The following is a 72,089-nucleotide window of genomic DNA, read 5'->3' as shown; positions in this document are numbered from 1 at the left end:
GTGTGAGGATTACGGTGAGAGTGACGTATAGGGTTAGCGTTAGGGTTAGGTTGAGGGATAGGGTGAGCGTTAGGGTTAGGGTTAGGTTTAGGTTTAGGGTTAGGCTGAGGGTTAGGGTGAGGGTAAGAGTTAGAATGAGGGTAAGGGTGAGGGTGAGGGTTAGGGATAGCATTAGGGTTACGGTTAGGGTTAGGGTGAGGGTTAGGGTAAGGTTAAGGGTGAGGGTTAGAGTTAGGTTGAAGGTTAGATATAAGGTTGGGGTTAGAGTGAGGGTCAGGGTTAGGGTTAGGGTGAGAGTTAGGGTGAGGGTGAGTGTGAGGGTTCAGGTTAGGATTTGTGTTAGAGTTAGGGTTAGGCTGAGGGTGAGGGTGTGGGTGAGGGTGAGGTTTAGGGTTATTGTGAGAATTAGGTTTACGGTTAGGGTTAGGATGAGGGTTACGGTTTGGGTTAAGAAGAGGGTTTGGCTGAGGTTAGGGTTAGGGTTAGGGTGAGGGATAGGGTTAGTGTGAGGGTTAGGCTTAGGGTTATGGTTAGGATTAGGGTGAGGGAAAGTTTTAGGTTGAGGGTTAGGGTGATGGTGAGTGTTAGGGTGAGGGTGAGCATTAGGGTGAGGTTTAGGGTTAGGTTTAGGGTTAAGGTGAGTGTTAGGTTGAGGTTTAGTTTTAGGGTTAGGGTTAGTGTTAGGGTGAGGATAAGGGTTAGAGTGAGATTTATGGTGAGGGTGAGGGTTAAGGATAGCATTAGGATTAGGGTTAGGGTTAGGGTGAGGTTTATGGTTACTGTTAGGGTTAGGGTGAGGTTGCGGGTTATGTTGAGGTGTAGGGTTAGGTTTAGGTTTAGGCTTAGGGTGAGGGTTAGGGTTAGGGTGAGGATGAGGGTGAGGCTAATGGTTAGGGTTAGGGTGAGGGTTAGGGTTAGGGTGAGGGTTAGAGTGAAGGTGAGAGTAAAGGTTAGGTTGAGGGCTAGGTTTAGGGTTAGTGTTAGGGTGAGGTTTAGATTTAGGTTGAGAGTGAGGGTGAGCGTAAGGTTTTGGACTAGGCTTAGGTTTAGGGTTAGGCTTATGGTGAGGGTGAGGGTGAGGATGAGGGTCAGAGTTAGGTTTAGGTTGAGGGTTAGGGTTATGGTTAGGGTTAGGGTGAGGGTGAGTGTGAGGGTTAGTGTGAGGGTGATGGTGAGGGTGAGGGTGAGGGTGAGAGTTAGGTTTAGGTTTAGGGTTATGGTTAGTTTTAGGTTTAGGTGTAGGGTGAGGGGTAGGGTGAGGTTGAGGTCTAGGGTTAAGTTTAGGATTAGGGTGAGGGTTAGGTTTAGTGTGAGGGTTAGGGTTAAGGTTAGGGTTAGGGTGAGGGTAAGAGTTAGGGTGAGGTTTAGGGTGAGAATGAGGGTTAGGGTTAGCCTGAGTGTTAGGGTGAGGGTTACGGTGAGGGTTAGGTTTAGGGTTAGGGTTAGTGTTAAGGTTAGGATGAGGGTGAGAATTATGGTTAATGTTAAGGTGAGGGTTAGGGTTAAGGTGATGTTTAGGTTGAGGGTGACAGTTAGGTTGAGTGTTCGGTTTAGGGTTAGGGTGAGTCTTAGGGTGTGGGTGATGGTTAGGGTTAGAGTGAGAGTTAGGGTGACAGTGAGGGTTAGGGTGAGTTTGAGGTTTAGGGTTAGTGTTAAGGTTAGGGTGACGATTAGGGTTAGGTTTAGGTTAAAGTTAGGGTCAGGGTGACGTTTACGGTTATGTTTAGGGTGAGGGTTAGCGTTAGTGTGAGGATTATGTTTAGGGTTAAGGTAAATGTTAGGGTGAGGGTTAGGGTTAGGGTTAGGGTTAAGATGAGGGTGAGGCTGAGGGTTAGGTTTAGGGTGAGGGGGAGGGTAAGGGTAAGGGTGAGGGTAATGTGAGGGTTAAGGTTAGCCTTAGGTTTAGGGTGAGGATTAGGGTGAGGGTTAATGTTAGGGTTAGGGTTCGGGTTAGGTTAAAGTTAGCATTATGCTGACATGTACTGTTAGGTTTAGGGTGAATGTTAGGGTTAGTGTGAGGATTAGGGTTAAGGTTAGGGTTAAGCTTAGGGTGAAGTTGAGGGATAGGGTTAAAGTTAGGGTAAGGGTTAGTGCGAGGTTTAGTGTGAGGTTGAGGGTTAAATGTTAGCATTAGTGTTACGGTGATGGGGAGGGTTAGGGTAAGGGTTAGGGTTAGGTTTAGCTATAGGGTGAGGATTAGGGTTTGGGTTAGGTTTAGGGTGAAGGTTAGGCTGAAGGGTAGTGTTAGGGTTAGGGTTAGGGTAAATGTTAGGGAGATGTTGGGGGTGAGTGTAAGTGTTAGTGTGAGTGTTAGGGTGAGGTTTAGGTTCAGGGTTATCATTAGGTTTAGGGTGAGGGTTAGGGTTAGGATTAGGGTTAGGGTGGGGGTGTGGGCTAGTGTTAGCATTTGGGTTAGGGTTAGGGTTAGGTTTAGTGTGAGGGTGAGGGTGAGGTGAGGTTTCGGTTAGGTTTAGGATTAGTTTTAGGGTTAGGGTTAGGCTGAAGGTGGGGGTGAGGTTGAGGGTGAGGGTGAGGGTTTCGGTTAGGAAAGGCTTTGGGTTAGGATTAGGGTGAGGATTAGGATGAAGGTGAGGTTTAAGGTGAGGGTTAGGGTTATGTGAGGATTAAGGTTAGGTTTAGAGTGAGGGTTAGGGTTAGGGTGATGTTTAGGGTGAGGGTGAGTGTTAGGGTGAGGGTGAGGGTGAGGGTTAGGGTTTAGGTGAGGGTTAGGGTTGGGTTGAGCATTAGGGTTATGGTGAGGGTTATGGTGAAGGTGAGGGTTAGGGTTAAGTTTATGGTTAGGGTGAGGGTTAGGATTATGGTGAGGGTATGGGTTAGGATGAGGTTTAGGGTGAGGGTTAGGTTTCGGGATAGTGTGAGAGTTAGGGTGAGGGTTAGAGTTCAGGTTAGGCTTAGGGTGAGGGTGAGGGCTAGAGTTAGTGTTAGGGTTAGTGTTAGGGTGTGGGTAAGTTTTAGGGTGAGGTTAGGTTTAGGGTGAAGTTTAAGGTTAAGTTGAGGGTTAGGGTGAGCCTTAGGGTGAGGGTTAGGTTTAGGTTTAGGGTTAGGGTGAAGGTTAGGGTGAGGTTTAGTGTTAGTGTTAGTGTTAGGGTGAGGGTGAGGGTTAGGGATAGCATTAGGGTTAGGGTTAGAGTTAGGGTGAGGGTTAGGGTTAGATTAAGGATGAGGTTTAGTGTTAGGTTGAGGGTTAGGGATAGGGTTGGATTTAGGGTGAGGGTCAGGATTAGGTTTAGGGTTAGAGTTAGGGTGAGGGTGAGTGTGAGGGTTAGGGTTAGGACTAGGGTTAGGGTTAGGGTTAGGCTGAGGGTGAGGGTGAGGGTGAGGGTGAGGTTTAGGGTTAGCGTGAGGGTTAGGTTTAGGTTTAGGTTTAGGGTTAGGTTGAGGTTTAGGGTTAGGATTAGGTTGAGGTTTGTGGTTAGGGTTAAGAAAAGGGTTTGACTGAGGGTTACTGTTAGCGTTCGGGTGAGGGTTAGGGTTAGAATGAAGATTAGGATTAGGGTTAGGGTTAAGATTAGGTGAGGGAAAGGTTTAGGGTCAGTGTTAGGGTCACTGTGAGTGTTAGGGTTAGGGTGAGCATTAGGGTCATTGTTAGGGTTAGGTTTAGGGTTAGGGTGAGGGTTAGGATGAGGTTTAGATTTAGGGTTAGGGTTAGGGTGAGGGTAAGGGTTAGAGTGAGGGTTAGGGTGAGGGTGAGGTTTAGGGATATCATTAGGTTTTACGTTAGAGTTAGGGGGAGGGTTAAGTTTACGGTTAAGTTTAGAGTGGGGGTGAGGGTGAGGGTTATGTTGAGGGTTAGGGTTAGGGTTAGGATTAGGGGTTTGGTGAGGGTTAGGTTTAATGTGAGGGTTAAGGTTAGGGTTAGGGTTATGTTGAGGGTAAGTGTTATGATGAGGGTTAGGGTGAGTGTGAGGGTTAGGTTTAGCGTTAAGTTTAGTGTGAGGTTTAGGGTGAGGATTAAGTTGAGGGTTAGTGTTAGTATGAGGGTGAGCATTAGAGTTAGGTTTAGTGTGAGGGTTAGGGTTAGGCTGGGGTTTAGGGTAAGTTTAGGGTGAGGGTGAGGGTTCAGGTGAGCATGAGTTTTAGGGTGTGAGTGACAGTTAGGGTAAGGGTGAGGGTTAATGTGACAGTGAGGGTTAGGGTGAGGGTGAGGCTTAGGCTTGTGGTGAGCATTAGGCTTAGGGTTAGTGTTAGGGTTGTGGTGAGGGTAAGGGTAAGGATGAGGTTTAGGGTGAGGGTGAGGTTTTGGGATAGCGTTAGATTTAGGGTGAGGGTGAGGGTAAGGGTTATGATTCAGGTTAGGCTAAGGGTGAGGGTGAGGGTTAGATTTAGATTTAGGGTTAGGAAGAGCTTTGGCTAAGGGTTAGGGTTAGGTTTAGGGTGAGGGATAGGGTTAGTGTGAGGGTTAGGCTTAGGGTTAGGGTTAGGATTACGGAATGGTTTAGGGTGAGTGTTAGTGTGACAGTGAGTGTTAGGATTAGGGTGAGGGTTAGGGTGAGCGTTAGGTTGAGGGTTAGTGTTAGATTTAGGGTTAGGGTTAGAGTTATGGTGAGGTTTAGTTTTAGGGTTAACGTTAGGGTTAGGGTGAGGGCAAGGGTTAGAGTGAGATTTAGGGTGAGGTTCAGGATTAATAATAGCACTAGGTTTAGGGTTAGGGTTATGGTGAGGCTTAGGCTTATGGTTAGGGTGAGGGTGAGGTTGAGGGTGAGGGTTATGTTGAGAGTTACAGTTAGGGTGAGTGTTAGGGTTAGGGTTAGGGTTATGGTGAGGATGACGCTGAGGGTTAGGGTTAGGGTTAGGGTGAGGTTTAGGTTTAGGGTGAGCGTGAGGGTGAGCATTAGGTTTGGGATTAGGCTTAGGTTTAGGGTTAGGCTGAGGATGAGGGTGAGGGTGAGGGTCAGAGTTAGGTTTAGGGTGAGGGTTAGGATTATGGTAAGGGTTAGGGTGAGGGTGAGGGTGAGGATTAGGGTGAGGGTGATGGTGAGGATGAGGGTGAGGGTAAGAGTTAGGTTTAGGGTTAGGGTTATTGTTAGTTTTAGGTTTAGGGTTTGGGTTAGTGCTAGGGTGAGGCTGAGGTCGAGGGTTATGGTTAGGATTAGGGTGAGGATTAAGGTTAGGTTGAGTGTTAGGGTGAAGGGTAGGGTTAGCGTTATTGTTAGGGTGAGGGTCATGTTTAGTGTGAGGGTTAGGGTTAGGGTTAGGTTTAGGGTTAAGGGTAAGTGTTAGGGTTAGGTATAGGGTGAGGATTAGGGTCAGGGTTAGTTTTAGGGAGAGGGTTAGGCTGAGGATTAGGGTTAGGTTTAGGGTTAGTGTGAGGGTTAGGCTTAGGGTGAGGGTAAGGGTTTGGGTTAGGGTGAAGGTAAGTTTTAGAATGAGGGTTATAATGAGGGTGAGGGTTAGAAATAGCATTAGGGTTAGGGTTTGGGTTAGGGAAGGCTTACGGTTGCGGTTAGGGTTAGCGTGAGGGTAAGGGTGAGGGTTATGTTGAGGGTTAGGTTTAGGGTTAGGAACAGGGTTAGGGTGAGGTTTAGGGTTAGGGTTAGGGTTAGGGTGAGGGTGAGGATTAGGGTTAGGGTGAGGGTTAGGGTGACAGTGAGGGTAAGTGTTAGGGTGAGGGCTAGGGTTAGGGTTAGTGTGAGGGTGAGGGTGAAGGTTATGGTTAGGTTGAGGATTAGGTTATGTTGAGGATTAGGGTTAGGGTGACAGTGATGGTAAGGGTTAGGTGAGTGCTAGGGTTAGGATTAGGGTTAGGCTGAGTTTTAGGTTTGGGTTAAGGTGAGGGTGAGGGTTTGGTTTAGGATTAGGATTAGGTCTAGGGTTAGGCTTAGGGTGAGGGTGAGTGTGAGGGTCAGAGTTAGGTTTAGGGTGAGGTTTATAGTTATGTTTATGGTTAGGTTGAGGGTGAGGGTGAGGGTTATAGTGAGTGTCATGTTGAGGGTGAGGGTGATGGTTAGGTTTAGGGTGAGGTTTAGGGTTATGGTTAGGGATAGGGTGAGGGTGAGTGTGAGGTGGAGTGTGAGGTTTAGGATGAGTGTGATGGTGAGATTGAGGGTGAGGGTGAGGTTTAGAGTTTGGTTGAGGGTTAGGGTTAGGGTTAGGGTTAAGGTTAGGGTGAGGGTTAGGGTTAGGGTTAGGGTTAGTATGAGGGTTAGGCTGAGGGTTAGGGTTAGGGTTAGGGTGAGGGTAAGGGTTAGGGTGAGAGTGAGGTTTAGGTTTAGGATTAGGTTTAGGGTTAGGGTGAGCTTTAGGCATAGAGTTAGGGTTAGCGTGAGTGTTTTGATTAGGGTTAGGTTTAGAGTTAGGGTGAAGGTGACGGTTAGGGTTTGAATTCTTGTTAGGTTAGGGTTAGGCTGAGGTTGAGCTTGAGGCTGAGGTTGAGGTTTGGGTTAGGGTGAGGGTTAGTGGTAGGGTTAGGGTTAAGGTTAGGCTGATGGTTATGGTTAGGATTCGGGGGAGGGTAAGGTTTAGGGTGAGGGTTAGGCTGAGGTGTAGGGTTAGGGTTAGGTTTAGGATGAGTGTTAGGGGAGGGTTAGGGTTAGGGTTAGTGTTAAGGTTAGGTTAAGGTTCAGGTTGAGGGTAAGGGTTAGGGTGAGGTTTAGGGTGAGTTTGAGGTTTAGGGTTAGCATTAGGGTTAGGGTTAGGGTGAGGGTTAGGGTTAGGGTTAGGGGTAGGTTGAGGGTGGGGGTGAGGTTGACGGTGAGGTTAGGTTTAGGGTTAGTTTTTGGGTGAGGGCTAGGTTGAGGGTGAGGGTTACGGTGAGGGTTAGGGTGAGGATGAGGGTTTTGGTTAGGAAAGGCTTAGGGTTAGGGTTAGGGTGAGGATCAGGGTGAGGGTGAGATTTATGGTGAGGGTTAGGGTTAGGGTGAGGATTAGGGTTATGGTTAGGGTGAGTGCTAGGGTAAGGGGTAGGGTTAGGGTTAGGGTGAGGGGTAGGGTTAATGTTTGGGTTATGGTTAGGGTTAGGGTTAGTGTGACGATAAGGGTTAGGGTGAGGGTTAGGGTGAGATTGATTGTTAGGGTTAGCATTAGGGTTAGGGTGAGGGTTAAGTTGAGGGTTAGGTTTAGTATGAGGGTGAGTGTTAGATTTAGGTTTAGGATAAGGGTTAGGATTAGGGTGAGGTTTAGGGTAAGGTTATGGTGATGGTGAGGGTTCGGTTGAGGGTGAGTTTTAGGGTGTGGGTTTCAATTAGGTTTAGGGATAGGGTTAAGGTGACGGTGAGGGTGAGGGTGAGGGTGAGGGTAAGGGTTGTGATAGGATTATGGTTAGGGTTAAGGTTAGGGTTATGGTGAGGGTCAGGGTTAGGATGAGGTCTAGGGTGAGGGTGAGGTTTAGGGACAGCATTAGTATTAGGGTGCGGGTTGGGGTTCACGTTAGGGTTATGTTGAGGTTGAGGGTTAGAATTAGGTTTAGGGTTAGGGTTAGGGTGAGGTTTAGGATTAGAGTTAGGGTGAGGGTTAAGGTTAGGGATAGGGTTCGTGTTAGGGTGAAAATCAGCGTTAGGATTAGGGTTAGAGATAGGGTGAGGGGGAGTGTGAGGTTTAGGGTTAGGATTAGGTTCCGGTTAGGGTTAGGCTGAGGGTGAGGGTGTGGGTGAGGGTGAGGTTTAGGGTTAGGGTGAGGGTCAGGTTTAGGGTTTGGGTTAGGGTTAGGCTGAGGGTGAGGGTGAGGGTGTAGGTGAGGGTTAGAGTGAAGGTGAGGGTTAGGGTTAGGATAGGGTGAGGGTTAGGTTTAGGGATAGGGTGAGGGGTAGGGTGAAGGTTAGGATTACTGTTAGGGTGAGGGTTAGCGTTAATGTGCGGGTTAGGGTTAGGATTGCTGTGAGGAAAAGGTATAGTGTGAGGATTAGGGTGAAAGTGAGGGTTAACGTTATCGTTAGGTTTAGGTTGAGGGATAGGGTGACCGTTAGGGTGAGGGTTAGGTTTGGTGTAGGGTTAGGGTGAGAGTAAGAATTAGAGTGAGGGTTAGGCTGAGGGTGAGGTTTAGGGATAGCATCAGGGTTAGGGTTAGGGTTAGGGTGAGTGTGACAGTTAGGGTTATGATTAGGGTTAGGGTTAGGGTTAGGCTGAGGGTGAGGGTGAAGGTGAGGGTGAGGTTTAGGGTTAGGGTGAGAATTAGGTTTAGTTTTAGGGTTAGGGTTAGGTTGAGGATTAGGGTTAAGGTTAGGAAAAGGGTTTGGCTGAGGGTTAGGGTTAGGGTTAGTGTGAGGGATAGTGTTATTGTGAGGGTTAGGCTTAGGGTTAGGGTTAGGATTAGATGAGAGAAAGTTTTCGGTTGAGGGTTAGGGTGACGTTGAGTGTTAGTGTTAGGTTGAGGGTTAGGGTGAGCGTTAGGGTGAGGGTTAGGGTTAGGTTTTGGGTTAATGTGAGGGTTAGGTTGAGGTTAATTTTGGGGTTTGGGTTAGGGTTAGGGTGAGGGTAAGGATTAGAGTGAGATTTAGGGTGAGGGTGAGGGGTAAGGATAGCATTAGTGTTAAGGTAATGATTAGGGTGAGGGTTAGGGTTAAGGTGAGGGTTAGGGTGAGTGTGAGGTTGAGGGTTATGTTGAGGGTTAGGGTTACGGTTAGGGTTAGTGTTAGGGTGAGGGTTAGGGTTACGGTTAGGTTTGCGATTAGGGTTATGGTTAGGGTGAGGGTTAGAGTGAAGGTGCGGGTAAGGGTTAGGGTGAGGGATAGGGTTAGGGTTAGGGTGAGGTTTAGATTTAGGGTTAGGGTTAGGGTTAGGGTGAGGGTAAGGGTTAGGGTTAGGTTTAGGGTTAGTTTTAGTGTGAGGATTAGGGTGTGGCTGAGGTTTACGGTTAGAGTGAGGGTTAGGGTGACAGTGAGGGTTAGGGTGAATTTGAGGGTTAGGGTAAGGGTTAGGGTGAGGGTTAGGGTTAGGGTTAGGTTAAAGTTAGGGTTAGAGTGTTGTGTACAGTTAGGTTTAGGGTGAGGGTTAGAGTTAGTGTGAGGTTTAGGGTTAGGGTTAGGGTTAAGGTTAGGGTGAGGGTTAGGGTTAGGGTTAGGGTTAGGATGAGGGTTAGGCTGAGGGTTAGGGTTAGGGTTCAGGGGAGGGTAAAGGTAAGGGTGAGTGTAATGTGAGGGTTAAGGGTAGGCTTAGGTTTAGGGTGAGGATTAGGTTGAGGCTTAGTGTTAGGGTTAGGATGTGGGTTAGGGTTAGGTTAAAATTAGCGTTAGGGTGACATGTACAGTTAGGTTTAGGGTTAGTGTGAGGATTAGGGTTAGGGTTAGGGTTAAGCTTAGGGTGAAGGTGAGGGAAAGGGTTAAGATGAGGGTAAGGGTTAGGGTGAGGTTTAGGTTGAGTTTGAGGGTTATTTATTAGCATTAGGGATACGGTGAGGGGGAGGTTTTGGGTGAGGGTGAGGGTTAGGTTTACCTATACTGTGAGGATTAGGGTTACGGTTAGGTTTAGGGTGAGGTTTAAGCTGAGGCGTATTGTTAGAGTTAGGGTTAGGGTGAGGGTTAGTGTTAGGGTTAGGATTAGTGTTAGTTTGAGGTTGAGGGTGAGGGTAAGGGTTAGGGTGAGCGTTAGGGTGAGGTTTAGGTTTACGGTTAGCATTAGGTTTAGGGTGAGGGTTAGGGTTAGGATTAGGGTTACGGATGGCGTGAGGGCTAGTGTTAGCTTTAGTGTTAGTATTGGGATTAGGGTTAGGGTGAAGGTGAGTGTGAGGGTTAGGGTTAGGTTTAGGATTAGGTTTAGGGTTAGGGTTAGGCTGAAGTTGGGGTTGAGGTTGAGGGTGAGGGTTAGGGTTAGGGTTAGTTTTAGGGTGAGGGCTTGGGTGAGGGTGAGGGTTAGGGTGAGGGTCAGGGTGAGGGTGAGGGTTTTATATTAATAAAGGCTTCGGGTTAGGTTTAGGGTGAGGATTAGGTTGAGGGTGAGGTTTAATGTGAGGGTTAGGGTTATGTGAGGATTAAGGTTAGGGTTAGGGTGAGGGTTAGGGTTAGGGTGATGTTTAGGGTGAGGGTGAGTGTTAGGGTGAGCTTTAGGGTTAGGGTGAGGGTTAAGTTGAGGGCAAGAGTTAGTATGAGGGTGAGGGTTAGAGTTAGGTTTAGGGTGAGGGTTAGGGTTAGGGTGAGGATTAGGGTAGGGTTAGGGTGAGGGTGAGGGTTCGGCTTAGGGTGAGTTTTAGGGTGTGGGTGGTGGTTAGGGTTAGAGAGAGGTTTAAGGTCATGGTGAGGGTTAGGGTGAGGGTGAGGGTTAGGGTTTTGGTTAGGATTAGGTTTAGGGTTAGCTTTAGGTTTACGGTGACAGTAAGGGTTACCATGAGGTTTAGGGTGAGGGTGAGGTTTACGGATATGGTTAGAGTTAGGGTGAGGGTTAGGGTTCAGGTTAGGCTTAGGGTTAGCATGAGGGTAAGGGATAGGTTGAGGGTGAGGATTAGGGTTATGGTTAGGGTTAGGTTGGGGGTGAGGGTGAGTTTTAGGATGAGGGTGAGGGTGAGGTTGAGGGTGAGGGTGAGGGTTAGGGTTTGGGTGAGGATTAGGGTTAGGGTTAAATTTAGGGTGAGAGTTAGGGTTAGGGTTAGGGTTAAGATGAGGGTTAGACTTAGGGTTAGGGTGAGGGTAAGGGTTAGGGTGATTGTGAGGGTTGGGTTTAGGATTAGGGTTAGGGTTAGGGTGAGGATTAGGCACAGGGTTAGGTTTAGGGTTAGGGTGAGAGTTTTGGTTAGGGTTAGGATTAGAATTAGGGTGAGGATGCGGGTTAAGGTTTGAATAAGTGTTAGGTTTAGGGTTAGGCTGAGGTTTAGGTTGAGGGTGAGGGTGAGGGTTAGGGTGAGGGTGAGGGATAGGTATATGGTTATGGTTAAGGTTAGGGTGAGGATTAGGGTTAGGGTTAGGTTTAGGATGAGGTTTAGGGTGAGGGCTAGGTTTAGGGTTCGTGGGAAGGTAAGGGTTAGGGTTAAGGTTAGGGTGATGGTGAGGAATAGGGGTAGCCTTAAGGTTAGGTTTAGGGTAGGGTGATGGTTAAGGTTAGGCTTAAAGTGAGGATGAGGGTGAAGGTTAGCGTTAGGGTTAGGGTGAGTTTATGGGTTAGGGTGAGGGTTAGGGTTAAGGTGAGGTGTGGGTAAGGGTTAGGGTGAGGGCTAGGGTTAGTATTAGGTTTAGGGAGAGGTTTAAGTTTAGGGTTGGGGTGAATGTGATGTTTAGGTTTAGGATTAGGCTTAGGTGTAGGGTTAGGCTTAGGGTGAGGGTGAGGGTCAAAGTTAGGTTTAGGGAGAGGGTTACGCTTATGTTTTTTGGTTAGTGTGAGGGTGAGGTTGAAGATTAGGGTGATGGTAATGGTGAGGGTGAGGGTGAGGGTTAAGTTTAGGGTAAGGTTTAGGGTTATGGTTAGGCTTAGGGTGAGTTTAAGGTTGAGGGTTATGGTGAGGGTGATGGTGAGGTTGAAGGTGAGTGTGAGGGTTAGGTTTAGGGTTAAGGTTAAGGTGAAGTTTAGGGGTAGGGTTAGGATGAGGGTTAGGCTAAGGGTTACGGTTAGGGTTAGGATGAGGGTTAGGGTTAGGGTGAGGGTTATGGTAAGGTGAGAGTAAGGGTTAGGGTGAGGGTGAGGATTAGGATTAGGATTAGGGTTAGGGTTAGGGTGAGGGTTAGGGGTAGGGTAAGGGTTAGGGTGAGGGTTTTGGTTAGAGTTAGGTTTAGAGTTAGGGTGAGGGTGAGGGTGAGTTTGAGGGTTTGGATTAGGTTTAGGGTTAGGGTTCGTCTGAGGCTGAGGTTGAGTGTGTGGGTGAGGGTTAGGGTAAAGGTTAGGGTTAGGGTGAGGTTGAGGGCTAGAGTTAGCATTAGGGTTAGGGTTGTGGTTAGGGTTAGGGTTAGGGTGAGGGTGAAGGTGAGGGTTAGGGTTAGGGCTAGGATTAGGTTTAGGTTTAGGGTTCGGCTGAGTGTGGGGGTGAGGTTGAGTGTGAGGGTGAGGGTTAGGGTTAGTTTTAGGTTGAGGGCTAGGGTGAGGGTGAGGGTTAGCATGAGAGTTAGGGTGAGGGTGAGGGTTTCGGTTAGGAAAGGCTTAGGGTTAGGTGTAGGGTGAGGATTAGCGTGAGGGTGAGTTTAAGGTAAGGGTTGAGTTAGGGTGAGGATTAGGCTTAGGGTTAGGATGAGGTTTAGGGTGATGTTTAGTTTGAGGGTGAGGGTGAGGGTTAGGGTGAGGGTTAGCGTTTAGGTGAGGGTTAGGATTAGCGTGAGGGATAAGGTGACGGTGAGGGTTAAGTGAAGGTGAGAGTTAGGGTTACTTTCAGGGTGAGTGTTAGGGTGAGGCTTAGTGTGAGTATTAGGGTTAGGTTTAGGGTTATGGAGAGGGTAAGTTTTAGGGTGAGGTTGAGGGTTAGGGTTAGCTTTAGAGTAAGGGTGAGGTTTAAGGTGAGTGCTAGGGTTAGGGTGAGGGTGAGGATTAGGGTTAGGCTGAGGGTTGGGGTTAGGGTGAGGGTCAGGGTTAGTGTTAGTGTTAGAGTTAGGTTGATGGTGAGCGTTAGGGTTCAGATTAGGGTTAAGGTTAGGGTTAGTTTGAGTGTTAGGGTTAGGGTTAGGAAGAGGGTTTGGCTGAGGGTTGGGTTAAGGGTTAGGGTTATGGTGAGGGTAAGGTTTAGGGTGAGGGTTAGTGTCAAGGTGAGGTTTAGGGTTAGGGTTAGGGTGAGGGGTACGCTGAGGGGTAAGGTTAGGGTTATCGTGAGTGTTAGGTTTAATGTAAGATTTTTGGTTAGGATTCGGGTTAGTGTGAGGATACGGGTGAAGGTGAGGTTTAGGTTGAGAGTGAGGGTTAGGGTTAGCGTTAGGTTTAGGGTGAGGGTTCGGGTGAGGGTTAAGGTGAGGGTTAGGGTTAGTATGAGGATGAGGGTTAGAGTTTGGTTTAGTGTGAGGGTTAGGTTTAGGGTGAGGTTTAGGGTAAGCTCATGGTGAGGGTGAGCTTGAAGGTGAGGGGGAATTTTAGGGTGTGTGTGACCGTTAGGGTTAGGTTAAGGTTTATGGTGACAGTGAGGGTTAGGGTGAGGTTGAGGGTTAGGGTTGTGGTGAGGATTAGGGTTAGGGTTAGGGGTAATGTTATGGTGAGGGCAAGGGTTAGTATAAGGTTGAGGGTGAGGGTGAGGTTTAGGGATAGCGTTAGAGTTAGGGTGAGGGTTAGGGTGAGGGTTTCACTTACGGTGAGGTTGAGAGTTAGAGTTAGGATTAGGATTAGCGTTAGGGTGAGGGTAAGTTTTAGGGTGACGGTTAGGTTGAGGGTGAGGTTTAGGGTTAGGTTTAGTGTTAGTGTTAGGGTTAGGGTTATGGTGAGGGTTAGGGTGAGGGTAAGGGTTAGAGTGAGGGTTAGGGTGAGGGTGAGGGTTAGGGATAGCATTAGGGTTAGGGTTATGTTTAGGGTGAGGGTTAGCATTAGGCTAAGGGTGAGGGTTAGGGTGAGGTTTAGGGTTAGGGATAGGGTTGGGGTTAGTGTGAAAATCTGCTTTAGGGTTAGGGATAGAGTTAGGGTGAGTGTGAGTGAGAGGTTTAGGGTGAGGATTAAGGTTAGGCTGAGGGTGAGGGTGAGGGTGAGGGTGAGGTATAGAGTTAGGGTGAGAGTTAGGTTTAGGGTTAGGTTTAGTGTTATGCTGAGGATGAGGGTGAGGGTGTAGGTGAGGATTAGGGTGAAGGTGAGGGTTAGGGTTAGGTTTAGAGTGAGGGTTAGGGTTAGGGTTAGGGTGAGGTTTAGGTTGAGTTGTAGGGTTAGGGTTAGGGATAGGGTGAGTTTTAGCTTTAATGTGCAGTTTAGGGTTAGGGTTAGGTTTAGTTTGAGGATAAGGGTTATGGTGAGGCTTAGGGTGAGATTGAGGCTTAGGGTTAGCATTAGGGTTAGGGTGATGGTTAGGGTGAGGGTTTAGGTGAGCGTTAGGTTTAGTTTGGGGGTGAGGGTTAGAGTTAGGTTTAGGGTGAGGGTTAGGGTTAGGTTGAGGTTTAGGGTATGGTTAGGGTGAGTGTGAGGGTTTAAGTGAGGGTGAGTTTTAGGGTGTGGGTGAAGGTTAGGGTTAGGGTGAGCGTTAAGGTTACGGTGAGTGTTAGGGTGAGGGTGAGGGTTAGGGTTGCGTTGAGGATTAGGATTAGGGTTAGGGTTATGGTCATGGTGAGGGTAGGTGTTAGGATGAGGTTTAGGGTGAGGCTGAGGTTTAGAGATAGCATTAGAGTTAGGTGAGGGTTAGAGTTCAGGTTAGGCTTAGGGTAAGGGTGAGGGTTAGAGTTAGTGTTAGGGTTAGTGTTAAGGTGAGGGTAAGGTTTAGGTTAAGTGTTAGGTTTAGGGTAAGAGTTAGGGTTAAGTTGAGGGTTAGGGTGAGCGTTAGGGTGAGGGTTAGGTTTAGGGTTAGGGTTAGGGTGAGGGTTAGGGTGAGGTTTAGTGTTAGTGTTAGGGTTAGGGTGAGGGTGAGGGTTAGGGATAGCATTAGGGTTAGGGTTAGGGTTAGGGTGAGGGTTAGGGTTAGGGTAAGGGTGAGGGTTAGTGGTAGGTTGAGGGTTAGGGATAGGGTTGGAATTAGGGTGAGGGTCAGGGTTAGGTTTAGGGTTAGGTTCAGGGTTAGGGTGAGGGTTAGGGTTAGGGTGATGTTTAGGTTGAGGGTTAGGGTGAAGATGAGGGTTCAGTTGATGGTGAGGGTTCGGAAGAGGGTGAGGGTTAGTGTGTGCGTGAGGATTAGGGTTAGGGTGAGGATTAGTTTTAGGTTTAGGCTTAGTGTGAGTGTGAGGGTTAGGGGAAGGGTTAGGGTTAGGTTGAGGACTAGGCTTAGGGTTAGGTTTAGGGTGAGGTTTAGGGTGAGTGTGTGGGTTAGAGTCAGTGTTAGGGTTAGGGTGAGGGTTAGGGTGAGGGTTAGGTTCACCCTCACCCTCACCCTAACCCTCACACTCACCCTAAAACTGACCCTAACCCTAACCCTTCCCCTCTCCCTGACCCTAACCCTAACCCTAACTCTCAACCTAACCGTAAACCTAGCACTAACCCTCACCCTCATACTAAACCTAAACCTAACGCTAACCCTCACCCTAACCCTGATCCTCACCCACAACCTAACCCTCACCCTCACCCTCACCCTCATGCACACCCTAACCCGCACCCTAACCCTAATGCTAACCCTAATCCTCACCCTCACACTAACACTCACCCTAAACCTTATCCTCACACTAACAAAAACCCTCACCTTAACCCTATCCCGGCAAATCACCCTAACTCTCACCCTAACCCTAACCATAACCATAACCATAACCCTCACCCTAACACTTATTCTAAACCTAACCCTCACCCGAAACCTAACCCTCACCCTAACGCTAACCCTCACACTAAACTTAACCCTAACACTCCCCCTCACCCTCAACCTCACCCTCACCCTAACCCTAACCCTCATCCTAACCCTAACCCTAAACCTAATGCTAACACTAAACCTCACCCTCACCCTAAACCTTACCCTCACCCTAACCCTAACCCCAACCATAACCATAACCCTCACCCTAACCCTTATTCTAAACCTAACCCTCACCAGAAACCTAACCCTCACCCTAACACTAACCCTCACACTAAACTTAACCCTAACACTCACCCTCACCCTCAACCTCACCCTCACCCTAACCCTAACCCTCATCCTAACCCTAACCCTAAACCTAATGCTAACACTAAACCTCACCCTCACCCTAAACCTTACCCACACCCTAACGCTAACCCTAACCCTCACACTAAACCTAACCTTTAACCTAACGCTAAAACTAAACCTCACACTAAACCTAAGCCTCACCCTAACCCCAACCCTAACCCTCAGCCTAACCCTCACCCTAAACCAAACCCTAATCCTAATCCTCACCCTATACTTAACCTTAACCTTAAACCTCACCATAACCCTCACTCTCACCCTAACCCTAATACTAAACCTAACCCTCACCCTCACCCTCACCCTCACTCTAACACTTACCCACACCCTAACCCTCACCCTAAACTAACCCTAAACCTAAGCCACACCCTAAACTTCACCCTAATCCTAACGATTACCTTAAGCCTAACCCTCACCCTAATCCTCAACCTAACCCTAACCCTCACCCTCACCCTAGGCCTCACCCTAAACTTTACCCTCAACGTAACCCAAACCCTAAATCTAAACCTAACATTCACACTAAGTCTAACCTTAAACCTCAGCCTAACCCTTATCCTAACCCTAAACCTAACCCTAAGCCTAACCCCTACCCTAACCCTAACGCTAACCCTTACCCGCACTCTCACAATAACTGACACCCTAAACCTTATCCTCACACTAACCCTAACCCTAACCCTAAACCTCATATTAACCCTCACCCTCACCCTAACCCTAACCCTAAACCTCACCCTACCCCTCACCCTAAACCTAATCATAACCCTCACCCTAAACCTAACCCTAACCCTCACTTTCACCCTAACCCTCACAGTCACACTAACCCTCACCCTAACCCTAAACCTCACCGACACCCTCACCCTCATCCTCAGCCTCACCTTCACCCTAAAGCTAACCCTCACCCTAAACATCAATCTAACATTAACCCTAACCCTAACCCTAACCCTAATGCTCACCCTAACCCTAATCCTCACCTTAAAGCTCACCCTCACTCTAATCCTCACCCGAACCCTAACAGTAAGCCTTTCCTAACTGAAACCCTCAGCCTCAACCATGCCCTCATCCTAACGCCCACCCTCACTCTATCCCTCACTCTAAACCTAACCCTAACCCTAACCCTCACCCTCACCCTCACCCCCACCCTCAGCCTAACCCTAACCATAACCCTAATCCTATCCCTAACACTAACCCTTACACTATACCTTATCCTAACCCTAATGCTAAAACTAAACCTCACCCTCACTCTAAGCCTAACCCTAACCCTAATCCTCACCCTAACCCTAATCCGAATGCTAACCTTAAACCTCAACCTCACCCTAAAACTCATCCTAACCCTTACCCTCACCTTCACCCTCACCCTAACCCTAACCCTAACCCTAACCCTCACACTAACCCTCACCCTAACCCTAACCATAAACCTACCCCTCTGCCTAACCCTCACCCTAATATAACCCTAACAGTAATCCTCACCCTATACCTAACCCTCACCCGAACCTTCACCCTAAGCCTAACCCTAACCCTAACCCTCACCCAAACCATCACCTTAAAAATCGCCCTCACCCTAATCCTCACCCTAACCCTACCCATAATCCTTTCCTAACCAAAACCCTCACCCTCACCCTTACCCTCACCCTACCCCAAACACTGACCCTAGCCCTCACTCTAAACCTAACCCTTACCCTAACCGTCATCCTCACCCTCACCCTCACCCTCAGCCTAACCCTAACGCTAACCCTAATCCTAATCCTATCCCTTTCCCTCACCCTCAACCTAACACCAACCTTAATCCTCACCCTAGCCCTAACACTAACCCTAATGCTATCGGTAAACCTCACCCTCACCCTAACCCCAACCATAACCCTAACACTCAACCTAACCCTAACCCTAATTCTAACCCTAACCCTCATCCACACCCTAACCCTCACCCTAACACTTAACCTCACCCTCACCCACATCCTCATCCTAACCCTAACCCTAACCATAATCCTCACCCTAACTCTCACACTAACCCTAAACCTACCCCTACACCGCAGCCTAAACCTCACCTTAACCCTTACCCAAACCCTAATCCTCACCCTAAGCCTCACCCTCACCCTAACTATAATGCTAACCCTAACCCTCAACCTCACCCTAAACCTCGCCCTAAAACTTACCCTGACCATAACACTATCCCTCACTCTCACCCTAACCCTCACCCAAAACCCTATGCTCACCCTAATCCTCAGCCTAACCCTAAACTTTACCCTAACCCAACACTCACCCTTACCCCCACCCTAACCTTCACCCTAACCCTCACGCTAACCCTAACCCTCACTCTAACCGTAACCCTCACCCTAACCCTTATCCTCACACTAACCCTAACACTAACCCTAACCCTAACCCTCACACTAAGCCTAACATTCATCCTAAACCTAACCCTACCTCTCACCCTAACCCTAAACTTAACCCTAACGCTAACACTCACCCTAACCCTAATGCTATCCCTAATCCTCTAACCATAACCCTAACCATAACCCTAACCCTATCCCCATCCTTCACCCTAAACCTCACCCTAATCCTAACCCTAACACTAACCCTCACGCTAATGTTACCCCTACCCCGATCCATCACACTTACCCTAACCCTCACAGACACCCTAACTCTCACCCTAACCATCACCCTCACACGAACCTTCACCCTCACACTAACCCTAAAACTAAAAACAAACCTAACCCTCACCCTCAACTTCACCCTTACCCTATCCCTAACCCTAACCCTCACCCTCACCCTCACGTTCCCACTCACTCTAACCCTAACCCTAACTTTCACCCTCACCTTAAACATCACCTTAAACCTAACCCTCACCCTAACCCTAACCATAACCCTCACCCTCACCCTAACCCTAACTATAACCCTAACTTTCACCCTAATCTTCATACTAACACTCACGCTAATCCTAACCCTCACTCTCACCCCAACCCTCACCCTAATACTTACCCTCACCCTAACCCTAACCCTAACCCTCACACTAAACCTAACCCTCAACCCAACTCTAACCCTAAACCTAACCCTAATCCTAAACCAAAACCTCACACTCACCCTCACCCCAAGCTTAACCCTCACCCTCACCCTCACCCGAAAACTCACCCTCAACCTAAACATCACACTAACCCTAACCCTCAACCTAAACCTCACCTTCACCCTAGCCCTCATCCTAAACATAATCCTAAAAATAACCCTAACCCTTACCCTAAATCTCACCCTAACCCTAACCCTAACACTCACCCTCACCCTAACCCTAAACTTAACCGTCACCCTCACTCTCACCCTCACCCTAAGCCTAACGCTAAGCCTAACCCTCACCCTAACACTCACCCTAAACCTTTCCCTCATCCTAATCCTATCAATAACCCTCACCCTCACCCTAACCCTAACCCTAACAAGAACCTAACCCTCACAGTAAACCTAACCCTCACGCTAATCCTAAACCTCACGCTCTGCCTAACCCTAACACTAACGATAACCCTCACCCTCACCCTCACCCTCACCCTCAACCTAACCCTCACCCTCATCCTCACCCGAACCCTCACCCTCACTCTAAACATTACCCTAACCCTAAACCTAACCCTAACCCTAACACTCACCCTAACCTCACCCTAACCCTAATGATAATCCTAACCCTCGACCCTCATCCTAATCCTCACGCTAACCCTTATCCTCACACTAACACTGACCCTAACCCTAACCCTCACACTAACTATAACCCTCACCTTAACCTTAACAATACCCCTCAACGTAACCCTCACACTAACCCTAAACATAACCCTAACCCTTTCCCTAACCCGAACCTTAACAGTAACCCTCACGCTCATACTAAACATCACCCTAACGCTAAGACTCACCCTAACCCTAACCCTAACGCTCACCCTAACCCTATCCCTGGACATGACCCTCACTCTACCCTAATCCTCACCCTAAACCTCACCCTAACCCTAACACTAACCGTACCCTCATCCTCACACTAAACCTCACCCTAACCCTTATTCTCCCCATAACCCTAACCCTAACCCTAACCCTAAGCCTTACCCTAAACCTAACCCTCTCCCACACCCTAACTCTCAACCTCACCCTCACCCTCACCTCACCCTAACACTCTCCATAACCCTAACCCTAACCCTAATCCTAAACCTAATCCTCACCCTGAAACTCACCCTAACCCTAAGCATAACAATAACCATAACCCTAACCCTCACCCTCTCCATCACCTAACAGTCACACTCACGCTAAGACTCACCTTAATCCTAAACCTACCCCTCTCCCTAAACCTAACACACAACATAACCCTAACCCTACCCCTAACACTCACCCTCACAAGAAACCTAAACCTAACGCTAACCCTCACCCTAAACCTAATCCTCACCCACACGTTCACCCTCACCCACACCCGAACCATCATCCTCTCCCTACCGCTCAACCTCAACTTAAACATCACCCAAACACTAACCCTCACCCTAATCCTAACCCTATCCCTAACCCTCACACTAACCCCCACACTAACCCTTACCCTCACCCTATCCCTAATCATAACCCTAACCATAACCCTCACACTAACCATAACCCTCACTCTAACCCTAATCCTAACCCTAACCCAAACCTTCAAACTCACCCTGATCCTCACCCTCAGCCTAACCCTAACCCTAACACTATTCCTAATTCTAACTCTCAGCCTCACCCTCACCCTAAACCTCACCCTCACCCTGACCCTCAACCTAACCCTCACCCTCACCCTCACATTAACCATCAACCTCACCCTAAACATCACCCTAACCCTAAACCTCACCCTAACCCTGAACCGAACCCTCACCCTCACGCTAACCCTCACCCTAACCCACTCTAACCTTAACGCTAACCCTAACCCTCACTCTCACCCTAAACCTCACCCTAAACCTTATCCTCACAATAAACCTAACCCTAAGCCTAACTCTCACACTAACCCTAACCCTCACCCTAACCCTATCCCGACACCTCACCCAAAATCTCACCCTAACCATAACCCTAACCCTAAATCTCAACCTAACCCTAACTCTAGACTTAACCCTCACCCTCACCCTAACCCTCACCATCACCCTAACCCTCATCCTACCACTAACCCTCAACCACAGCCAAACCCTCACCCTAACCCTAACGCTAACCCTCACACGAACACTCACCCTCACCCTAACCATCAACCTGATAATAAACATCAGCCTAACCCTAACTCTCACCCTAACCCTAACCCTAACCCTTACCCTAACCCTAACCCTAAACCTAACCCTCACCCTAACACTAACCCTCACACTAACCCTAACCCTAACCCTCACCCTCACCCTAAACTTAACACTCATCCTAACCCTAATGGTAAACCTAATGCTAAACCTAAACCTCATCCTCACCCTAACCCTCATCCTAACCCTAACCCTACCCCTCAGCCTAACCCTGGCCCTAAACCTAACCGTAACCCTAATCCTCAACCTAAACCTAACCTTTACCATAACCCTCACCCAACCCCTCACCCTAACCCTCATGCTAACCCTAACCCTCACCCTCACACTAACCCTCACCCTAACCCTTACGCTCACCCAAAACCTAAATCTCACCCTCATCCTAACCCTGACCCTAACTCTTACCTACATCCTAACCCTCACCCTAAGCCTAACCCTAAACCTAACACTCACCCTAACCCTCACTGTAACCCTAAACATAACCCTAACCCTCACCTTACCTTTACACTCAACCTAACCCAAACCCTAACCCTAAACCTAACACTCACACTAACCCTAACCCTCACCTTACCTTTACACTCAACCTAACCCAAACCCTAACCCTAAACCTAACACTCACACTAACCCTAACCCTAACCCTCAGCCTAACCCTTATCCTAAACCTAAAACTAAGCGTAACCCTCACACTAACCCTAACCCTAACCCTCAGCCTAACCCTCACCCTAACCCTAACCCTAACCCTAACCCTGACCCTCACCCTCACCCTCTCCCTAACCCTAAACCTAACCCTAACACTAACCCTAAACCTCACCCTTACCATTACCCTCACCCTCAGCCTAACCCTAATCCTTAACCTAATCCTAACCCTCACCCTCACCCTAACTCTACACCTAACACTCACCCTCACCCTCACCCTAAACCTATCCCTAAACCTCATCATAAGGCTAACCCTCACCCTATACCTCAACCTCAACCTAACCCTAAACCTAAACCTAACCCGCACCCTAACCCTAAAACTAACCCTAAACCTCATCCTCACACTATACCTCACCCCAACCCTTATCTTCACCATAACCCTAACCCTAACCCTAACCCTAACCCTAATTCTAACCCTAACCCTAACAGTCAACCACACCCTAACCCTCAGTCTCACCCGAACCCTCACCCTCAACCTAACACTCAACCTAATCCTAACACTAACCCTAATCCTAAACCTAACTATCACCCTCAAACTTACCCTAACCCTAACACTAACCCTCACCCTCACCCTCACAATAACCCTCACCCTCACTCTAACTCTCACCCTAACCCTAACCCTCAACCTAATGTTAACCCTATCCCTAACCGTCACTCTCCCACTAACCCTAACGCTAACACTAACCCTCACCCGATACCTAATCCTCACCCACACAATAACCTTCTCCCTCAAACGAACCCTCACCTTTCCCCCAACACTCATCATCAACCTAAACCTCAACCTCACCCTAAACTTTCACCCAAACCCTAACTCTTACCCAAAACCTAACCCTAACCCTCACCCTAACCGTAAACCTCAACCTAAATCTCAACCTCACGCTAATCCTCACCATAACCGTAACCCTTAGTTAAAAGAATCCCTCACCCTAACCCTCACACTGACCCTCAACCCTCACCTTAGCCTTCAGCGTAAACCTATCCCTAACCCTAACCCTCACCCTTAAACTTAACCTCACCCTACCCCTTACCCTCACCCTAACCCTAAACCAAACACTAATCATAATCGTCACACTAACAGTAACCCTCACCCTAACCCTAACCCTAACCCTAACCCTAAACTTCACCCTCAACCTGACCCTTACCCTCAGCCCAACCCTAACCCTAACCCTATTCCTAATCCTAACCCTCACACGCACCCTCACGCTAAACATCACCCTAAACCTAACCCTCACCCCAAGCCTAAGCTGAACCCTCCCACTAACCCTAACCTCAGCTTAACCCTCTCCCTCAACCTAATCTTCGCCCTAACCCTAACCCTAAGGTAAATGAAACCCTCACCCTCACCCTCACACTAAACATCACCCTCACCCTAGCCCTCAACCTAAGCCTGACCCTAACACTTACCCTCAACGTCACCCACCCAAACCCCCTCAGCTTAAACCTAACCCTTACCATAACCCTAACCCTAACTCTCACCATCACTCAAACGTTCACCCTAACCCTTACCCTCACCTTGACCCTAACCCTAAAATTAAACCTCACCCTTACCCTCACCCTAATACTAACCCTAACACTATCCCTAACCCTCAACCTAATCCTAACCCTAACATTAACCCTAACCCTCACCCTCACCCTAAACCTCACCCTAACACTTACCCTCACCCTCAACCTAAACCTAACCCTAACCCTAACCATAACTATAACCCTCAACCTAAACCTAACCCTCACCCTAAACATAATCCAAACCCTAACAATAAACCTAACCCTCACCCTCACCCTAACCCTCACACTAACTCTTACACTGACCCTCATCCTTACCAGAATCCTCACCCTCACGATCACCCTAAACATAACCCTCACAATAAACCTAAGCTTCATCCACACCCTAAACGTCACTCTCACCCTCACCATCACCCTTAACCTTACCCTCACCCTAAACCTAACTCTAAGACTAACCCTCACCCTCATCCTAACCCTTAACCTCATCCGAAAAATCACCCTAAACCTAAACCTCACCCTCACAATAAGCATCACCCTAATCCTAACCCTCAACCTAATGCTAACCCTAACCCTCACCCTAACCCTAACACTCACCCTAACCCTAACTCTCAACTTGAAACTCACCCTAAACCTAACCCTAACCATAACCCTCACCCTAACACTTACCCTAAACCTAAGCCTCACCCTAAACCTAGACCTCACACTTACCCTAACCCTAACCATCACCCTCACCCTCACCCTCACCCTAAACCTTACCCTTACCCTAAACTTGAACCTTACCCTGACCCTTACACCTCAGCCTAACACTAACCCTAACCCTATTCCTAATCCTAACCCTCACACGCACCCTCACCCTAAACCTAACCCTAACACTAACCCTCAACCTCAACCTCACCATCACCCTCACCCTCACCGAAAGCTCACCCTCACCCTAAACATCACCATCACCCTAAAACTGACCCTAAGCCTAAGCCTAAGCCTCATCCTAACCCTAACCTCAACTTAACCCTCACGCTCAACCTAATCTTCACCCTAACCCTAACCCTAAGGTAAATGAAACCCTCACCCTCACCCTCACACTAAACCTCACCCTCACCCTAGCCCTCACCGTAACCCTAAACCTAACACTTACCCTCAACCTCGCCTTCCCCCTCCCGCTCAGCCTAAACCATAACCATAACCATAACCCTAACCGTAACCATCACGCAAAACTTTACCCTAATCCTTACTCTCACCCTGACCCTAACCCTAACCCTAAACCTCACACTCACGGTCACCGTAATACTAACCTTAACACTAACCCTAACCCTCACCCTAATCCTAACCCTAACACTAACCCTAACACTAACCCTAACCCTCACCCTCACCCTAACCCTCACCCTCACCCTAACCCTTACCCTCACACTCAACCTAAACGTAACCCTAAGCATAACCCTCAAACTAACACTAAACCTCTCATTCTCCCTCACCCTAATCCAAACCCTAACAATAACTCTAACACTCACCCTCACCCTAACCCTCACCCTAACTCTTACACTCACCCTCACCCTTATCATAACCCTCATCCTCACAATCACCCTAACCCTAACCCTTACCCTCACCCTAACCATAACCCTAACCCTAAACCTAACCCTCACACTAATCCTAAGCTTCACCCACACCCTAACCGTCACTCTCACCCTCACCCTCACCCTAAACCTTACTCTCACTCTAAACCTAACACTAACCCTAACCCTAATCCTAACCCTAACGCTCACCATACCACTCACACCAACCCTAACTCTAACCCTAAACCTCACACTCATCCTAACCCTCACCCTCAGCCAAAAAATCACCCTAACCCTAAACCTCACCCTCACAATAAACATCAACATAACCCTAACCCTCAACCTAATGCTAACCCTAAACCTCACCCTAAACCTAACCCTCACCCAAACCCTAACACTCACCCTAACCCTAACTCTCACCTTGACCCTCACCCTAACCCTAACCCTCACCCTAAACCTAACCCTCACCCTAAACCTAGCCCTCACACTTACCCTAACCCTATCCCTCACCCTCACCCTCATCCTCACCCTATCCCTAACCCTTACCTTGATTTTATCACTAACCTTCACCCTCACCCTCACCCTAACCCTCACATTCACCCTAACCCTAATCCTAACCCTCATCCTAAACTTCACCCTAATCCTAACCATTACCCTAAGCCTAACCCTCACCATAATCCTCACCGTAACCCTAAACCTCACCCTCATCCTAACCCTCACCCTAAACTTTACCCTCAACCTAATCCAAACCCTAAGCCTAAACCTAACACTCACACTAACCCTAATCCTCATCCTCAGCCTAACCCTTATCCTAACCCTCAACCTAACCCTAATCCTAACCCTCACCATAACCCTAACCCTAACCCTAACCCTAACCGTCACACTAACCCTAACCCTAACCCTCAGCCTATCGCTAATCCTATCCCTAATCCTCATCCTAACCCTCACCCTAACCCTAAACCTAATTCTCACCCGAACACTCAACCTCACCCTAACCCTCACCCTCACACCAAAAATCACCATAACCCTCACCCTCACCCTAAACCTAACACTCACACGAACCCTAACCCTAACCCTCACCCTAAACCTAAACCTAACACACATCCTCACCCTAATCCTCACCCTAACCCTAACCCTAACCCTAACTCTTACCTAACCGAAAACCTCACTCTCACCCTCACCCTCACCCTAAACCTCAACCTCACACTAGCCCTCACCCTAATTCTAACCCTCACCCCAGCCTTAACCCTAACCTTCCCCTTACCCCTCCCCCTAAAACTAATCCTAACCCTAACCCTAATCCTAACACTAACTCTAAACCTAATACTAACCCTAAAACTCACACTCACCCTAACCCTCACGCTAAACCTTAACGTCACCCTAACCCTAACCCTAAACCTCACACTAAACCTAACCCTCAAACTAACTCTAAACCTGCCCCTCGGCCTAACCCTCACCCTCAACCTAACCCTAACCCTACTCTTCAACCTATCCTTAACCATAACCAAAACCTTCACCCTAAACCTCACCCTCACCCTAACCCTAATGCTAACCCTAACCCTCAACCTCACCCTAACCGTCACCCTAACCCTTACTCTCACCCTAACCCTAACCCTCACCCTCAACCTAAACCTCACCCTAACACATACCCACACCCTAACCCTCAACCTGACCTTTACCCTCACCCTAACCCTTAGCCTAACCCTGAAACTAACCCTACACTAACCCTAAACCTAACCCTCAGCCTAAACCTTATGCTAACCCTAAACCTAACCCTAACCCTCTCCCTAAACCTAACCCTAACCCTAACCCTTACACTAACCCTAACCCTTACACTAACCCTAACCCTTACACTAACCCTAACCCTAACCCTCAACCTAACCCTAATCCTAATCCTAACCCTCACCCTCATCCTGCCCTAACCCTATCCCTCACCCTAAACCTAACTCACACTCATCCTCCCCATCACCCTCAGCCTAACCCTAATACTAACACTAATCCTAACCTTGATTCTCATCCTCACCTTAACCTTAACCCTATCCCTATCCCTCACCTTTACCCTAACCCTCACCCTATACCTCACCCTCACCTTAACCCCAAACCAAACCCTAACCCTCACCCTAACCTTCACGCTAACCCTAACACTAACCTTACCCTCATCCTCACATTACACCTCATTCTAACCCTTACTCTCACCATAACCCTAACCCAAATCCTTACCCTAAACCTAAACCTCTCCAACACCCTAACTCTCAACCTCACCCTCACGCTCACCCTCACCCTAAAACTCTCCCTAACCCTAACCCTAACCCTAAACCTAAACGTAACCCTCACCCTCAAACTCACCCTAACCCTAACCCTAACCTTCACCCTCACCATCACCCTAACCATCACACTCACCCGAAAATTCACCCTAAACCTAACCCTACCACTCTCCCTAACCCTAAACCTCAACAAAAACCTAACCCTCCCCCTAAACCTCACCCTCACAAGAAACCTAAATCTAAAGCTAATCCTCACCCACACCCTCACTCTCACCCTCACCCGAACCATCAGCCTCTCCCTAACCGTCAACCCCACCATAAACATCACCCAAACCCTAACCCTCACCCTAATCCTAACCCTAACACTAACCCTCATCCTAACCCTCACCCTAATCCTTACCCTCAACCTATCCCTAATCCTAACCCTAACCATAACCCTCACACTAAACGTAATCCTCACTCTAACCCTAATCCTAAACTTAAACCTAAACTTCACCCTCACCCTGACCCGCACCCTCAGCCTAACCCTAACCCTAACACTATACCTAATTCTAACTCTCAGCCTCACCTTCATCCTAATCCTAACCCTTACACTAACCCTCACCCTGACCCTCACACCAACCTTCACCCTCACCCTCACATTAACCATCAACCTCACCCTAAACATCACGCTATCCCTACACCTCACCATAACCCTAACCCTAACCCTCGCCCTAACGCTAACCCTCAGCCTAACCCTCACTCTAACCCTAACGCTAACCCTAACCCTCAACCTCACCCTAAACCTTATCATCAAACTAACCCCAAACCTAAGCCTAACCCTCACACTAACCCTAACCCTCACCCTAACCCTATGACGACACCTCACCCTAACTCTCACCCTAACCATAACCCTAAACCTAAACCTCAACCTAAACCTAACTCTAGACATAACCCTGACCCTCACCCTAACCCTCACCGTCACCCTAACCCTCACCCTATAACTAACCCTCAACCACACCCAAACCCTCACCCTCACCTTCACCCTAACCCTCACACGAACACTCACCCTCACCCTAAACCTCAACTTTATAATAAACATCACCCTAACCCTAACTCTCACCCTACCCCTAACCCTACCCCTTACCCTAACCCTAACCCTCAACCTAACATTAAGCCTCACTCTGACCGTCACCCTAACCCTAACCCTCACCCTATCCCTTACCCTAACCCTAACCCTCACCCTAAACCTAACCCTCATCCTAACACTAAACCTCACACTAACCCTAACCCTAACCCTCACCCTCACCCTAAACCAAACCTTCATCCTAACCCTAACGGTAAACCTAATGCTAAACCTAAACCTCATCCTCACCCTAACCCTCACCCTAACCCTAACCCTCAACCTCACCCTAAGCCTAACCCTCACCCTAACCTAACCCTCACACTAAACCTAAAACTCACCCTAACCTCACCCTACCCATCAGCATAAAACTCACCCTAACCCTAACTGTAACCCAAATCGTCACCCTAACCCTTACCTTTTCCATAACCCTCACCCAACCTCTCACCCTAACCCTCATGCTAACCCTAAACCTCATCCTCACACTAACCCTCACAATAACGTTTCCCCTCACCCTAACCCTAAACCTCACCCTCATCCTAACCCTCACCCTAAACCTTACCTACACCTTAACCCTCACCCTAAGCCTAACCCTAAAACTAACCCTCACCCTAAACCTCACCCTAACCCTAAACATAACCCTAAACCTCAGCCTCACCCTAACCCTCACCCTAACCTTTACCCTCAACTAACCCAAACCCTAACCCTCAACCTAACACTCACACTAACACTAACCCTAACCCTCAGCCTAACCCTTATCCTAATCCCAAAACTAACCCTAACCCTCACTCTAACCCAAACCCTAACCCTAACCCTAACACTCACACTAACCCTAACCCTAACCCTCAGCCTAACCCTCACCCTAACCCTAACCCTGAACCTCACCCTCATCCTATCCTAACCCTAAACCTAACCCTCACCCTAAACCTTACCTTCACCCTTAGCATCACCCTCACCTTCAGCCTAACCCTAATCCTTACCCTAATCTTATCCCTCACACTCACCCTCACCCTAACACTAAACCTAACACTCACCCTCACCTGGACCCTAACCCTATCCCTATCCCTCACCATAACGCTAACCCTCACCCTATACCTCAACCTCACCCTAACCCTAACCCTAAACCTAACCCTCACCCTAACCCTCACCCTAACCCTAACCCTCATCCTCACACTATACCTCACCCTAACTCTTACATTCACCATAACCCTAACACTAAACCTACCCCTAATTCTCACCGTAACCCTAACACTACCCCACACCATAACCCTCACTCTCACCCGAACCCTTACCCTCAACCTAACACTCAACCAATACTAACCCTAACCCTAATCCTAAAACTAAGCATCACCCTCAAACTCACCCTAACCCTAACCCTAAGCCTCACCCTCACCCTCATAATAACCCTCACCCTAACCCTAAAGCTAACCCTAATAGTAACCCTAACCCTCATACTAAACATTACCCTTACGCTAACCCTCACCCTAACCCCAACCCTCACCCTAACCCTAACCCTCAACCTAACCCTCACCCTCCCCTAATCCTCACCCTAACCCTAACCCTAACCCTTACCTAAACGAAACACTCACCCTCATCCTCACCCTCAACCTAACCCTCAACCTAAACCTTACCCTCAACCTAAACCTAACCCTAACACTCACGCTAACCCTAACCCTCACCCTAACGCTAAACCTATCGCTACCCCTAACCCTCATCCTCACCCTAACCATCACCGTCACCCAAACACTCAACCTAACCCTAACCCTCACCCACACCCTAACCCTCACCCTCACCTGAACTCAAACCCTCACCCTAACCCTAAACCTCACCCTAAACATCACCCTAAGAATAACCCTCACCCAAATCCTAACCCTAACCCTCACTGTAACACTAAAGATCACACTAAACCTCAATCTCAACATAATAGACACCTTAAAAATAACCCTAACCCTTACCTAACAGAAACCCTCACTCTCACCCTCACCCTCACCCTAAACCTCACCCTCACCCTAGCCATCACCCTAACCTTAACCCTAACCCAATCCCTAACGCTAAACCTATCCCTTACCATCATTCTACCCTCACCCACACCCTAAATCTAACCCTCACCCTAACAGTCACCCTATCCCTAACTCTAACACTAACCCTCACCCTCATCCTAACCCTCACCTTAACCCTATCCCTACACCTCACCCTAACTCTAACCCTAACCCTAACCTTAAACTTCACCCTAAACCTAACCCTAAACCTAACCCTCACCCTCACCCTAAGACTCACTGTCACCCTAACCCTAACCCTCAAGCACACCCTAACCCTCACCCTCAGCCAAACCTTCACCCTCACCCTAACACTCTCCGTCACCCTAACCCTCACCCTCACAATAAACATCACCCTAACCCTACCCCTCAGCCTAAACCTAAACCTCTACCTAACTCTAACCATCACCCTGACTCTCACCCTAACCCTAACCCTAACCTTCACCCCAACCCTTAGCCTAACCCTAAGCCTCACACTAAACCTAGCCCTCACCCTAACCCTAACCCTCACCTTCACCCTCACCCTCATCCTAACCCTAATCCTAATCCTAACACTAACCCACACCCTCACCCTGACCCTCATTCTAAACCTAACCCTAACCTTAACGCTAACCCTCATCCTAACACTAATGCTAACCATAACCCTCACCTTAACCTAAACCTCACCCTAACCCTCACCCTCACCATAACCCTAACCCTAACCCTAACCCTAATCCTCACCCTAACCCTAACCCAAGCCCACATCCTAAACCTCACCATTACTCAAACGCTCATCCTCACCCTAACACTCACACTGAACCTAATCCTTACCCTAATCCTAAACCTAACCCTCAACCTCACCCTCACCCTAAGAATAAACCTAGTCCTAACCCAAAACCAACACTCACCCTCACCCTAAACCTAACCCTCACCCTAACGCTCACCCTAACCCTAACTCTAACCCTACACCTGACCCTCACCCTAACCCTCCCTCTAAACCCTTATCCTCACACTAACTAAAACACAAATACTAACCCTAACCCTCACACTAAGTGTAATCCTCCCCCTATCCATAACCCTAACCCTAACCCTCACCCTCACCCTAAGTCTAATGCTAACGCTAACTCTCACCCTCACCCTAATCCTCACTCGAAACCTTACCCTCATCCTAAACCTAACCATCTCCCTCACCCTAAATCTCATCCTAACCCTCAAACTAACCCTAACCCTAAACCCAACGCTCACCCTAACCCTCACCTTAACCCTAACCCTAACCCTAACACTCATCATAACCCTAACCCTCACCCTCACCCTAAGTCTAATGCTAACGCTAACTCTCACCGTCACCCTAATCCTCACTCGAAACCTTACCCTCATCCTAAACCTAACCATCTCCCTCACCCTAAATCTCATCCTAACCCTCAAACTAACCCTAACCCTAAACCCAACGCTCACCCTAACCCTCACCCTAACCCTAACCCTAACCCTAACACTCATCATAACCCTAACCCTCACCCTCACCCTAACCCTTACCCTCACACTAACCCGATCCCTGTCCCTAACCCTAACTCTCACCAGAACACTCACCCTCAACTTAACACTCACTCTCACTCTAAATATCACCCTAAACCTAACACTCACCCTAAGCCTAACCCTAAACCTCACCCTAACCCTAAACCTCACCGTAAACCTACTCCTCACCCTAACCCTAACCCTCACACTCACCCTCACCCACACCATTACCCTAACCCTAACCCTCATCCTAGCACTCACCCTCACCCACACACTCACGCTAACCCTAACCCTAACCCACAAACTCACCTTAATTCTCACCCTAACCCTAACCGTAACCCTCACCCTAATTCTCATCCTAACACTAACGCAAACCCTAATACTCACCTTCACCCTAATCCTCACCCTAAACCTTACCCTCACCATAACCCTAACCCTAACCCTAACCCTAATCCTCACCCTAACCCTAACTTTTGCCCACATCCTAAACCTCACAATTACCCTAACTCTCATCCTCACCCTAACACTCACACTAACCCTAACCTTAACCCTAATCCTAAACCTAACCCTCAACCTCACCCTCACCCTAAGCCTAAAACTAGCCCTAACCCTAAACCTAACCCTCACCCTCACCCGAAACCTAACCCTCACCCTAATGCTCACCCTATCCCTAACGCTAACCCTACACCTAACCCTCACCCTAACCCTTATCCTCACACTTACCCTGATCCTCACCCTATTCCTAACTCTCACCCTAACCCTCACCCTCACCCTAACACTCATGCTAACCTGCCTCTCACCCTCCCCCTAACCTTCACCCTAAACCTTACCCTCACCCTAACCCTTAAAATAACCCTAAACATAACCCTAACGCTCACCCTTTCCCTCACCCTAACCCTAACCCTAACCCTCACCCTCACCCTCACCCTAATCCTCACCCTAACCCTATGCCTAACCCTAAACCTAACCCTAACTCTGACCTGAACACTCACGCTCACCCTAACCTTCACACTAAACATCACCCTATCCCTAACCCTCACCCTATTCCCTACCCTAATCCTAACCCTCACCCTAACCCTAATTCTCACCCTGAACCTGACCCTAAAGCTTATATAACCAAAAACCTCACCCTCACCCTCATCCTCAACCTAAATCTCACCCTCACCCTAGCGCTCACCCTAACCCTAACCCTCACCCTAACCTTAATGCTAAAACTACCCATCACTCTAACCCTCACCCTAACCCTAACCCTAACCCTTACCTAACCGAAAACCTCACCCTCACCCTCAACCTCAACCTAACCCTCACCCTCATCCTAGCCCTCAACCTAACACTAACCCTACCCCTCACCCTACCCTCACCCTAACTCTAACACTCACCCTAACCCTAACCCTAACCCTCACACTAACCCTAACGCTCATCTTAACCCTAACCCTACCCCTCACCCTAACTCTCACCCTAACCCTCACCCTCACCCTAAACCTAACCATAATCCTCACCCTAACCCTAACCATAACAGTCACCCTAACAGTCAATCTAATCCTAACCCTCACCCTAACCCTAAACCTCACCCTAAACATCACCCTAACCCTAACCCTAACCCAAATCCTAACCCTGACCCTCACACTCACCCTAACCCTCACCCTATCCCTAACGCTAAACCTAACCCTCACCCTCACACTAACCCTCACCCTAATCCTATCCATACACTTCACCGTAACTCTCACCCTAACCCTACCCTAATCCTAAACCTCACCATAACCGTAAACCTAAATCTAACCCTCACCCTCACCCTAACCCTCAACCACACCCTAACCCTCACACTCAACCGGACCCTCACCCTCACCCTAACACTCAACCTCACCCTAACTCTCACCCTGATAATATACATCCCCCTAACCCTAACCCTCAGCCTAACCCTAACCCTCACCCTAACACTAACCCTAATCTTAACACTAAACCTTACCCTCACGTACACCCTCACCCTAACCCTCACCCTAAACCTAACCCGAACCCGAACCCTCATCCTAACCCTCACCCTCACCCTAACTCTAATGCTAACCCTACCTCTCACCCTCACTCTAAACCTCACCCTAAACCTCACCCGAACCCTTACCCTCACCATAACCCTAACCCTAACTCTAACCCTAATCCTCACCCTAAACATAACCCTCGCCCACACCCTAACCCTCACAATAAGCTGAACCCTACCCTCACTCTAACACTCACACTAACCCTAACATTAACCCTCAACCTAAACCTAACCCTCAACCTAACTCTCACCCTATCCCTAACGCTAACCCTACACCTCACCCTCAACCTAACACTCACTCTAACCCTTATCCTCACACTAAACCTAACCCTAACCCTCACACTAAGCCTAATCCTCACCCTATTCCTAAACATCACCCTAACTCTCACCCTCACCCTAAAACTCATGCTAACCCTACCTCTCACCCTCAACCTAACCCTCACCCTAAACCTCACCCTAAACATTACCCTCAGCCTAACCCTTAAAATAACCCTATACCTAACCCTAACGCTCACCCTATCCCACACCCTAACCCTAACCCTAACCCTCACCCTCACCCTCACCCTAACCCTATCCCTAACCCTAACCCTAACCGTAACTCTGACCTGAACACTCACGCTCACCCTAACCCTCACACTAAACATCATCCTATCACTAACCCTCACCCTAAACCTTACCCTAATCCTAACCCTCACCCTAACCCTAAAAATCACCGTAACCCTAACCCTCACAATAACCCTAACCCTAACGCTCACCCTCACCCTCACCCTCACCCTAACCCTCATCCTAACCCTCATCCTAACACTAACCCTCACCCTCACCCTCAAACTAACCCTAACACTTACCCTACCTTAACCCACACCCTTACACTAATACTCCCCCTAAACCTAGCCCTAACCCTTACATAACCAAAAACTTCACCCTCACCCTTACCCTCACGCTAACCCTCGTCCTCACCATAGCACTCACCCTAACACTAACCCTCACCCTAACCCTAGCACTAACCCTCACCCTCACCCTAACCCTAACCATAAACCGAACCCTAACACTCATCCTAAACCTAAGCCTAAACCCAATTCTAACCCTAAACCTCACACTCACTCTAACCCTCACCCTAAACCAACCCTAACCCAAATCCTCACCCTATCCTTAACCTTAACCCAAAACCTCACCCTGTCCCTCACTCTCACCGTAATCCTCACCCTTACCCTTACCCTCACCCGAATCCTAACACTCACCCTTACCCTAACCCTCACCCTAACACTTACCCACAACCTAACACCCACCATAAACCTAACTATAAACCTAACTTTCACCTTACCCTCAAACTAACCCTCAGCCTCACCCTCAACCTAACCCTCACGCAAACATTTACCCTCACCCTAACTCTTACGCTAACCCTAAACCTAACCCTTACCCTCATCCTAACCCTAACCCTCACCCTCTCCCTCTCCATCACCCTCAGTCTAACCATAATCCTAACCCTAATCCTAACCCTCACCCTCACCCTCACTCTTACTCTAACCCTAAATCTAACCCTAACAGTCACCCTCACTCTCACCCTAACCCTAAACGTATCCCTAACCCTGACACTAACTCTAACCCTCACCCTGTACCTCACCTTCACCCTAATCCTAACCCTAACCCTCATCATCACACTAAACCTCACTCTAACCCTTACCCTCACCATAACCCTAACTCTAACCCTAACACTAATCCTCACCCTAACTTTAATCCTCATTCACACCCTATCTTGAACCCTCACCTGAACCCGAACCCATACACTGACACTCACCCTAACACTAACACTAATCCTAAACCTAACCCTAACCCTCAAACTCACCCTAAACCTAACCCTAAACCTAACCCTCCCCATCACCCTCACCCTCACCCTCACACTCACCCTAAACCTCACACTAACCGTACCCGTAACCCTCTCACTACCCTTCTCCCAAACCCCAACCCTAACCCTAACCCTCAACTTAACCTTAACCCTACCCCTAACCCTCACCCTCACACTAACCCTAAACCTAAAGCTAACCCTCACCCTAGCCCTAATCCTCACCCACATCCTAACCCTCACACTCACCCGAACCCGAACCCGAACCCGAACCCTCATCCTCTCACTCACCCTCACCCTCACCCTAAACATCACCCAAACCGTAACCATCACCCTAATACTAACTCTAACCATAACCCGAACCCTAACCTTAACCCTAACCCAAACCCTAAACATAACCATAACGCTCACACTAACCATAACCCTCACCATAACCCTAACCCTAACCATAGCCTAACCCTAACCTTCACCCTCACCCTGACCCTCACCTTCAGCCTAAACCTAACCCTAACTCTAATCCTAACCATAACCCTCACTCTCACCCTCACCCTCATTCTAACCCTCACTCTCATCCTGATCCTCAAAATCACACTTACCCTCACAATAACCCTAACCCTCACCCTAACCCTAACACTAAACCTCACTCTCACTTTCACCCTCAACTTCAGCCTAACTCTAACCCGAATCCTAACCCTAAGCCTAACCCTCACCCTCACCCTCACAATCACACTAAACCTCACCCTAAACCTAAACCTCACCCTTACCCTAACCCTAATTCTAACCCTAACTATCACGCTCACCCTAACCTTCACACTAAACCTCCCTCTAACCCTTACCCTAACCATATCACTAACCCTAACTCTAACCTAATCCTCACCTTAACCCTAACCCTCACCCACAGCCTAACCCTCACCATCACCCGAACACTCGTCCTCACCCTAACCCTCACACTAACCCTAACCCTAATCCTAAACCTAACCCTCACCCTCACCCTCACCCTCAACCTAAACCTAACCCTAAACCTAAACCTCACCCTCACCCTCACCCTCACACTAACACTCACCCTCACCATAAACATCACCATAACCCTAACTCTCAACCTAACCCTATCCCTAAAGCTTACCATCACCCTAACTCTCACCCTAACCTTAACACTAACCCTAACCCTCACCCCAACCTAAACCTCACCCTAAACTTAACACTAGCCCTCTCCCTAACCCTCACACTAACCCTAAACCTAAGCCTAACCCTCAACATAACCCTAACCCTTCGCCTAAATCTCACCCTCACACTAACCCTAAACCTAACACTAACCCTCAACCTAACCCTAATCCTCAACCACACACTAACCCTCACCCTCATCTCAACCCTCACCCTCACCTGAACCCTCATCCTCACACTAAACCTCACCCTAAACATCACCCAAACCCTAACCCTCACCCTAACCCTTACCCTCACCCTAAACCTCATCCTCAACCTAACCCTCACCCTAACCCTTACCCTCACCCTAACCCTAACCCTCACACTCACCCTAAACCTGACCCTAACACTACCCCTATCCCTCTCCCTAACCCTACCCCTATACCTAACCATAACCCTACCCGTAACCCTCACCCTCACAATAACACTAAACCTAACGCTAAACCTCACCCTAAACATTACCCAAACCCTAACCCTCACCCTAACCCTAACCCTATCCCTAACCCTCACCCTAACCCTCACCCTAAAACTTATCCTCACCCTAACTCTAACCATAACCTTCACCGTCACCCTGACCCTCAGCCTCAGACTAAAACTAATCCTAACACTATTCCTAACCCTAATCCTCACCCTCATCCTAATCCTAACCCTAACCCTAACCCTAATCCTCCCCCTCCCCCGCACCCTCACCTTAAACCATACCCTCACCCTCACCCTCAAACTATCCCTCAACCTCACCGTAAACATCACCATAAACCAAACCCTCACCCTCACCCTAACGCTAACCCTAACCCTCACCCTAACACTAACCTACACCCTAAACCTAATCCTCACACTTACCCTCACCCTAAACCTAACCCTAACCCTCACAATAACCCTAAACCTCACCCTAACCCTATCCTGACACCTCACCCTAACTCTCACCCTAAACAATCCCTAACCCTAAACCTCACCCTAACCCTAACCCTAAACCTACCCCTCAGCCTCACTCTAAACCTCAACGTCACCCTTACCCTCACCCTAACCCTAACCCTCAACCACACCCTAACCCTCACCCTCACCCCAACCCTCACCCTCATCCGAGGACTCGCCCTCACCCTAACCCTCACACTCACAATAAACATCACCCTAACCCTAACTCTCACCTTAATACTCTCCCTAATCCTCACCATAAAACTAAACCTCAACTTAACCATAACCCTCACTCTGACCCTCACCCTAACTCAACCTATTCCTAACACTCATTCTAACACTCACCCTAACCCTAATCCTAAACCTTATCCTTAACCTAACTCTCACCCTAACCCTTACCCTCATCCTTTCCCTAACCCAACCCTCACCCTCACCCTAACCCTAAACAAACAATAACCCTAACCATCACCGTAACCCTAACCCTCACCCTCACCCAAACCCAAACCTTAACCGTAACCCTCACCCTCACCCTCAACCTAAACATCAAACTCACCCTCAACCTAACCCTCACCCTCACCCTATACATCAACCTAAACCTAATCCTCACATTAACCCCAACCCTAACCCTCACCCTAACCCTAACGATAAACCTAACCCTCACACTCAACCTAACCCTCATCCTAACATTTATCCTCACACTAACCCTAACTCTAACCCTAACCCTTACCCTCACACTAACCCTAACCCTCACCCTAAACCTAAACCTACCTCTAACCCTAACCCTCACCCTAACCCTAACCCTAACCCTTTCCCTAACGCTAACCCTAACATTAACACTCACCCTCATACAAAACATCACTCTAACGCTAACCCTCACCCTAACCCTAACCAAAACGCTCACCCTAACCCTACCCTTCAACCTAACCCTCACCCTCACCTAATCCTCACCCAAACTCTAACCCTAACAATTACCTAAACGAAATCCTCACCCTCACCCTCACCCTCAACTTAACCCTCACCATTAACCTTACCCTCACCCTAAACCTAACTCTAACCCTCAGCCTAAACCTAAACCTCACCCTAACCCTAAACCTAACCCTCACCCTAACCCTCATCCTAACCCTCACCCTAAACCTAACCCTAACCCTCAACCTCACCCTAATCCTCACTGTCACCCTAACACTTAACCTAGCCCAAACTCTCACCAAACCCTAAACCTTACTCTAACCCTAAACCTCACCTTAAACATCACCCAACACTAACCTTCACCCTCACCCTCACCCTCACAATAAACATCACACTAACCCTACCCTCAGCCTAACCCTAAACCTCTACCTAACCCCAAACCTCAACCTGACCCTCACCCTAACCCTAACCCTCACCCTAACCCTTAGCCTAACATTAACCCTCAACCTAAACCTCACCCTCACCCTCACCCTCACCCTCACAGTAACCCTAAACCTAACCCTAATACTAACATTGAACCTCACCCTAACCCTAACCCTAAACCTAAACCTTACGCTCACTCTCATCCTAACCCTCACTCTCACCCCAAACCTCACCCTAACCCTACCCCTACCCCTCTCCCTAACAATCATCCTAACCCTAACCCTAACCCTAACCCAAACCCTAACCTTACCCCTAACCCTAACCGTCACACTAACTCTAAACCTAATGTTAACCCTAAACCTAATCCTCACACACACCCTAACCCTCAAACTCACCTGAAGCCTCACCCTCACACGAACCCTCAGCCTCACCCTAAACCTCTCCCTAAACATCACCCAAACCCTAGCCCTCACCCTAACCCCAACCCTAAGTCTCACCCTCACCCTAACCCTCACCTTAACCCTTATCCTCACCCTAACCCTAACCCTAACACTAACCATAACCCTCACATTAGTGGTAAACCTTACCCTAACCCTAACCCTAAACATAACCTTCACCCTCACCCTCACCCTAAAACTAACCCTAACCCTCACCCTCACACTCACCCTCACCCTCGCCCTCACCCTCAACCTAACCTAAACCATCACCCTTTACTATAACCCTAACCCTAACTCTCACCACAACCCTACACCTCAACCTAACTCTCACCCTCCCCTAACCCTCACACTAAACCTAACCCTCACCCTAACCCTAACCCTAACCCTAATCCTAACTCTCACCCTCACTTTCACCCTCACTCTAAGCCTAAGCCTAACCCTAACCCTAATCCTAACCCTAACCCTAAACCTCACCATAACCCTAACCCAAACCATCACCCTCAACCTCACCCTCACCCGCACCCTCAACCTAACCCTCACCCTCACACTCACCCTTACCCTAAACCTCAACCTCACCTTAAACATCACACTAACCCTAACCCTCACCCTATCCCGAAACCTCACCCGCACCATAAACCTAACCCTAACCCTAAGGCTAAACCTAAACCTCACCCTCACCCTAACCCTAACCCTAAACCTTATCCTCACACTAACCCTAACCCTAACCCTAACCTTCACCGTAAACCTATCCCGACACCTCAACCTAACTCTCACCCTAAACCTAACCCTAACCCTCACCTTCACCCTAACCCTCACTCTAACCCTTATCCTCACCCTAACCCTAACACTAACACTAACCATAACCCTCACACTAGCCGTAAACCTTACCCTAACCCTAACCATAACCATAACCTTCACCCTCAACCTCACCCTAAAACCAACCCTAACCCTAAACCTCACCCTCACCCTCGCCCTCACCCTCACCCTAACATTCACCGTCACCCTAAAAATTACCCTAACCCTCACCCTCACCCTAATACTAACCCTCACCCTCACTTACACCCTAACTCTAAGCCAAACGCTAACCCTAACCCTAATCCTAACCCTAACCCTAAACCTCATGCTAACGCTAACCCAAACCATCACCCTCAACCTCACCCTCAGCCGCAACCTCAACCTAACCCTCACTCTCACACTCACCCTTACCCTAACCCTCAAAATCACTTTAAACATAACCCTAACCCTAATCCTCACCCTAAACCTAACCTTAACCCTCACCCTAAACCTAACCCTAACCCTAACGCTATTCTTAAAACTCACCCTCACCCTAACCCTAACCCTAACCTTTATCCTCACACTAACACTAACGCTAACCCTCACCCTCACCCTCTCCCTCACCCTAACCCTCAACCTAACCCTAACCCACCACCATAACCATAACCCTAACACTCATCCTCACCCTAACCCTAACTCTAACCCTAAACTTCACCCTAACCCTCACACTAACCCTCACGCAAATCGTAACCCTCTATCTCACTCTCACCTTCACCGTAATATTTACCCTCACCCAAACTTAATCCTAACCCTCGCACAAAACCTCACCCTAAATCTAACCGTAAACTTAACCGTAATCCTAAACCTCACCCTCACACTCACCCTCACCCTATGCCTAACCCTCACCCTCAAACTCACCGTAACACTTACCCTCAAACTTTAATATCACGCTAACCCCAACCCACATCCTAACACTAACCCTAACCGTAATTCTAACCCTAAACCTTACACTCACCCTAACCCTCACCCTAACCCTTACTGTCACCTTAACCCTAACTCTAACCCTCACATTAAACCTAACCCAAACACTAACTCTAACCTTACCCCTCAGCCTAACCCCCACGCTAAACCAAACCATAACCCTAATCCTCATCCTGTCCTTAAACTTAACACAAACACTCACCCTAACCCTCACCCTCACCCTAACCCTAAGGCTAAAACAAACCCTCACCCTCACCCTAATCCTCACCATAAACCCTTACACTCAACCTAACACTAACCCTCACTATCAACCAATCCCTAACCCTAACACTTACCCACACCCTAACCCTAACAATAAAACAACATTCACCCTAATCCTCAGCCCAACCCTAACACTCACCCTCACCCTAACACTCACCCTAACCTTAACCCTCACCCTACCCCTTAACCTAACACTAAACCTAACCCTCACACTAAACCTAACCCTAACCCGTATCCTAACCCTAACCCTCACCCTCACCATCCCCATCACCCTCAGCCTAACCCTAACTCCAACACTAAACCTAACCCTAACACTCACCCTCACCCTCACCCTAACCCTCACCCTAACCCAAACCCTAACCCTAACAATAACCCTCACCCTAACCCTCACCTTAATCCCAATGATAAACCTAACACTCACACTCAACCTAATTCTCACCCTAACACTTATTCTCACACTAATAATAACTCTAACCCTAACCCTTACCCTCACAATAACCCTAAACGTCACCCTAACCCTAAACCTACCGCTCACCCTAACCCTCACCCTAACCCTAACCCTAACCCTTTCCCTAACGCTAACCCTAATAGTAACTCTCACCCTCATACTAAACATCAAACTAACGCTCATCCTCACGCTAACCCTAACGCTAACCCTCACCATAACCCTACCCCTCAACCTAAACCTTACCCTCCCCTAATCCTCACCCTAACTCTAACCCTAACCCTTACCTAAACGAAGACCTCACCCTCACCCTCACCCTCAAGCTAACCCTCACCATCACCTTATCCCTCACCCTAAACCTAACCATAAACCTCACCCTCACCCCAAACCTCACCGTCACCCTAACACTCAACCTAACACAAACCCTCACCCACACCCTAACCCTCACACTCACCCGAAGCCTAAAACTTACCCTAACCCTAAACCTCACCCTAAACATCACCCAAACCCTAACCCTCAACCGAACCTTCATCCTCACCCTAACAGTCACCCTCACCCTAAACTTCACCCTCACAATAAACATCACCCTAACCCTACCCCTCAGCCTAAACCTAACCCACTACCTAAACCTAACCCTCACCCTGACCCTCACCCTCACCCTAACCCTAACCCTAACTCTCACCCTAACCCGTACCCTAACCCTAACCCTCACACTAAACCTAACCCTAACCCTTACCCTAACCCTAACCCTCACACTAAACCTAACCCTAACCCTTTCACTCACCATAACCCTAAACTTAACCCTAACCCTAACGCTAACCGTAACCCTCACCTTCACCCTAATCCTCACACTGACCCTTACCCTCACCATAACCCAAACCGTAACCCAAGCCTAAGGCTCACCGTAAACCTAACCCTCGCCCACAACCTAACCCTCACCATCACACGAACCCTCATCCTCACCCTAACACACACTAACTCTAACCCTAACCCTTATCATAAACTTAACACTCACCTTCACCCTCACCCTAAGCCTAATCCTAAACCTAACCCTTAACAGAACCCTCACCCTCAACCTAAACCTAACCCTCACCATAACGCTCACCCTATCCCTAATGCTAAACCTACTCCTCACCCTCACCCTAACCCTCACCCTAACCCTTATCCTCACCTTAACCCTCAACTTAACACTAACACTAACGCTCACATTAAGCCTAATCCTAACCCAATACCTCACCCTAACACTAACCCTAACCCAAAACCTAACCCTCACCCTCAGCCTCAACCCAACACTCACCCTCACCATCAAGATCACCCTAACCCTAAACCTCATCCTAAATCGAACCCTAACCCTCACCCTAAACCTAAACCTAACCCTCACCCTAATGTCACCCTATCACTAACGCTAAACCTATACCTCACCCTCACCCTAACCCCCACCATAACCCTTATCCTCACACTAATCCTAACCATAACCTAACCCTAAACCTCACACTAACCCTAATCCTCACCCTATCGCTAACCCTAAACCTAAACCTCACCCTCACCCTAACTCTAATGCTAACCCTAACTCTCACCCTTAGCCTAACCCTCACATTAACCCTTACCCTCACCCTAAACCTAACAATCCCCCTCACCCTAAATCTCACCATAACCCTCACACTCTCCCTAAACCTAACCCTAACCCTAACCCTCATCCTAAACCTAACCCTCACACTCACCCTAACCTTCATCCTAACACTTACCCTCAACCTAACCCTATCCCTAACCCTCACCGTAACCCTAAACCTCAACCTAAACCTGACCCTCACCCTAACCCTAACCCTAAACCAAACCCTTACACTAAACCTAAACCTCACCCTAAACATAACCCTCAGCATAACAGTAACCTTCACACTAACCCTAACATTAAGCCTCACCATCACCCTCACCCTCACCCTCACACTAACCCTAACCCTCATACTAACCCTAACAGTAAACCTAATGCTAACCCTAAAACTCACCCTCACCCTAAACCTCACCCTAACCCTTAGCCTCACCCTAACCCTAACTCTAACCCTCACACTAAACCTAACACTAAACCTCACCCTAAATCTAACTCTAAATCTAATCCTCACCCTATCCCTAAACTTAACCCTAACCCTCACCCTCACCCTCACCCTCACCCTAACCCTTACCCTCACCCGAAACCCAAACCTCACCCTTATGCTAACCCTCACCCTAACCCTTACATACATTCTAAACCTCACCCTAAGCCTAACCCTAAACCTAACCCTCACCCTAACCCTCACCCTTACCCTAAACATAATCTAACCCTAACCCTCAGCCTAATCCTCACGCTAACCCTAACCCTCACACTCACCCTAACCCTCACCCTAAACTTTACCCACAACTTAACCCAAACCTAACCCTAAAACTAACAGTCCCACTAACCCTAAACCTAACCCGCAGCCTAACCCTTATCTTAAAACTAAAAATAACCCTAACCCTCACCCTAATCCAAACCCTAAGCCTAAACCTAACCCTCACACTAACCCTAACCCTAAGCCTCAGCCTAACCCTCACCCTACCTCTAAACCTAACCCTAACCCCCACCCTCACGCTCACCCTAAACCTAACCCTAAACCTAACCCTCACCCTAACCCTAACCCTAACCCTTAATGTCACCCTCACCTCACCCTAACCCTCACCATAGCGCTAACCCTCACCCTATACCTCAACCTCACCCTAAACCTAAATCTAACCCTAAGCCTCACCCGAAACCTCACCCTAATGCTAACACTAACCCTAACCTTCATCCTCACACTATACCTCACCCTAACCCTTACCTTCACCATAACCCTAACCCTAACCCTAACCCTATTTCTCACCCTAATTCTAACATTCACCCACACCCTCAACCTCACCCTCAACCAAACCGTCATCCTCAACGTAACACTCAACCTAACCCTGACCCTAACCCTAATCTTAAACCTAACTTTAACCCTCACCCACACCTTCACAATACCCCGCACCCACACACTAACCTCACCATAACACCATCCCTAACCCTAACGCTCAACCTAATGCTAACCTTATCCCTAACCCTCACCCTTCCACTAACCCTAACCCTAACACTAACCCTCACCCTAACCCTAATCCTCACCCACACCCTAACCCTCTCCCTCACCAGAACCCTCACCTTTCCCCGAACACTCATCCTCACCCTAACCCTCTGCCTCACCCTAAACGTCACAGAAGCCCTAAGCCTTACCCTAGACCTAACCCTAATCATCACCCTAACCGTAACCCTCAACCTAACCCTCAATCTCACGCTAATCCTCACCATAACCCTAACCCTTACCTAAAAGAATCCCACACCGTAACCCCCACACTAACCCTCTCCCTCACCCTAGCCATCAGCCTAAACCTATCCCTAACCCTAACCCTCTCCCTCACCCTTAACCTCACCCTATCCCTTACCCTCAGCCTAACACTATCGCTAACCCTATTCCTAATACTAACCCTCTCATGCACCCTCAACCTAAACCTAACCCTAACACTAACCCTCAGCCTCACCCTCAACCTCACCCTCATAGAATGCTCACCCTCACCCTAAACATCACCCTAATCCTAACCCTCACCCTAAGCCTAATCCTAACCCTCACCCTAACCCTAACCTCAGCTTTACCCTCACACTCAACCTAAACTTCACCATAACCCTAACCCTAAGGTAATTGAAACCCTCATCCCCACCCTCACACTAACCCTCACAATCACCCTAGCCCTCACCCTAACCCTAAACCTAATCCTTACCCTCAACCTCCCCCTCCCACTCCCACTCAGCCTAAACCTAACCCTAAACATAACCCTAACGCTAACCCTCACCATCACCCAAACCTCCACCCTAACCATTACCCTCAAACTTACTCTAACCCTAACACTACCCCTCCCCCTCACTGGCACCCTAATCCTAACCCTAACCCTAACCCTAAACACTAACCCTCTCTGTCACCCTCACCATAATCCAAACGCTAACAAGAACCCTAACCCTCACCCTCACTCTAACCCTCACCCTAACACTTACACTTACCCTCACCCTTACTGAAACCCTCACCCTCACCCTCACCCTAACCCTAACCCTTACCCTCACCATAACCCTAAACCTAACCCTAAACCTAACCCTCACACTAACCCTAATCTTCACCCACACGCTAAACGTCACTCTCACCCTCACCCTCACCCTAAAACTTACCATCACCCTAAAAATAACCCTAACCCCTCACCCTAACCCTAACTCTAACACTTAACCCTCATCCTCATCCTAACCCTCAAACTCACCCGAACAATCATCCAAACCCTAACACTCACCCTCAAATTAAATATCACCCTAACCCTAACCCTCAACCTAACGCTAACCCTAAACCTCACCCTAACTCTAAAACTCACCCTAACCCTAACACTCACCCTGACCCTCGCCCTTACACTAACCCTAACCCTAACCCTCACCCTAACCCTCACCCTCACCCTAACCGTCACCCTCAACCTAAACATCACCCTAACCCTAACACTAACCCTCACCCTAAGCCTAACCTCAGCTTAACCCTCACCCTCACCCTAATCCTAACCTAAACCTAACCCTAACCCTAACAATAACCATAACTCTATACCTAACCCTAACCTTAAAACTCAAACTGAACCTAATCCTAACCCTAAACTTCACCCTCACACTCACCCTGATTCTAACCCTCACTCTCACCCTGACCCTCAACATCACACTAATCCTCACACTAACCCTAACCATCACCCTAACCCTAACCCTCACCCTCAGTTCACCCTCACCCTCAGCCTAACCCTAACTCTAACTCTAATCCTAACCCTAACCCTCACCCTCACCCTAAACCTCAACCTAACCCTTACCTTCAACCTAACCCTAACCCTCATCCTCACACTAACGCTCACACTAAAACTTACCCACACCCTATACCTCACCATAACCCTAACCCTAACCCTCACCCTCACCCTAACCCTAAGCCTCACCCAAACCCTAACCCTAACCCTCACCCTGATGCTAACCCTAACCCAACCCCAATCCTAACCCTCACCCTAACCCTTACCCTAACCCTAACACTCACCCTAAACCTAACCCTCACTCTAACACTAACCCTCAAATTAAACCTAAACCTAACACTCATCCTCACCCTCTACCTCAAACTCACCCTCACCCTAACCCCCATCCTTACCCTAACCCTAAACCTAATGCTAACCCTAAAACTCACCCTCAGCCTAACCCTCACCCTAACCCTTACCCTCAACCTAACCCTAACCCTAACCCTCAGAGTAAACCTAACCCTCACAATAACCCTAACCCTAAACCTCACACTAAACCTAAACTCAAACTAATCCTAACTGTACCCCTCAACCTAACCCTCACCCTAAACCTAACACTAAACCTAATCCGCACCCTATCCCTAACCTTAACCCAAACCCTCACCCTCATCCTAACCCTCACCCTAACACTTACCCACACCCTAAACCTCACCCTAACGATAACCCTAAACCTAACCCTCACCCTAACCCTCAACCTAACTCTACCCATAACCCTAAACCTAAACCTCACCCTAACCATCACCCTAATCCTAACCATCACCCTCACCCTAACCCTCACCCTAACCTTTACCCTCAACCTAACCCAAACCCGAACCCTAAACCTAACACTCACACTAACCCTAAACATAACCCTCAGCCTAACCCTCACCCTAACCCTAACCCTCACCCAAACCTAACCCTAACCCTCAGCCTAACCCTCGTCCAAACCCTAAACCTAACCCTAACCCTCACCCTCACCCTAACCCTAACCCAAACCCTAACCCTCACCTTAACCATAACCTTCACATTCACCTTAGCCTTCATCCTAACACTTACACTCAACCTAACCTTATCCGTAACCCTAAACCTCAACCTAACTCTTGCTCAAACACTCACCCTCACCCTAACCCTCACCCTCACAGTAAACATCACCCTAACCATAACCCTCAAACTAACCCTAACCCTAACCCTCACCCTAACCCTAACCTCACCATAACCCTAACCCTCAAACTAACCCTAACCCTAACCCTCACCCTCACCCTAACCCTAACCCTAAACCTAACCCACAGCCTCACCCTAGTTCTCACCATAGTCGTAACCGTAACCTATACCTAACCAAAAACCTAACCTTCACCCTCAACCTCACCCTAACCCTCACCCTCACCCTAGCCCTCACCCTAACTCTAACCCTCACCCTAACCCTAATCCTAACCCTCAGCCTCACCCTCACCTTAAACTTCATCCTAACCCAACCCTCATCCTAACACTAACCCTAACCGTAATTCTAACCCTAAACCTTACACTCACCCTAACCCTCACCCTAACCCTTACTGTCACCTTAACCCTAACCCTAACCCTCACACTAAACCTAACCCAAACACTAACTCTAACCCTACCCCTCAGCTTAACCCTCACGCTAAACCAAACCATAACCCTAATCCTCACCCTGTCCTTAAACTTAACACAAACACTCACCCTAACCCTCACCCTCACCCTAACCCTAATGCTAAACTGAACCCTCACCCTCACCATAATCCTCACCATAACCCTTACACTCAACCTAACCCTAACCCTCAACCTCAACCAATCCCTCACCCTAACACTTACCCACACCCTAACCCTGACCCTAACCCTAACAATAAACCAACATTCACCCTAATCCTCAGCCCAACCCTAACACTCACCCTCACCCTAACCCTCACCCTAACCTTAACCCTCACCCTACCCCTTAACCTAATACTAAATCTAACCCTCACACTAATCCTAACCATAACGCTCAGCTTAACCTTATCCTAACCCTAAACCTGAACTTAACCCTGACCCTAACCCTAACTCTCACACTAATTCCAACCGGAACCGTCAGCCTCACCCTTATCCTAACAATAACCCTAACACTAACCCTCACCGTAACCCTAACCCTAACCTGTATCCTAACCCTAACCCTCACCCTCACCATCCCCATCACCCTCAGCCTAACCCTAACTCCAACACTAAACCTAACCCTAACACTCACCCTCACCCTCACCCTAAACCTAACCCTAACCCTCACTCTAACCCTAAACCTCACCCTATACCTCACCCTCACCCTAAACCTAACCCTAACCATAAACCTCACCCTAACCCTCACCCGAGCCCTAATACTAACCCTAACCCACGTCCTCACACTAAACCTCACCCTAACCCTTACCCTCACCATAACCTTAACCCCAACCCGAACCCTAATCCTCACCCTAACCATAACGCTCACCCACAACCTAAACCTCACCCTCAGCCAAACACACACCCTCACCCCAACACTCTCTCTAACCCTAATCCTAAACCTAAACCTAACCTTCACCCTCACTCTGAACCTCACCTTCAGCCTAACCCTAACCCTAACTTTATTCTTAATCCTAACCCTCACCCTTACCCTCACCCTAACCCTAAACATCACACTAACCCCAAACCTCACCCTAACCCTAACCCTATGACTCAACCTAAACGTAAACTCAGCTTAACCCTCACCATCACCGGAATCCTCAGCCTAACCCTATCCCTTACATAACTGAAATCCTCACCCTAACCCTTACCCTAACCCTCACACTCATCCTAGCCCTCACCCTAAACCTAACCCTAACCCTAACCCTCACCCTCAACCTAAATTTCCCCGTCAGCCTTACACTAAACCTAACCCTAATCCTAAACCTAAACCTCAACCCCAACCTCACTCTAACCCTAACCCTAACGCTAACTCTAAGCTTCACACTCACCCTAACCCTAACCCTAAACCTAACCATAACCCTAACCCTAAAACTCACCCTAACCCTAATCCTAACCCTAACCCTCATCCTCACCCTGACCCCCACCATCACACTAACCCTCACACTAACACAAACCCTCACCCTAACCCTAACCCTAAACCTCACCCTTCACTTTGAACCTCACCCTTAGCCTAACCCTAACCCTAACCCTAATCCTAACTTAAACCTCACCCTCACCTTCACCCTAACCCTAAACCTAAGCCTCCCCCTCCCCCTCCCCCACATCTCAAAACTCAGACTCAACCTCACCCTCACACTAACACTCAACCTCAACCTAAACCTCACCCTAACCCTAACCCTCACTCTAACACTAACCCTAACACTCACCCTAATGCTAACCCTCACCCTAAACCTTTACCCAAACCTAAGGCTAACCCTAAACCTCACCCTCATCCTAAACCTCACCTTAAACCTTATCCTCACACTATCCCTAACCCTAACCCTAACCCTCACACTAACCCTAACCCTCACCCTAACCCTATCCCTAAACCTCACTCTAACTGTAACCCTAATGAGCACCCTAACCCTAACTCTAAACCTAACCCCAACACTCACCCTAACCCTCACTGTCACCCTAACCCTCCCCCACATCCGAACCCTCACCCTGACCTGAACCCTCATCCTCACCATCACCCTAAATATCATCCAAACGCTACGCCTCACCCTAAACCTAAACCTAACCCTAAAGCTCACCCTCACCCTAAACCTCACCCTAACCCTTATCCTCACACTAACTCTAACCCTAACACTAACCCTCACCCTAACCCAATCCCGACACCTCAAGCTAACTCTCACACTAACCCTAAACCTAACCCTAACGCTCACCCTTACCCTAAACCTAAACCTAAACCTCACCCACACCCTAAAACTCACCCTAAGCCTAACCCTCAACCACACCCTAACCTTCACCCGAACCCGAAACCTAACACGAACAATCACCCTCACCCTAACTCTCACCCTCACAATAAACATCACACTAACCCTAACTCTCACACTAACACTATCCCTAACCCTCACGCTAACCCTAACCTTCATCCTAACGCTAACTCTCACCCTGACCCTCACCGTAACCCTAACCCTAACCCTAACCCTCACCCGAAAATTTACCCTAACCCTACCCCTCACCCTAAACCTAAACCTCACCCTAAACCTAACCCTCACACTAACACTAACCCTAACCCTCACCCTCACAATACCCCTAAACCTAACCCTAATCCTAGCACTAATCCTCACCCTCACCCTCACCCTCAACCTAACCCTAACCCTAACTCTCATTTTAACCCTCATCCTAACCCTAATGCTAACCCTAAATCTCACCTTCACCCTAAACCTCACACTAAACCTTACCCGCACCATAACCCTAACCGTAACCCTAACCCTAAACCTCACTCTAACCCTGACCCTCGCCCAGACCCTAACCCTCGTCATCACCCTAACACTCACACTAACCCTCAACCTAACGCTCCCCCTATCCCAAATGCTAACCCTACAGCTCACCCTCACCCTAATCCTCAGCCTAAACCTAAACCTAACCCTTACCTAAACACAAACCTCACCTTCACCCTAACCCTCATCCTCATCCTAGCCCTTAGCCTAACCCTAACCCTAAAACTAACCCTAACTCTAACCCTCACCCTCACCCTAACTCTAACCATACACCTAACCCAGCACTCATCCTAACCTTAAACCTAAACCTAATGCTAACCCTAAAACTCACTCTCACCCTAAATCTCACGCTAAACCTTACTGTCACCCTAACCCTAACACTAACACTCACACTAAACCTAACCCTCACCCTAACCCTACCCCTACCCCTCAGCCTAACCCTCACCCTTAACCTAAACCTAACCCAAATCCTCACCCTATCATTAACCTTAACCCAAACACTCACCCTATCCCTCAACCTCACCCTAACCTTAAACCTAATCCTCACCCTATCCGTAACCCTAACCCTAAGACTCACACTCACCCTAGCCCTCACCTTAACCAAACTCTAACCCTATTCCTAACCCTAAATCTCACCCTCAACTTAACCCTCATTCTAACCCTTACCTAATCCTAACCCTAACCCTAAAACTAACACTACACTAACCCTCACAATAACCCTAACCCTACTCCACAACCTAACCCTCATTCTAAACCTAACCCTAACTCTAACCCTCACACTCAACCTCACCCTAACGCTAACCCTCACCCTCACCTTCACACCACCCTTAGCCTAACCCTAAACCTAACCCTAATCCTAAACCTACCCCTCAGCCACACCCTCACCCTAACCCTCACACTCCCCCTCACCCTCACCCAAACCCTCACCCTCACCCTACGCTCACACTCACCCTATCCCTAATCCTAACCCTAACCCTCTCCATAACCCTAATCCTCACACTCACCCTCACATCACACTCACTCTAACTTTCACCTTCACCCTCACCCTAACCCTAACCCTAAACTAACCCTCACGCTAACCCTAATCCTAACCTTCCCCCTCACTCGAACCTCCACCTTGCCCTAAACATCACCCTATCCCAAACACTAACCTTAAACCTCATCCTCACCCTAATCCTCATCCTAACCTAACCCTAAACCTTAACTAAACTAAACCCTCACCCTAAAACTCACCCTAAAACTCACCCTCACCCTAGACGTTACCCTAACCCTAACTCTAAACGTAACCCTCACCCTCACCCTAACTCTAACCCTAACCCTCACCCTAATCCTAACCCTCACACTAACCCTAACCTTCACACTCACCCTCACCCTAATACTAACCCTAACACTAACCCTAACCCTCACCCTCACCATAACAATCACCCTAACCCTAACTCTAACACTAACCCTCACTATAATCCTAACCCTCACCCTAAACCTAAACTTCACCCTCACCCTCACCCTAAACCTAACCCTAACACTAACATAAAACCTCACCCTCCCCCTAACCCTCCCCCTACCCTTATCCTCACCCTAACCCTAACCCAAACCCTAATCCTAACTCTCACACGAACCCTAACCTTCACCCTAAACCTAACCCTAATCCAAACCCTCAGCCTAGCCTCAACCTAATCCTAACCCTTACCCTCACCGTAACCCTACCCATAACCCTAACCCTCACACTAACACTAACCCTCACACAAACCCTAACCCACATCCTCACCTGAAACTTCAACATCACCCTAACCCTCACCCTCACAATAACCCTCACCCTAACCCTAATCCTAACCCGAAACCTAACCCTCATATTAAACCTAATCCTCACCCTAACCCTAAACCTAACCCTAACCCTCACACACACCCTTGCCCTCACACTCACCTCACCCTAACCCTAAAACTAACCCTTACCCTAACCCTAACCCTAAACCTCACATGAACCCTAACACTCAACCTAACCCTTACCCTTACCTTAACCCTAACCCTTACCCTAACCCTAACCCTAAACCTCACACTAACCCTAACCCTCACCCTAAACCTGACCCTACCACACAGCTTTGAACCTCATCCTAAACCAAACCCTAAACATTACCCTCACCCTAACCCTAACCCTAACCTTAACCCTAACCCTCACCCTAACCCTAACCCTCACTCTCACCCTCAGCCAAACCCTAACCCTAATCCTAAACCTAACCTTCACGCACACCCTCACCCTAACTATAACCCTAACCCTAACATTAATCCTCACCTGCACCCTCACCCGAACTATCACCCTCACCCTAAACCTCACCCTAATCCGCACACTCACCCTAACCATCACCCTGTTATCCTCACACTAAACCTAACTCTAATCCTAACCGTAAACCTCACACTAACCCTAACCCTCACCCTAAACCTAACCCTCACCCACAACCTAAAGCTACTCCTCACCCTAACACTCACCCTTATCCTAATCCTAACCCTAAACCACAATTTCGACCTAACCCTAACCCTAACCCTCAGCCTCACTCTAACCCTCACGCTAAACCTAACCTTCACACACACCCTCACCCTCACCCTCACTCTCACCCTAACCCTCACCCTCACCCTGACCCTCAGCCTAACATTAACCCAAACCCTAACCCTCACACTAATCCTCACCCTCACCCTAACCCTAAGCCTCACCCAAACCCTAACCCTAACCCTCACCCTCATGCTAACCCTAACCCTAAACCTAACCCTCACCCTAACCCTTATCCTAAACCTAACACTAAACTCAACCCTCACTCTGACCATAAAGCTCACCCTAAACCTTACCTTCACCATATCCCTAACCCTATCCCTAACCCTAATCCTCACACTAACCAGAACTGTAACCCTAAACCTAACCCTCCCCCTAACCCTAACCCTCACCCTCACCCTAACCCTCAACTCACCCTAAACCTAACACTCAGCCACGCCCTAATCTACACCCTCACCTGAAACCTCACCCTCGTCCTAACCCTCACCCTCACCCTCACCTTCAGCCTAAAATTCACTCTAGCCCTAACCCTCAAAGATACCCTTACCCTCAACTTCACCTGAACCCTCACCCTCACACAAACGCTCACACTCACCCTAAAACTCACACTCACCTTAAACCTCACCCTAAACTTAAACTTAACCCTCAGCCAAAAACTAACCCTCACCCTCACCATCAACATCACCCTAACCCTAACCCTCCCCCTAACCCTGACCTCACACTAACCCTAACGCTAATCCTAACCCTAACAGTAAACCTAAACATCACACTAACCCTAACACTACCCCTCAGCCTAAACCTCACCCTAAACCTAACCATAAGCCTAATCCTCACCCTATCCCAAGCCCTAACCGGAGACTTCACCCTAACCTTACCATCACCCTAACACTAATGCTAAACCTAACTTTCACCTTAACCCTAAACCTCAACCTCAACCTAACCCTCATCATAAGCCTTACCATTGCCCTAAGCTTAACCCTAAACCTCACCCTAATCCTAACCCTCACCCTTCCCCTAGCCCTGACCATAACCCTAAACTTAACCCTAACACTAACCGTCACCCTCAACCTCACACTCACCCTCAGCCTAACCCTAACCTAACCCTAACACTCACCCTAACCCTCACTCTCACCCTCACCGTAACTCTAACCCTAACCCTAACTCTCACCCTCACCCTCACCCTAACCCTAAACCTATCCCTAACCCTCACCCTAACCCTAACCCTCACCCAAACCCTAACCCTAAACCTCACCCTCACCCTAACCCTAAGCCTCACCCAAACCCTAACCCTAACCCTCACCCTCATGCTAACCCTAACCCTAACCCTAAACCTAACCCTCACCCTAACCCTTATCCTAAACCTAACACTAAACTCAACCTTCACTCTGACACTAAAGCTCACCCTAAACCTTACCTTCACCATATCCCTAACCCTATCCCTAACCCTAATCCTCACACTAACCAGAACTGTAACCCTAAACCTAACCCTCACCCTAACGCTCACCCTAACCCTAACCCTCACCCTCACCCTAACCCTCAACTCACCCTAAACCTAACACTCAGCCACACTCTAATCTACACCCTCACCTGAACCCTCACCCTCACCCTAACCCTCAGCCTTACCCTAAATGTAACCCTAATCCTAAACCTAACCCTGACCCTCATCCTCACCCTAACCCTAACCCTAACCCTAAGCCTAACCCTATCTCTAAACCTAACCCTCACCCTAACCCTCACCTTAAACCTAATGGTAACCCTAACACTCTCCATCACCCTAAACCTCACCGTAACCCTTATCCTCACCCAAACCCAAACCCTAACACTAACCCTGACCCTCACAGTAACCCTAACCCTCAGCCTAACCCTAAACCTAACCTCACCCTAAACATCCCCCTAACACTTACCCTCACCCTAACGGTAACCGTAATCCTAAACCTCCCAAAATCATAACCCTCATCATCGACCTAACACTCACCCTAAGTCTAACCCTCACCCACAACCTAACCCTAATCCTCACCCTCACGCTAAACATCACCCTAACCCTAACCCTCACCATAAACCTAAGACTAATCCTCACCCTAAACCTAACCCTCACCCTCACCCTAAGCCTAAGCCTAACCCTAACCCTAATCCTAAACCTACCCTTCACCCTCACTCTCACCCTAAGCCTAACCCTAGCCCTAACCCTAATCCTAAACCTAACACTCACCCTCACACTCACCCTAAGCCCAACCCTAACCCTAACCCTAAACCTAAACCTAAACCTCACCCTCACTGTCACCCTAAAGCTAACCCTAATCCTAACCTTCACCCTCACCCTCACCCTAACCCTAACCCTAACAATAACCCTCAGCCAAACCCTCACCGTAACAACAACCATAACCCTCACCGTAACCCTAAAGCTAACCCTAAACCTCACCCTCACCCTAACCCTCACCCTAACACTTATTCTCATACTAACCCTAACCCTAACCCTTACCCTCACCCTCACCCTCACCCTCAGGCTTACCATAACCCTAAATATAGTCCTAACACTAAACTTCACCCTCACCCTCACCCTTACCCTAACCCTAACCCTAACGCTAACCCTCACCCTCACCCTAACCTTCACCCTAACCTTAACACTCAACCTAACCCTAACCCTCAACCTAAACCTAACCCTCCCCATCACACTCACCATCAGCCTAAACCTCACCATTAACCTAACCCTCACCCACACCCTATAACCCTCACCCTCTCCCGAACCCTCACCCTCACCTGAAACTTCACCCTAAACCTAACCCGCATTCTAACCCTAACCCTAACCCTTACCCAACCGAAACCCTCACCCTCACACTCACACTCACTGTAACCCTCACCCTCACCTTAGATCTCACCCTAAAACTAAACCTCACCCTAACCCTAAACCTAACCCTCACCCTAACACTAAGCCTAACCTAACCTTCACCCTAAACCTCACCCTAACCCTAATCCTAACCGTAACCCTAAACCTCATCCTAACCTTCAGCCTCACCCTAACCCTAACGCTAACCCTAACAGTCACCCTCACCCTAAACCTCAACCTAACGCTTACCCTCAACGTGACCTTAACCCTAACCCTAACCCTAACCCTCATTCTAACCCTTACTCTAACCCTAACCCTCAACCTAACTCTAACTCCAACTTTCAAACAAACACTAACCCTCACACTAAACCTCACCCTCAACCTCAATATCACCCTAAAACTTATCCTAACCCTAGTCATCACCCTAAACCTAACCCTAACCCTAATCCTAATTTCCAACCTCACCCTCCCCTGACCCGAACACTAACCCTAATCCTAACCCTAAACCTCAACTTCACCTTCACCCTCACTCTCACCCTAACCGTAACCTTAACCCTAACCCTCACGCTAAACCTAACCTTCATTCTTACGCTGACCCTAACCCTAACCCTAACCCTAACAATAACCCTAACACTAACCCTATCAATAACGTAACCCTAAACCCTAAACGTAACCCTAACCCTAATCCTAACACTAACCCTTACCCTAACCCTAAAACTCATCCTAACCCTAATCCTAAACCTAACCCTCACTCTCACCGTAACTCTCACCCTAACCCTGACCCTCAACCTCACCCTAACCCTAACTCTCACACTACCCCTAACCCTCACCCTACGCCTAACCCTAACCCTCACCCTCACCCTCAAGCTCACCCTCATCCTCATCCTAATGCTTACCCTAAAACTAATCCTAACCCTAACCTACACCCTCACCCTAAACCTCACCCTAAACCTTATCCTCACACTAACCCTAAACCTAACCCTCACCCTCACCCTCACCCTAAACCTAATCCTAAACTTAACCCTCACTCTAACCCTAACTCTTACCCTAAACCTAACCCTCACACTAACCCTCATCCTAACCCTTACCCTAACACTAAACCTAACCCTAACCCTCAACCTCCACCTCACCCAAACTCTAACCTTAACCTAACCCTCACACTAACCTAACCCTTACCCTAACCCTAACCATTACCCTCACACTGACCCTCACCCTTACCCTAACCCTAACCCTACCCTTCACCCTAACCCTCGCCCTCACCCTCAGACTAACCCTAAACCTAACGCTAACCCTAACCCTAATGCTCACCCACACCCTCACTCTAATCATAAACCTAACCCTAATCCTCACCCTCATCTTCACCCTAACCCTAACCCTAACCCTCACACTCACCCTAATCCTAACACTAACCCTAAACCTAAACTTCACCCTCACCCTAACCCTCACCCTAACACTTACCCTCACCCTAACGCTAACCCTAAAACTAACCCTCAACCTAACCCTCACCATCACCCTCACCCTAAACCTCAAAATCACCCAACCTTCATACTAACCCTCACTCTAACCCTAACCCTCAACCACACCCTAACCCTCACCCTCACCTGAACCCTCACCATCACCCTAACCCTCACACTTACACTAACCCTAACCCTAAACCTAAACCTAAACCTCACCCTCATCTTTACCATAACACTAACCCGAACACTAACACTCACCCTAAACCTAAACCTTACCCTAAACCTAACCCTCACCCTAACCCTCAACTTAAAACTAATGGTAACCCTAAACATCTCCCTCACGTTAACCCACACCCTAACACTCACCCTAACCCTTATCCTCACACTAACCCAAACCCTAACACTAATCCTAACCCTCACAATAACCCTAAACCTCAGCCTAACACTAAACTTAACCTCACTCTAACTCTCACCGTAACCCTTACCCTCACAATATCGCGAACCCTAACCATAAACCTCCCCTCACCTTAACCCTCACCATCGCCCTAAACCTCACGCTAAGCCTAACCCTCACGCACAAGCTAACCCTAATCATCATCCTCACCCTGAACATCATCCTAACCCTAACCCTCTCCCTAAACCTAAGCCTAATCTTCATCCCTCAACCTAAACCTTAACCTCAACCTAACCCTAAGCCTAACCCTAATAATAACCTTAATCCTAAACCTATTCCTCACCCTCACTCTCAACCTAAGCCTAACCCTTACCCTAACCCTAATCTTAAACCTAACCCTCACAATCACACTCACCCGAAGCCTATCACTAAACCTAACCCTAATCCTAAACCTAACCCTCACCCTCAACCTCACCCTAAATTTAACCCTAACCCTAACTTTCACCTTCACCCTCACCCTAACATTAACCCTAGCAATAACCCTCACCTTAACCCTCACCCTAACTGTAACCCTAACCCTCACGGAACCCTAACACTAGCCCTAAACCTCATCCTAACCCTAACCCTTACCCTAAACTTTATCTTCACACTAACCCTAAACATAACCCTTACCCTCCCTGTCACCGTAACCATAACCCTAACCCTTAACCTCACCCTAAACCTCACACTAACCCTAACCCTCAGCGTAACCATTACACTAACCCTAACCCTAACCCTCACACTAAACCGAACCCTAACTCTAACCCTCACCCTCATCCTAAACCTCACCCTAACCCTTATCCTCTCACTAACCCTAATCCTAAACCTCACCCTCACTCTCACCCTAACCCTAACCTAAATTTAACCCTCACTCTAACCCTAACACTTACCCTAACCCTAAACCTAACCCTCACACTAACCCTCACCCTAACTCTTATCCTCACTCTAACCCTAACCCTAACCCCAAACATCACCCTCACCCTAACCCTAACCCTGAAACTAACCCTCACACTAACCCTAACCCTTAACCTAACCCTAACCCTACACCTCACCCTAACTCTCACCCTCACCCTAACTAAAATCCTAAGCCTCACCCTAAACCTAAACTTAACCCTAATCCTCACCCTAACCCTAACCCTAACCATCAACCTATACCAAAGCCTAACCCTCACCCTAACTGTAATCCTCAACCTAAACCTAAACCTAAATCTCACCCTAAACCTAACCCTTACCCTAAACCTAACCCTAATCTTAACCCTCACCCTAACCCAAACGCTAACCCTAATGCTCACCCTAACCCTTACCCTAACCCTAACTTTAACCCTAAACTTCACCCTTACCCAAACCCTAACCCCAACCCTCACCCTCACCATCACCCTAAACCTAACCCTCACCTTATGCTAACCCTAATCCTAACCCTAACCCTCACCCTCACAGTCACCCTCAACCTAACCCTCACCCTTAAACTCACCTACCCCCTAACCCTCAAACTAACCCTACCCTAAACCCCACCCTCACCCTCACTCTCAAACTAACCTAAACCTAACACTAATCCTAACCCTAACCCTCACCCTCACCCTAAACATAACCCTCACCGTCACCGTCACCCTCAGCATCACCCTAACCCTCATCCTCAACCTCACCCTCACCCTAACATTCACCTTCCCCCTAAACATCACCCTAACCCTCACCCTAAGGCTAACCTTAGCCCTAACCCTAACCCTAACCCTCACCCTAACCGTTATCTTCAGACTAACCCTTACTCTAAACCTAACCATAACCCTCACATTAACCCAAAAACTCTCCCTAAGCCTAACCCTACACTTCACCCTAACCCTTCCCCTAACCCTAAACCTCACGATAATCCTAACCCTAATCCTCACCCTCAACCTAACCCTCATCTTCACTCTAAGCCTCACCATAAACCTAACACTAACCAACCCCATAAACCTCACCCTCAATCGAAACCTCACCCTCACCTGAACCCTCACCCTCACCCTAACCCACAGCCTCACCCTAAACCTCACCCTAATCCTAACCCTCAACCTAACCCTCACCCTAACCCTAATCCTCACCCTAAACCTCACCATAACACTAACACTTACCCTAACCCTAACCCTCACCCTAAACCTAACCCTAACACTAAGCCTAACGCTCACCCTAACAACCCAAACCCTGACCCTAACCCTCACCCTACCCCTCAACCTAACCCTCACCCTCACCCTAACCCTAAACCTCACTCTAAACCTAACCCTAACCCTAACCCTCACCCTAACCCTAACACTAACCCTAACCCTTACCCTAAATCTTAACCTAACCCAAATACTAACCCTAATGCTCACCCTTAACCTAACCCTTACCCTAACCCTAACCTGAACACTTACCCTATCCCTCAAATTTAACCTAATCCTAACCCTAACAATAACCCTAACTCTTACCTAACTGAAACACTCACCTTCACCCTCATTCTCACCCTAACCCTCACCCTCACCTTAGACGTCACCTTAACCCTAACCCTAACCCTAACCATAACCTTCACCCTCACCCTCACTGTCACCCTCAAGCCTTACCATAACCCTAACCCAAATTGTAACCCTTACCCTCACCCTCACACTCACACTCACCCTAAACCTCACCCTCAGCGTAGTGCTCAACCTAAACCTAAACCTCACCCTAATCCTAACCCTAAATCTCACTCTTACACTAACCTTAATCCTAACTCTAACAATAACCCTAACCCTAACCCTAATCCTAACCATGACCCTCACCCTAACCCTAACCCTAAAACTCACGCTAAACTTAATCCTAAACCTAACCCTCACCCTCACTCTCACAGTCACCCCAAACCTGACCCTCAAACTCACGCTCACCCTAACCCTCACACTAACCTTAACCCTCACCCTAACCCAAACCCTAACCCTCACACTCACCCTCACACTCAGCCAAACACTTAACCAAACCCTAATCCTAACCCTAAACCTCACACTCACCCTAGCCCTTACCCGAACAATAACGGTCAAAATTACCCTCACCCTCACACTTACCGTAACCCAAACCCTAAACCTAATTCTAACCCTAAACCTCACACTAACCCTAAACCTAACCCTATAACTCACCCTAGCCCTAACCCTAACCCTCACCCTCACACTAACCCTCACCCTAAGCCTACCCCTAACCATCACCCTAAACTTCACCCTAATCATAACCCTCACCCTAACCCTAAACCTAACCCTCACCCTAACCCTCACCCTAAACCCAACCCTATCCCTCAAACTAACCCTCACCCTAAACCTAACCCTCACCCTAACCCTCACCCTCCCCTCAGCCTAACCAAAACCCTAACCCTAATCTTAAACCTAACCTTGACCCCCTCCCTCACCCTAATCCTAACCATAACTCTAATGCTAAACCTCACACTCACACTCAACTTAACCCTAACCCTAACCCTAACAATAACTGTAACCTTAACCCTAACCCTAATCCTAACCCTAACCCTCACCCTCAACCTCACCAAAATTCTAACCCTAACCCTAATCCTAAACGTAACATTCACCCTCAACCTATCCTTAAACCTAACCCTTACTCTAATTCTCAACCTAACCCTATTGCTAACCCAAAATCTCACCCTCACCCTAAACCTCATTCTAACTCTAAAGCTCACTATAACCCTAACCCTAACCCTAATCCTCACCCTAACCCTAACCCTCAACCACACCCTAACACTCAACCTCACCCGAACCCGAACCCTCAGGTTCACACTCACTCTAAACCTAACCCTAACCCTAACACTACACTTAACCCTCACCCTCACCCTCACCGTCACTCTAAACCTAACCCTAACCCTAACCCTCTCTCTCACCCTAAATATCACCCTAACCCTAAACCTAACACTAACCCTAACCCTCACCATAACCCTCACCCTAACCCTAACGCTAAACCTAACCCTCACCCTCACCCTAACCCTCATCCACCAACTAAGCCTAACCCTATACCTAACCCTAACCCTGACACTAACCCTATCATTCACCCTAAACCTCACGCTTACCCAAAGACTAACGCTAACCCTCACCCTAATCCTAAACATATCCCTAACCCTCAACCTCACCCTAAAACTCACCCGAAACCTAACCCTTACCCACACACTAACCCTCACCCCCACCCGAACCCTCACCCTCACCCTAAACCTCACCCTCAACCTAAACATCACCTTAAACCTAACCCTCACTCTAACCCCAACCCTAACACTCACCCTCACCCTAACCCTCACCCTCAATCTAATCCTCATCCTCACACTAATCCTCACCCTAACCCTATCCCTTACCTAACCAAAAACCTCAACCTCACCCTCACACTAACCCTAACATTAATGCTAACCCTAACCCTGACCTTCACCCTAACCATCAACGTAACCCTTACCCTTACCCTAACACTAACCCTCACCCTCACCCTAACATTTATCCTCACACTAACACTAACCCTATACATAACCCTAACCCTCACACTAACCCTAACACTACCCCTCACCCTAATGCTCACCCTAAACCTAATCCTAATCATCACCCTAACCCTAACACTCACTGTCACCCTCACCATCAGCCCCAGCTTAACGCTAACTCTAACCCTAATCCTAAAACTAACCCTCACCCCCTCACTCACCCTAACACTAACCGTAACCCTAATGCTAACCCTCACCCTCATCTCAACCTAACCCTAACTCTAAACCTAACAATAACTGAAACCCTAACCCTAACCCTAACCCTCACCCTCACCCTAAATATCATCCTAACCCTAACACTAATACTAACCCTAACCCTCACCGTAACCCTCACCCTAACCCTAACACTAACCCTAACCCTCACCGTAAACCTCACCCTAACCCTAACACTAACCCTAACCCTATACCTAACCCTAACCCTCACACTAAACCTGACCCTCACCCTAACCCTAACCCTACCACTCACCCTAAACCTCACACTTACCCTAACACTAACGCTAACCCTCACCCTAATCCTAAACCAAACCCTAACCCTCACCCTCACCCTAACACTCACCATCACCCTAAAACTCACCCGAACCCTAACACTTACTCACACACTAACCCTCACCCCCACCCTCACCCTCACCCTCACCCCAACCGTCACCCTCACCCAAAACCTCATCCTCAACCTAAAAGTCACCGTAAATCTAACCCTCACCCTAACCCCAACCCTAACCCTCACCCTAACCCTAACTCTCACCCTCAATCTAACCCTCATCCTCACACTAATCCTCAGCCTAACCCTATCCCTTACCAAACTGAAATCCTCAACCTCACCCTCACCCTCACACTAACCCTAACCTTAATGCTAACCCTAACCCTAACCCTCACCCTAATCATCACAGTACCCATTATCCTTACCCGAACACTAAACCTCACCTTCAACCTAACCCTCACCCTAACCCTTATCCTCACACTAACACTAACCCTATACATAACCCTAACACTCACACTAACCCTACCCCTCACCCTAACCCTAAACCTCAACCTAAACCTCACCCTCACCCTAATCCTAACCCTAACCGTCACACTAACCCTCAACTTCACCCTCACCCTCACCCTAAGCCTAACCCTAACCCTCACCCTAAACCTCACCCTAACCCTAACGCCAACCCTAACCCTCACCATACTCCTAACCCTCACCATATCCCTTATCCTCACACTAACCCTAAACCTAAACCTAACCGTAACCCTAACACTAACCCTAACCCTCACCCAAAGCCTAACCCTACGCCTCACACTATCCCTCACCCTAACCCTAACTAACTCTAACTCTCACCCTAAACATAACCCTAAGCCTCACCCTCACCCTAAACCTCATCGTCACCCTAACCTTCACCCTAACACTAACCCTCACCAACACCCTAACCCTCACCTGAAACAGAACCCTAACCCTCACCCTAACACTCCCCCTCACCCTAAACCTCACCCTAACACTAACGCCAACCCTAACTCTCACCCTAATCCTAAGCCTCACCATAAACCTTATCCTCACACTAACCCAAACCCTAAACGTAACCTTATCACTAACCCTAACCCTCACCCTAACTCTAACCCTACACCTCACCCTAACCCTCACCATCACCCTAAAACTAACCTAACCCTCACTCAAAACCTAACCCTCACCCTCACACTCAACCTAAAACTAACCTTCACACTAACCCTCAGCGTAACCCTAACTCTCACACACACCCTAACCCTCACACTTACCCAAAACCTAACCCTCACCCTAACCCTCCCCCTCACCCTAAACATCACCCTAACCCTACCCCTCAACCTAAATATAAAGTTTACCCTCACCCTAACCCTAACCCTCACCCTCAACTTAAACCTCACTCTAACAATTTTCCTAAATCTTACCTAACTGAAACACTCACCCTCACTCTCACTCTCACACTAACACTCAGGCTCAACCTAGCCCTCACCCTCACCCTAAACCTAACCCTTACCCTCACTCCCACCCTCGCCCTCAGCCTAAACCTAACCCTAACACTAAATCTCACCATCATCGTCACCTTAACCCTAAACCTAAATGTAACCCTCACCCTCAAACTCAACCTAACCCTAACCCTAGCGCTAACAATGACCCTAACCCTAACTCTAAACCTAATCCTAACACTAACCCTCACCCTAACCCTAAACCTCACCCTAAACTTTAACCTCAAACTAACCCTAACTCTATCCCTAAACCTAATCCTCAAACTAAAACCAGCCCTCACCCTAACCCACACACTAACCCTCACCCTCGCCCTCAGCCTAAGCCTAACCCTTACCCTAACCCTCACACTAACCCTCACCCTAAACCTCACCCTAAGCCTCACCCTAATCCTAACCCTCACCATAACCCTTATCCTCACACTAACCCTAACCTTAAACCTAACCCTCACACTAACCATAACCCTCACCCAAACCCAAACCCTATCCCTAACCTTATCCCTCACCCTAACCCTAACATTAACACTAACTCTCACCCTAAACATAACCCTATCCCTCACCCTCAACCTAACCCTCACCGTCACCCTAACATTCACCCTAACACTAACCTTCACACACACCCTAACCCTCACGTGAAACCGAACCCTAACCCTCACCCTAAACCTCACCCTCACCCTAAACATCACATTAACCATAATCCTCACCCTAACCCTCACACTAAACCTCAACCTCAACCTAATCCTCACCCTAACCCTAACCCTAACCCTTACCCTCAACCCCACCCTCGCCCTCAGCCTAACCCTAACCCTAAACCTATCACTCACCGGCAACCTCACCATAACCCTAAACCTCACCCTCACCCTAGCCCTCACCCTAACCCTAACCCTAATCCTAACCCTAACACTAACCCTCAGCTACTCCCTCAGCCTAACCCTAACCCTAACCGTAATCCTAATAATAAACCTCACCCTCACCCTAACCTTAACCCTAACCCTAACCCTCACCGTCACCCTCACCCTCACACTCACCCTAACCCTCACCATCACCCTCAACCCTCACCCTCACCCTCAACCTAACCCTAAACATCACCCTAACCGTAACACTCACCCTAACCCTAACCCTCTCCCTAAACCTCACAATAACCCTAACGATAACCCTAACCCTCACTCTCACCCTAACCCTCACCATAACCCTTATCCTCACACTAAACCTAACCCTAACCCACACACTAACCCTAACCCACACACTAACCCTAATCCGAACCCTCACCCTAACCCACACCCTAACCCGAACCTTAACGCTAACCATCTCCTTAAACATAATGCTAACCCACACCCTCACCCTAACCCTCACTGTCACCCTAACCTTCACCCTAACCGTCACCCATAACCTAACCCTCCCCTGAACCTGAACTCTAACCCAAACCCTAACTCTCACCCTCACCCTAAACATCACCCTAAACCTAACCTTCACCCTAACTCTAATCCTAACCCTCACCCTAACCCTAAACCTCACACTAACCCCCACACTCAACCTAAACTTCACCCTAACAATAACCCTAAGCCTTACCTAAACGAAAACCTCACCCTCACCCGAGCCCTCACCTTAAACCTCACCCTTACTTTAACCCTACCGCTCAACCTAACCCTCACCCTAACAATGACCCTAACACTAACCCTAACCCTCACGTCACCCTAACCCTCAATGTCACCCTTACCCGAAACTAACCCTAAAACTGAACCAAACCCTAACCCTCACCCTCACCGGATCCCTCACACTCACCAGAAACCTCACACTCATCCTAACCCTCACCCTCACCCTAAATATCACCCTAACCATAACCCTCACTGAAAACCTAACCTCAACCCTACCTTAACCCTAACCCTGAACCTAACCCTAACCAACACACTAACCCTCACCCTAAACTTTAACCTCACACTAACCCTAACCCTAACCCTAACCCTCACACTAACCCTAAGGCTCACTCTAACCCTAACCTTTCACCTTAACCTAACCCTCAAACTAATATTCACACTAACCCTAACCCTAAACCTCACCCTCACCCTAACCCTCACCTTCACCCTAACCTGACCCTAACCCTAACCCTAAAACACACCCTAACCCTCACAATCAACTGAACGCGAACCCTCACCCTCACCCTAATCCTCACCCTAACGCTAACCCTAAACCTAATCCTAAACTTTACACTAACACTAACCCTAACTCTAACCCTCACCCTATCCCTAACCCTAACCCTAACCCTCACTAACCCTCATCCTAAGCCTAACGCTCATCCTAACTCTCACTCTCACCCTAACCTTAACCCTACTCCTAACCCTCACCCTAACCCCTAACCCTCAACCTAACCCTCACCCTAAACCTAATCCTCACCCTAAACCTAACCCTAACCCTTACTTAACCCTAATCCTAACCGTCAAACTCACCCTCAAACTAAACCTAACCCTAACCCTGAACCTCACCATAACCCTAACCCTAACACTAAATCTAACCCTAAACGTCTCCCTCACCCTAACTCTCACCCTCACGATAAACATTACCCTCACCCTAACCCTCACCCTACACCTAACACTCACCCTAACCCTCACCCTAACCCTAACGAAAACCCTAACACTCACCTTCACCCAAACCTTTAACCATACACTAACCCTTAGTCTAACCCTAACCCTCAAAGTAACACTAACAATCATCCTAACTCTAACCCTACCACTCACCCTAACCCTCATCCTAAGCCTAAACCTAACCCTAACACTAAGCTCACCCTAAACCTCACCCTAACCCTAACCCTCATCCTCACCCTCAACTTCAGCCTAACCCAAAACCTAACAATAATCCTAACCCTAACCCTCACATTCACCCTAAACCTAACCCTCACCGTCACCCTCACCCTCACACTCACCCTCAACCTCACCCTCACCCTAACCCTCACCCTCGCCCTAAACATCACCTTAACCCTAACACTCACCCTAACCCTAACCTTAACCCTAACACTAACCCTAACCCTCACCCTAATCTTTATCCTCATACTAACCCTAACTCTAACCCTATCCCTAACCATAATACTAACACTAACCCTAACCATAACCCTAATCCTAACATTAACACTCACTCTAACCCTAACCCTAACACTCACCCTCACACTCACCCTAACCCTCACCCTAACCCTAATCCTCACCCTAACCCTAACCCTAATCCTAACCCTAACCCTCACCCTCACCCTAACCCTTATCCTCACACTAACATTAACCCTATACATAACTCTAACTTTCACACGAATGCTAACCCTCACCCTAAGCCTAACACTACCCCTCACCCTAACCATAACATTAACCCTAACCCTCATCCTCACCCGAATACTCACCGTCACCCTAAAACTCACCCGAACACTACCCCTCACTCACACCCTAACCCTCATCCTCAGCGAACCTGAACCTGAACACGAACCCTCACCTTCACCCTAACCGTCACCCTCAACCTAAACATCACCCGGACCCTAACCCAAACCCAAACCCTCAACCTAAACCTCACCCTCACCCTACCCCTCACCCTAACCCTAACCTTCAACTCACCCTCACCTCACCCTAAGCCTAACCCTAACCCTAACCATAATCCTAAACCAAAACCTCACCCTCACCCTAACCCTAAACCTAACCCTCACCTGCACCCTCAATTTAACCCTCACCCAACTCTAAACCTTGCCCCAAACCTCACCCAACCCCTAAAACTAACACACACCCTAAACCTCACAATAACCCTCACACTAACCCTAACCATCACCCTAACCCTAACCCTCACTCTCAACCTCACACTCACATTCACCTTCATCCTAACCCTACCCCTAACTCTAATCCTAACCCTAACCCTCACCCTAACACCCACCCCTAACCCTAACCCTAACCCTGACCCCAACATAAACCTAAACCTAACCCCCACCTGAACCCTCACCCTCAACTGAACCCTCACACTCACCCGAACCCGAACCCTCACCCTAACACTAGGCCTCACCTTAAAGATCACCCTAACCCTAACTCTCACTCTAACCCTAAACCTAAACCTAAACCTAAACCTAACCCTCAACGTAACCCTCACCCTCACGCTAATCCTCAGCCTAACCCTAACCCACACCCTAACCCTAAACCTTACCCTAACCCTAACCCTAACTCTAACTTTCACCCTCACCCTAACCCTCACCCTAACCCTTGCCTTAACCCTAACCCTAACCCTAACACTCACTTCACCCCAAACCTAAACCTAACCCTAACCGTCAAATAATTCTAATCCTTCCCCTAAACCTAACCCTAAAACTAACCCTCACCCTAACCCTAAACCTAACCCTAACTCTCAACCTAAAGGTCACCCTATCCCTAAAGCTAACCCTAACCCCACTTCACTCTAACCCTAATCCTAACCCTAACCCTCACCCTAACCATAAACCTTACCCTAAACCTAACCCTAACCCTCACCCTCACCCTAACCCTCATCCTAACACTTATCCTCACACTAAAACTAACCATAACCCTAACCCTAACCCTCACATGAACCCTAACCCTGACCCTAACCCTAAACCTCCCCCTCACCCTAAACCTCCGCTTTACCCTAACCCTAACCCTCACCTGAAACCTAACCCTAACCCGTACACTGACCCTAATGCTCACCTTCACCCTAAACCTCACCCTAATCCTCACCCACACCCTAACCCTCACTCTCAAATGAACCCTAACACTCACCCTAACTCTTACCCTCACCCTAAACATCACCTTAACCCTACCCCTCACCCTAACTCTAACCCTAACCCTCACCATAACCCTAACCCAAACACTAGCACTCAACCTCAACTTAAACCTCACCCTAACAATAAACCTAACCCTTACCTAACCGAGACCCTCACCCTCACCCTCACTCTCACCCTAACTCTCACCCTCAAACTAGCCCTCACCCTAAACCTAACCCTTTCCTAACCAAAACCCTCACCCTCACCCTAACAATCACCCTCACTGATGCCTCAACCTAAACTTAACCCTCACCATAAACCTAACCTTCACCCTAAACCTAACGCTAACCCTAACCCTCACCCTAACTTAAACCTGACCATAAACCTTACCTGCACCATAACCCTAACCCTAACCCTAATCCTCACACTAACCCTAACCGTAATCCTCAACCTAAAGCTCACCGTAAACCTAACCCTCACCCTCACCCTAACCCTCACCGTCACCTTTAGCTCACCCTAACCCTAACCGTCACCCACACCCTAAAACTCACACTCACCCAAACCCTCACCCTCACGCTAACCCTACCCTAAACCTCACCCTAACCCTAACCGTCACTCTATACCTAACTCTAACCCTCACCCTAATCTAACCGTCCAACTAACCGTCACCCTCAACCTAATCCTCTCCCGAACACTAACACAATCCCTTACATAACCGAAATCCTCACCCTTACGCTCACCCTAACCCTGACCCTAACCCTGACCCTCATCGTCATCCTAACACTAACCCTAAACCTAACCCTCACCCTAACCCTCACTCTAACCCTAATCCTAAACCTAAGCCTCACCCTAAACCTCACCCTAACACTAATGCTAACCCTAACGCTTACCCTAACCCTAACACTCACTCTAAACCTTACCCTCAAACTAACCCTATCCCTAACAGTAATCCTAACCCTCACACTAACCCTAACACTCACCCTAAACCTAACCCTAACCCTACCTCTCACCCTAACCATCACCCTACCCCTAACCCTAACCCTAACCCTCACCCTAAACCTATCCCTAACCCTCACATTCACCCTAACCCTCACCGTTACCCTATACCTCAAACTCACCCACAACCTAACGAGCAACCTCACCAGAACCCTAACCATCACCCAAAATCTTACCCTCACCCTAAACCTCACACTAATCCTTACCCTCACGAAAACCCTTACCCTAACACTCACTCAACCCTAACTCTCACACTGACCCTCACCCTCATTCTAATCCTCACCCAAACAATAATGCTAACCCTTACCTAACCGAAACACTCACCCTCACCTTCATCCTCACCCTAACTTTCACCCTCACCCTAACCCTCATCCTAACCCTAACCCTAAACCTCACCCTTTTCCTCATCTCTCCCTCAGGATAACCCAAACTCTAACCTTAATCCTAAACCTACCCCTCACCCCCACCCTCACCCTAACCCTATCCCTAACCCTAACACTAACACTCACCATAACCCTAAACCTCACCCTAAACCTAACACTAAACCTCACACTCACCCTAACCCTAAACATAACCATAAACTCAGCCTAAAAAAAAATCCTAACCCTATTCCTCACCCTAACTCTAAACCTCACCCTAACCCTAACCCTAACAATCACCTTAAACCTAAAACTCAATCTAACCCTCATCCTAACCCTAACGCTAACCCTAACCCTCACCCTCAACCTAACCCTTATCCTCACACTAACCCTAACCCTAACCCTAACCTTCACTCTAACCCTAACCCTCACCCTAACCCGAACCCTACCCCTCACACTAACCCTCACACTAACTTTTACCCTAATCTTAACCTTCACCCTAACCCTAACCCTAACTCTCACACTCACCCAAGCACTCAACCTCACCCTAACCCTCCCCCTCACCCTAAACATCACCCTAACCCTAACCCTCACCCTAAACTTAACCCTAACACTCACCCTAATCCTCACCATAACCCTAACTCTAACCCTAACCCTCAACCTAAGCGTCACCCTATCCCTAACGCTAACCCTAACACTCAGCCTCACCCTACCCCTCATCCTAACACTTATCCTCACACTAAACCTAATAATAATCATAACACTAACCCTCACATTAACCCTAACCCTCACACTAACCCTAAACCTACCCCTCACCCTAAACTTCACCTTCACCCTAACCCTAACCATAACCCTCACCCCAAACTTAACCCTAACCCGCACACTCACGTTAACGCTCACTGTCACCCTAAACCTCACCCTATTGCTAACCCTCACCCACACCCTAACCCTCACTCTCAACCGAACTCTAACCCTCACCCTTACCCTTACCTTCAACCTAAATATCACCCTAACCCTAACCCTCACCCTAACTCTAACCCTAACCCTAACCCTCAACCTAACCCTAACCCTCAATCTAACCCTCACCCTCAACTTAAACATCACCCTAACAATAACCCTAACCCTTACCTAACCAAAATCCTCACCCTCACCCTCAATCTCACCCTAAGCCTCACCCTAAACCTAACCCTTACCCTCAACCTCACCCTCGCCCTCAGCCTAACCCTAACCCTAACCCTAACCCTAACACTCACCCTCACCCACACGCTCACCCAACCCCAAACCCTAACTCTAACCCTAACCCTAACCCTCACAGTAAACCTAACCCTCAACCTAACCCTAACCCTACCC

This window comes from Dipodomys merriami, unplaced genomic scaffold, assembly GCF_024711535.1.
Source record: "Dipodomys merriami isolate MVZ:Mamm:240054 unplaced genomic scaffold, mDipMer1.0.p SCAF_83, whole genome shotgun sequence".
Classification (NCBI taxonomy): Eukaryota; Metazoa; Chordata; class Mammalia; order Rodentia; family Heteromyidae; genus Dipodomys; species Dipodomys merriami.
Note: the sequence above shows the minus strand (reverse complement) of the source record.